This window comes from Podarcis muralis, chromosome 8, assembly GCF_964188315.1.
Source record: "Podarcis muralis chromosome 8, rPodMur119.hap1.1, whole genome shotgun sequence".
Classification (NCBI taxonomy): domain Eukaryota; kingdom Metazoa; phylum Chordata; class Lepidosauria; order Squamata; family Lacertidae; genus Podarcis; species Podarcis muralis.
This window is the reverse complement of record NC_135662.1, coordinates 26,544-95,183: the sequence shown is the minus strand read 5'-3', so window position 1 is coordinate 95,183 and position 68,640 is coordinate 26,544. Positions and strand designations below refer to the sequence as shown.

Below are 68,640 nucleotides of genomic sequence, written 5' to 3'. Positions count from 1 at the left end.
CCCTCTGCTTGCCAGGGCCCCCCAAAACATTTGCAGCCCAGTGTTCCTCTGAACACCCCCCCCCCCCCGCCGCACACACACACACTTTCTCTGGGCTTCAGCTTCTAGCCAGAGAAGTGGGAGAAGGTGGGTCTGTCTCCCAAGATGGAGGAGGAGGGAAGAAGGGGGGGCCTGCCCCCTGCAGGCACCTGTGAAGCCCCCTCACCTGCTTTCTCCCCCCCCCCATCATTTTGCTCTGGCTAACTTTGAATGAACAGGGCCCACCGTAGTGGTGTCTTGAGTGTAATTTAATTTTTGAATTGAAACAAGAAATGGGTATAATGATAGAAAAACAATCACAAAACCATAAGAAAAGCCAAACTGAGCAGCCTGCTCTCAAGGTCACCAGCTGATTGCAAGTGTCCCAGGCAAGAGCAGAGACAGGGGCTGGGGCTGAGCATTGGGGCTGCTCCCAAGACCCTCCCACTCGCCCCCCTGCAAGATGCATTTTGGAGCAGGACTTCCACAGAGACTGTCACGGGCAGGGGGAGCCATTGCCTGAAGTTCACCCCAGTTTTCTGTCTTGGTGAGAGCTGCAAAATGCACAAGTTGCACACTTTGGAGCCAACCCGAGTTGACTGGTTGGAAGGCCCCATTCTGCCCCATTGCATATGTGCCCCTTTCTTTGGGAGCCAACATAGCAGTTGCCATCTCCTGTGTAGCCGGATTAGAAAACAGAGTCCCCCTATGGGTTTTTTTAACTTTTTTAGTTATAATTTCTAGTACAGTGCTACCTCAGTTTACGAACTTAATTGGTTCCAGAAGTCCGTTCTTAAACCAAAACTGTTCTTAAACCAAGGTGAGCTTTCCCTAATGAGGCTTCCCGACGCCGGTGCCCTTCCACCGTTTGGATTCCGTTCTTAGACCGAGGTAAAGTTCACAAACCGGGACACTATTTCCGGTTTTGCGGAGTTTGTAAACCAAATCGTTCTTAAACCGGACTGTTCTTAAACCAAGGTACCACTTAGACCCAAAGTCTAGACCCATTCTAGACCCAAAGTCTAGAATGTATTACAGATCTATTTGGCCACCTTTTTGTCTATGCTCCACACCAGTAATTCATACATGTGTTGTGTGATGATTTTGTTTTATGCTTGGTTTTCAATTTCAATTTTTAAAAGTAACGTTTTAGGGTTGTGTTGTGAGGTAGTCAAAAGGATATTTTGTGGAACTGGATATTGTGGAACTAGAAAAGGTTCAGAAAAGAGTGGGGTGAGAGGGAACCTTCTTTCATATGAGGTGGACATGTAGAAAGGTAATAGTATATTGGGATATGATTTATAATGAGTTGAAAAAATGTTTAAGATTATTCCCCCCCCCCAAAAAAAAAACCTGAGTCCTTTTTACAGGGAATAATCTAGACAGAAATTCCTAGGTGTCAGGAAAGGTTATTTATGTGTGCAACAACTACGGCCCATGTTTTGTTAGCCTAAAAATGGAAAGTGAGCGAGGTCCCAACTAAAGAGGATTGGCAGCTTAAGATGATAGAATATGCAGAACTTTCAGATTTATCACATAGAATAGGACAGCCAGAAGGACATATATTTAAAGAAGAGTAGAAAACATTTATTGAATATATGGGAAATAACTACACAGCTGAAAACGCAGACAGCATTAAGAGAAATTCAACAGTGTATATAATATTTGATTGATGTAAAAGTGGAAAACGGATTTCAATTGTTGTAGTAAAATATGCAGGAACATATGATATGTAAAATGAACCATGCAAGGAGAAGAAGAGAAGTCTTTGGATATTTTGAAGTTTGTAAAATGTTTATTTTGAAATGTAAAATTGAAAACTTAATAAAAATTATTCCCAAAAGAAAAGAGAAGAAAAGAGTGGGGGTGGAGCAAGTCCTCTAGGAGGAAAGGTTGCAATATTTGGGGCTTTCTAGCGAAGGGGGAGTAGTGATAGATTTGAACAAGGGGTATAAAATTATGTGCATTGGGAGGAAGTGAATAGGGAGAGGTCTTCATCTGTTTTAAAACTGGAGCTTGGAGTTGTCCAGTGCAGCCAAATGTTGGAAGATTTCAGGACGTACGAAAGGAGGTACTTTTTGCATGGCAGTATTGAATGGGTTCCTGCAAGGTGTAGCTTTGGCCGCCAACTTGGATGGCTGCACATGAGGGAGTGCCCCCCCCCCCCCATTATAGCTCTCCAGGTGGCTGCCAATTTGTTTATTGGCACAGAGGAGCCGAACTGTCTTGTCTTGTAAGAGTGGGGTGAGCGAGGCAAAGGCAGGTTGGCTGCCTCATCTGCTGTTTGTGAGAAGCTGGGCAATCCACTTTTGTGAGCGCTGCTTCCTCTTCAGGGTCCTCTGTGGCTTTATTTATTTGCTGGCCAGGTTCTTGCTTGCATCAGGAGCTGAAAGGAGGGACACCCGACCGTTACAGGGAACTTGCCAAGGGCTCCCACCTTGCCCTGGCCCCCTACTCCTTGCCCACCACCCGCCAGGAGGCTGCTCTTATCCTGCTCTCAGTCACTGGGTGGGAGGAGCAGTGTGAGTTGGCACCTGGGCGTGCGTGGCCTGGTGGGTGACCAAGACTGTGCCCCTTCAGCCCCAGAACAAGAGGGAAGTCGTAAGAGCCCGCGTTTCCTTGGGGGCTAGCAACTTGTTGTGTTAAACCCAAAGCTGAGGTGGTTAAGGTGCCAAATTCTGCACCAGCCTTTGAAATGTGAAGCCTCAAATGTGTCCACAGAATGTAGGCAGAGGCCTCTAACGTAATGGAGAAGTTATATGTGTCATGGCTGCCTGGAAACTCTGTGGTTAACGTGGCCTTGGGATAATTCTTCCCTCTCTATGCAGGCACCCAAGCAAACCCCCGCTTAGGCCATTGGCTTCAGAGGTGCTGGGTGAGCTCATTCCGTGTGTGAGGAAGGCGGAGAGGGGTCTGCTTGTCCCACGGGGGGAGGGGGGGTCTCTGTCTGGCCCCCAGCTGCTTCCCCAAGACCCTCAGAGGGTCTGGAACCGTCCTGTGGCATCCCACTCCCCCTTTGGCCATCATGCCCCTGCTTGGTGGGAAGTGGGGCTCTGCCCCCCTTGGGGGGAATTTCTAAGAGGGGTATGAGAGCATGTGGCTGCACAGGAAGTAGCACCCAGAGGAATGCAGGGCTGTGTTTGTGGGGGAAAGGCCCAGCGGGGGGGGGGGGTTGCTCCATGAGCCCCCTGCTCAGAGCAAGGCAGACATGCTTCCCTGGCCTCCTGCCTCGGAGGAAGAGCAGGGAGCTGAATTTCGCACTCCCAGGGGCAGCCCTGGCACATGTATTGCTGGGAGGATGGCGAGGCAGCTGCCCACCCCATGCCTACCATGTCCCTAGCCCAAGGGCAGAAGGCTGGCCACTGTGAGAACAGGATGGTGGCCTAGATGGGCCACTGGCCTGATGTCCTTATGTCTCGTCTTCAGATGAAGAGCTCAAGGCCAGCCTGAGCCCCAAGCAGGACCATCCTCACCTGGGAGGGGGGCAGAGAGAGGGGCGTTTTGGTGCTGTGCTGGGACTGGGGGGTTTCCGGCCACCAGGTGCCCGCCTGTGTTCGGTGGGGCAGGGGCATTTGCTGGCAAGTTGGCCTTTCCAAGGCAGCCTGTATTCCCGAAGAAGCTTGACTTGCTGGGTCAGGAGATTCCCCCAGCTGCTGAGGCCAACCAGCCGCACCCCTAGAGGCAGGTGTGAGGGGAGGCCATCCTTTGGCTTCCAGCAATCCTCTCTCGGGCTGCGCTTGGGCCCAGCCAAGGGCTGCCTCCCTCCACCCCACCCTCTCTCTCCGTTTCCATGCAGCTGGGCGTGTCTGAAGCTGCCAAGCCAGTTTCGCAAGGGAGCACCCGGTGGTGCTGGGAACCAGCCGCAGCAGCTGCAGCACGTAGCAACAGGCCCTGCTGGTACAGGCCAGGACAGGAAGGAGCAGCTCCAGAGCCCAGCAGACGAGGCCCTGGCAAGAGCCCGGGCTCTGGGGCTGCCAGGAGGGAGCCCACTGCGCAACCATCACTTGCCAGAGCAGGTAGCCAAGCCAGGGCGGAAGGAGACTTTCTGCTTGAGGGAAGCCGTCCTGAAGCACAAAGTCCAGCGGGAGCCCAGTCAGCAAAGCCAGGCGGGTCCCCTCCGGTGGGCACAGGGCACCTCTGGAGCTTGCCTTCAACGCTCGGAGTTGGCTTGGCTCCCCCAAGAGCCTGGAGCCGAGCAGTTTCCTCTTGTTCTTGGCAAGCTGGAAGGTGAGCAGCCAGAATCAGGAGGGGCTGCCCTTTGTGTCCCCCCATCCCAACACACCTCCTTTCTCACTGGGTGTACATTTAGTGCCAGCAACACTGAGCACTGAGGAAAACCTGGAGCTCCCAGTCTTAAGTCCACTGGAGATGGCAAGGTCTGAGAGGCTTCTGGGAACACAGGAAAGGAATGGAGGAGTTTTTTTTGGGGGGGGGGGGTCAGCTGGCCAGTGCATGGCCAGGGAAGCCGGTGCATGAAGAATGGGCTGTTGGTCAAGTCTAGTGATGTTAAATTCTCAAGAATAATCTTTTGGAGAATATTCTTGAGAATATTCTCAATCAATGAGAATATTAGTGAATTTTCATTTAAAATAGGAGAATATTCATTTTAATGCATTGAAAATGATATAATAAGGTGATGGCACCAGTAATTGTCATGTTAAGGTTTCGTATGAGGAAACTCAATAGTTAAATCATATTTTATTCTTCCATTAGAACATGTGCATGTTATAGGACAAGTCAAAAAATACAATTGGCATGTTAAGGTTTGATACAAGTAAATTCAGTAATTGGCTATCTTGTGCTTCTGATAGTTCTAACACAGTAACTGTTTTGGTGACTAAAACACAGCTTGTTAAATAAAACTATATGCATACATATAAAAAAGAAGCCATTAGAATTTATAGTTTGTGGAGAATATTCTCCGGAGCATATTCTCGCCTCACCTCACTAGGCAAGTCATCATCCTTTGGGCTCCTGGGGCTCCTGCTGAGGTGGGCAAGGCGTGAGGGATGGGGCTTCCTTTAGCTAATGGCAAGCAGAACAGGTGTGGCTTCTAGTTAGAAAAAAGCAAACCCCCTAACCATGAATGCACCCCCTGTGGTACTACAGTGGTACCTCGGGTTATAGAAGCTTCAGGTTACAGACTCCACTAACCCAGAAATGTTACCTCGAGTTAAGAACTTTGCTTCAGGATGAGAACAGAAATCACACAGTGGCGGCAGCGGGAAGCCACATTAGCTAAAGTGGTGCCTCAGGTTAAGAACAGTTTCAGGTTAAGAACGGACCTCCAGAACGAATTAAATTCTTAACCCGAGGTACCACTGTATAGTTCTCCCCCTTTATGGTGGGCCATGGGGAAATGTAGCTGGCTGTTCAGGTGAGAACAAGATGTTCATAAGGTTTGAAATTTTAATGAAACAGCAACGTTCATTTCTCATTGGCCAAATAGGGTGCGCATCCCCCCCCCTCCCCGATACACGTATTGCTGAAACCAGAAATGGAGCCTCAGAATAAAAACGTGAGCCGTGCATTGCCAGAAGAGGCTGGCTCTAAGCAGCGCCTCATAAATCAGTGGGGATCTTCGGAGGAAGTCAGAAGTCTTTGCTTCTCTGTAGCCTGTGGGGCATATTTAGCAGTCCTATGGGGCATGTGATAATCAGTGCCTGCCAGTACAAATGAAGTTTTGCTTGGGGGGGGGGTTCTTACTGATCCTCCCATTGGGGGCTCAAGATACTGAGTCCTCAGATCTGAACTAAGGGGACATTCTGCCCAAAGTGTCTCAAAACGGCTTTGACTGTCTCCCAACTTGCCACTTGGTCCCCTCACCCCCCCTTGCCTCCCTCCCTTGTAAGGAGCTGAATCTGAACGTGGCCAAGAGTCACCTCAGCTGGCGTGAGCAGATAAGAGACGGGTGGGGGCACTTTCGCTGGAAGAACAGCGAAACCTTTCTGGACCCTCTTGGAACAGCCCCCGGGTCAAAGAATTCTTTGTCAAAGAATGTCCACATTATATGCCTGACTCTCCCTGGGCCATTCAGAATCCAAAGTATTGTAAACCGCCCTGTGATCCTCAGATGAAGGGCGGTAGACAAAAGATGCTAGTAGTAGTAGTAGTAGTAGTAGTAGTAGTAGTAGTAGTAGTAGTAGTAGACCTGGTGTGCTCAGAGGCCAATAGAGCCAACAGTGATGGAAAGCAAATGGAGAACTGCCTTCAGCTGAACAAAGGTGACTGTTGCTGCAGACTTGGACTCCATCTCATCCCCCTAACTTTCCAGTTTTAAAATTGTGCTGTGCTTGTCTCAGTGCTGTGACGTCCAAATGGGCCCCACAAATTCTCCATGGAGCAGTCAGGGAACCAGTTTGCCTTGCATCTTCCAGTCTGGGAAGCCTTGGGAGCCCCACGGACTGTCAGAACTGTGGCTCTGAGATGTGTGGACCAGGACAGGACGCTAGAATACAGACCTCTGGCCTTGAGGGGCGTTCACAGACCCCACCTGGTATATGGCAGGAGATGCCAGCGTCAGCATGCAGTGAAATGGGGTGGGAGGGGCAGAACTCTGAACCGGATCAGAAGAGAAATATGGACCTGAGGCACCAGTGAAGGAGGAGGGCTGCTGGTGGCGGCCCCCCTGCCGGACACCTGCCCTCACCCACAGGGACTCACACGCCAACCAGAGTTCTCTCTTGTAATTCACATACAGCCAGATCTCACCTTATGCTGGTTTTTCATACACAATGACGACTTTATGCAGAAAATTAAAATAATACATTAAAAGGGTGGGAGAGCAGGAAAACCCACCCACCCCATCCAGAAGGGCTGACTGAGAGCTTGCAGGAGTCCTCATGCAACCTCCGCATTCCCCTGGTGGGCACAGGGGGCAGCATGGCCCAACTGGCAGGGCTGGCCCAATACATTTGAACACCTGAGGTGGACCACAAAATGGCGCCCTTCTCACTGCCAGGGAAGAAGGGGGAAGGAAGAGCTCCATTAGGAACAAGGAGGAAAGAAAGCTCAACCTTGAGACCTGCTGCCCCAGTGGCTGCTGCAGCCAGAGGCCTCCAGAGTGGGATGACTGAGGGGGGGGGGCGGTCAGGGAGAACCATTCCAGTTGCTTATTATTATTATTATTATTATTATTATTATTATTATTATTATTATTTTGTCAAAGAATGTGTTTGTGGGAAACCGTTAACTACTTCTTTTTATGCTTTATTGAAGTTAAAAAGAAACAACAAAGTTTTATCCAGAAAAAAGAAAACAATTGTAGTAATTAAATCAAATCACATTGAATTCTTCTTACATCTATAGCGACTTCCCATCACCCCATCATGCATCCACCGCTTATTCGATCTAATGCACTATTCATTTTCTTTTGTTAATTTTCCTGCCATTGACATCATGCTATTACAATATTCCTTAATTTTCAAAACAAGTTCTCCTTTCCAATTTGTGGCAATTAATATTCTTGCAGCTATCGTGGCGTACAAGAATATTTCCTTTGCTTTTTTAGGTATATCTGTGCCTAGTATCCCCAGGAGGAAAGCCTCCGGGGTTTTTTTTATAAAGGAAACCTTAAACATCTTTTTGAGCTTGTTGTAAATGGCACCCCAAAATTCCTTTATATTCTTACAGTTCCACCACATATGTAGCATTGAATCTTCCACTTCCCCACATCTGCAACATTTACTCGAGGTATTTCTATACATTTTAGATAGTTTTAGTGGCGTTACGTACCAGCAGAATTGCATCTTCATAAAATATTATTTTGAAGCGTAACCCTCTTCTCCTGTCTCCAAAGGGGGGGGGTTAGTTCTTTACCGATGGAAATTTAGTCTTTTACAAAAGGCTTTCCAAGACTTCAGCTTGCAGCCTCATTGCATTAGTTTGTTTACAAAAGGGGGAGGCGGACTTCCTGTATTGAACCTCCCCGCTTCGATGCCAAATTAAATGTTTTTAAAAATCCAATTCTCTCACTTCAGCTCTACTCACGGGTAATTACTTTAGAGTCAAATTGTCCACAGGAAAAAGTCAGTGCTCTCCGGCAACAGCTATGCGGCTTCGCTCCGTGGAAGAAGCAGACGATTCGAAGCACCGCGCCACTCACCCCACGTCGCTCCGGATCCCCGAAACCGGGTTTCCCCGCGAGTAGGGGAGGCGCAAAAGGTGCCCGCCGAATCCCACGTTCACAGGCTTCTCCCGCCTGTGATTTTTACGGGTCTCCACCTTCGCCGTGGCGGTACACACCCAAATTCCCACGGGGCAAATTCCTCCTGATCAGAGGAATTCCGCTATTGCCGGAGGCACCAACCCGGAAGTCCTAGAACTGTTTAATTTGAACCCCACTACCTACCCAAAATTCGTTTCTAATACCTTTAATAAACTTTCTTTTGGGTTCTCTGTCATTATAGTAAGGTCATCGGCAAACGCCTTTAGTTTATATGCTTTCTCTCCTAATGTTATTCCTTTTATGTTTTGGTCTTCCCTTATTTTTTTTATTCAGCATTTCCATTACCAGAATGAATATTAGCGGGGATAGCGGACACCCTTGCCTTGTCCCTTTTCTTATTACATAGTCTTCTGTAATGTTGCCATTGATAATAATCTTGGCCTGTTGATCAGAGTATATAGCCTCAATTCCTTTACAAAACTGTTCACCAAACTCCATTAGTTGCATCATTCTTTTCATGAATCTCCATGAGATATTATCAAAGGCTTTCTCTGTGTCAACCAGCATTAATACTGCTGGTTTGTCAATTCTGATTTCTAAGTATTCCAACACATTGATAACATTTCTAACGTTATTTTGCATCTGGTGTCCAGGGAGAAAGCTGGCCTGGTCTTCGTGAATGTTGTATTTAAGAATCGTTCTCAGTCTTTCCGAAAGTATGTCGGCAAATAATTTATAATCATTGTTTAAAAGGGAAATTGGCCGGTAGTTTGAGACAATTGTTAGATCAGTTCCCTGCTTAGGAAATAGGGTTATAACACTTTCTGTCCATGATTCCGGCAGTTTTTACTATGTTGTTCATCATATCCTTTAATGGTTGGAATAGGGGTTCTTCTAGCTTTTTATAATAGCTTGCGGGTAGGCCATCTGGGCCCAGGGCCTTCCCTGATTTCGCTTTTTTAATTGCCTGTTGAACTTCTAATGCGGTAATAGGAGAATTTAGGAGGCTGATTTTCTCCTTTAGAATCTTTGGTAAGTTGTTCTGCTTTAGCTATTCTTTTTTGTCGTGATTTTCTGTTCCCTCCCTGTATAGCTCTCTGTAAAAACTTACAAAACTTCTGTTTATTTCCTTGGGTCATCTGTTACTCTTTTCTCTGATTTTAATTTTGTTTATGATCCTTTCATTCTGCTTTTGTTTTTTAAGTTGCCAAGCTAATAGTTTGCCAGGTTTATTTGCAAACTTAAAGCTTCCATGTTTTAGCAACTTGATTTTCCATTCAATCTCTTGGTTAATAATCATTGAGAATTGTGTCTGGAGCATTTTAATATTTTGTTTGATTAGTTCACTGTCCGGGTTATTAAATAATTCTTTTTCATTTTTCCCAATTTCTTCCCATATCACTTCCCATTTTTGTTTAGTTAGGATATGTTCTACTCTGTTTCTCTTGGCTTTATCATTAAGTCCGTTTACATTCCCGGTGGCAATCTTTTAAGTTCATACTTTAATGTATCTTCACTTCACAGAAATAAAAACAGTAAATACACAATATAAACAATTTATTAACGCCCTTGAGTGATGCTTAAATCACTCCTTTTGTCCAATCTCTCTCTTTAATTTCCTTCTGTTGACGTTGCCGCGTCCGTGTCGTCCACTCCTCCCACTAGTTGTTTCCCCCCTCCCATTTCCTTCTAATACTTCCTCCAGAATTTGTTGGTGTCTTCCGCCATCAAGCACCTTTGTCTCTTTCCTTTGAAAAAGGAGGAGATACCCTCTGGGAATTCTGTAAACTATAGAGTTTGCATTTGGGGCTTCAGCAAGAGGTTTGTATCTGTCTCTTTTTCCAAAGCCTAACAGGGTTTTCCTTAAGAATGACAATGTCTCTTTCATCTATTTTCAGTTTCCTTTTATTGTTCATTTGCAGCACTTTGTCTCTGATGTCAATTGATGTAAAGGACACCAGGCACTCACCAGGCCACTTATTAGCTCTGGCTACACTTAATCTAATTCTGAATATTTTTTCTATACCTTGAGACGTCACCTGTTCATCCAAATCTAACCTCTTGGCCAACTCTTTCGTAATGTTGTCCTCAATCTGCTCCTCTGGGACACCTCTGAATCTTTAAATCCTCCCCCTCCTTTGCATCTGTAATGTTGCTATTGCATCCAGTGCTGCTTCCTGTGTTTCTTTCAGTTCTGCGGTCTCTTTTTTATCTTGTCACACTCCCTTTTCACTTCCTTACTCTCATTCTGGGTCATCTTAGCTGCCTCTTATAGATTTTGGGATTTGCAAATAATTTTGGCATTTTGATCAATTTTGCTTCCCATTCTATCAAGTTTCTCATCAATTATTTTTGCATTGTCATTCATATATTTTTTCATATCTATTATTTTCCTTTTAAGATCTAAAATGCTTTAATATGCATGCTCGACTCAAGTTCCGTTGCAGAGCTTCTTCTCCCTCCCATGGAGGACCATTCTGGCTTTGTGTGGTTTTGCTTATATGCACAATAGTCAGGAAGAGCCCCTGTGCCAGGCGAGACCTGGGCCTGGGCCTGCCCCTCTGCCCCTCCTGGGCCGGCTGCATTGGAGGAAGTGCCTCCCCCCTGCTGGGAGGTTCCGTCATGGGCGATCCTGCCGGATGCTGGATTAGGAGAGGGAGGGAGACGTGCTCTCTGCCCTCCTCTTTCTCCATACCATCCAGGATAGAATAATAAAATCACAGAACATTAGAGTTGGAAGGGGCCCCCAGGGGTCATCCAGTCCAACTTCTTGCAATGCTCCCATCAAGCTGTATCCCCATTTTATACTGAATATTTATATCTTGCTCTTGGTGCTTATGAATGAAAATTATTTTAGTAGTTTGGAACTCCGTATATTGTATGCATAAGGTGCATTTATGGCTTTTATGTATTTGTGTATTTTATGTACTATGGCATTTATGCATTTATGTACTTTATGGCTTTTATAAGCATCTTTGAGTTTATTTTATGAAGAAAATTAGGATACAGATCTTTAAACTAGCATAAATGGATTGCCAGGGAGCTGAACGGGGACGTAGTTGTGGCCAGATGCACTCCCTGTTGAGTTTTGCAAACAGTGTGTAGAAACAGTAGCTAAGTCATTGATTAGGGGACTGAGGGTCATCCTTTCTGTGAGTAAAATTTCTGTCTCATGGAATTATGCCAAAATTAGAGTTACCTAAAAAGCAGATACGGACCCATTTCAGAATTCTTTGTCCTGCTCTTAGGATCCCACCCTAAGAGGGAGGGGACGGTGGCACGTTTTGTGAGTTGCTCTGGGCCTGTTCTGCTGTGACACGGCTGCCTCTTCCCTCCGCAGTGCCCCCATCTGTCGCCATGGCTCGCCGGTCTCAGAGCTCTTCGCAGGGCGACAACCCCCTGGACCCCAACTACCTCCCACCCCACTACAAGGAGTACTACCGCCTCGCTCTGGACACGCTGGCCGAGGACGGGGAGGAGAACTACCACCGCTTCCTGGCCGAGGAGGGCGCCCCGGACTTCCTCTGCCCCTCGGAGGTGGAGCACATCACCCAGCACATCCAGAAGCCCCAGTATGCCCATCAGGAGGGCGGGGGTGGCAGCACAGACTCCGGCCCCCACGACACAGACATGGACGGCTCCTCTGGCACTTACTGGCCCATGAACTCTGACCTGGCCGTTCCAGAGCTGGACCTGGGCTGGCCTATGGTCTTTGGGTTTCGAGGGACGGAGGTGACCACTCTGGTGCAGCCCCCACCCCCAGACAACCCCAGCATCAAGGAGGAAGCGCGCAGGATGATCCGGGCGGCACAGCAGGTGAGGGATCAGGAAGGGGGCTGTGGGAAAAGGACGTTGGCAGGAGCCCAAAGGCAGGCGGGAGGACGGGCGGGAGGGAGGAAGAGGGAGGTGGGCAGGATCCAGCAGTTTCTGACATGACTGTGAAAGCTCTCTGCCCTGAGCCTTTGGGGGCTCCATGATGTCCCTGCTGCCAGTCCTTAAGAAGGAGCTGCATTGGCTCCCAGTTCAGACAGGGCACTGAATGCTTTATGGGCCTGGCAGGCAGAAGACGTGGCAGCAGTTATCGGTAAGCACTAGGGGTGACCAGGGGTCATGGTGGGAAAAGCTAGCGGCATTTGCTGCTGTGATGAACCAGTTATCAAAGCCCATTTCACAGAAGGCAAAGTGGTGCAACTCAGAGACATGTAACTTGCCTGAGAGCAGCGGAACTTGCCTGAGCGAAGCTGCACAGGGTTGTTCTCTGTGTTGAATGAGTATCCCTCTTTTTCCCGCGTGGCCAGAGGCTAAGGAGGAGGGGCTGCTCTGCTTTAGTGGTGGAAGAGGGCATTTCAGATGGCATGATCAGCTACACATCCAAAAGCTTGTGTTTTTACTTTAAAAATATTATAGCCTGCTTTTCATTAAATCCGGGGCTCAAAGCAGTTTTCAAAATGGAAACATACAGTCTACAAAATTTAAAACACAGATTGACATCATAGATTAAAACATCAGAACAACATTCATGGTGCAAAGACTTTCTCAAATAAAACAGTTTTAACATAGCAGGAACGGTGTCTGCCGGATTTCAAGTGAGAGGGCGCTCCATCAAGCTGCCCCCCCCCCCCAAGGCACAGCAGTTCCCTCTTCTATGCAGTGATTACAGGAAGTTGCAGGAGTCCCCTGCGCTTCTTGCATCCGGCCTCCCCCTCCCACACTCAGTGTCTGCCTTCATCTGTCCCCCTCCACCTTAAGGCTCCATGGAACTTGCTTCGTTCTGTCCTAACTAAATGAGTGGACTCCCACCCTTATGTGCTCCTCAGGAGGACTCCTGATCTCAAATAAACACACAGGAGTAACAACAAGCCCTTCAGAGGCAGCTCAAACACTGAGACAAATTGGATAGTTATAAAAATGCTTAATCAAAGGCCACAATTTCCACTTTTTGTATACACACCCACCCCAAAGTGTAATAGGAAATAAAAAAAACAATATTTTGTTTTAAAAAAATGCTTCCCAAGCCTCACACTTTAAGCTTATCGGTGAAATTCGAGATCGGAACAGAGATCTGTTCCAAGACTATTATGTGCACCTTTTGCAAAAATAATAAAAAGAAATAAATAAAGGAGGAACGTTACGGAGGAGTGTTGTAATGGAAGAGCTGACACCCCTTAACTCACATGTTGTACATGCCTGTCCTATCATGTCCATTAAGCAGAGGAAAAAGCAGCAGTAGCAGCACTCCTTGCTGTGCTCCTTAGCAGGCGGCATTCAGAGGTTTCTGACCCTGGTAGCCACTGAAAATTAACAACAACAACAAAGCCTCCCTCTGAAAAAAGTTGTGAGATCTGTTGCACCTGAGATTTCCCAGGCTGACTCTCCCCCACCGCCATCTTGTCTTCTAGTAGTAAGCAGAGCAGATCCTCCCACCCAAAGTCTGCTCATGCCCAGCAGGGCACAGATGCACTTACCACAGTGGTTTTCAACCAGTGTGCCGTGGCACCCTGGGGTGCCTTGAAGGATGGGCAGGGGTGCCACAGGCAACACTGGTCTCTGTCCCTCTTTCCCTCCCTCCCTCCTCTGATGCCCTCTCTTGTCTCTGCCTCCCAAAGGCTTGCACAGCTGTTTGTTTCAGCAGCCCTGGCTACAAGCTCCCCAGGCGAATGCTGCCTCTGGGGCTGGCCAGGGGGTGCTTCCCAGGCCCCTATAGGGCAGTGTGAGGAGGCACCTCTCTTGGGGGTGGGGGGGCAGCTCAGAGACCGGGGTGGCAGCGGCAGCTGCCCAGAAGACTCCCAAGGGGAGGGGAGGGGAGGCTGAGGGAAGACTCCACAAGGGAAGATTTGCAAAATGACAGCAGTCTGGCAAAGCAGAAATACAGGAAGGGGTTTTACCTTTTGAGGCTACAAAGGAGAGAGACGGAACAGGCACACAGGTCTTCCAGATATTTGGAGGGTGCTAAGCAAGGGCTTCTGAGGTAAAGGAAGATATGGGGCTGCCTAGCTAGCTAGAGGAAAGGATCCATTGTAAATGGTTTCAACTGACGTTAACATTGCATTTTTATATTGTTGTAACCCACCCTGGGACCAAGTGATGAAAGGAAGGTAAGAAATCTAATCATCATAATCAATAATAGTAATAGTAATAAAGCTGGGCTTGTTAGTTATGGGCCACCGGGAGGTGGTGCTGATCTAGAGGGATGTGCTGTTGAGGGGGGGGGGTCCCTCTTCCTTCCTGCCTGCCTGCCTGCCTCCCCCACCCACCCCAGGAGCCCTCCTACGGATTCGACTGTCTGCCACGTCCCTGGTGCAGATTCTGTCTTGTCCGGAGGTCAGTTCCACACAATGCAGAAGTCGGGCCTTTGCTGTGGTGGCTCCCCAGCCCTTGGAATTCCTTCAACTTGGAGACCAAGACAGGCTCCTTTTCAGCACCTACCAAAGACCTCCTCCTTCCAACAAGCCTTTCACATTGAGATTCTTCCAAGCCTGCAATTAGAGTATTAGAGTTGTTTTTGAGAGATGATTATTTGCTATCATTTCTTGCTTGCTGCCCTGGGCTTCTTTGGAAGGAAGAGCAAGATAGGAATGTGATTATATATGAGAACTGTGAGGGGAATTTCCTGGCCTTTTCAGTCTAGGTATAAATGGGGGTTTTGGCCGGGGGGGGGGGCAGGCTGCTATGCACAAAGCTGTCAGCTTTGGGGCTACTGTTGAATCTCGTCAGTCATTCATTGCTTCCATGTATAGACTGCTTATTATTAGTAGATCCTTCTATTGACATTTCCAAAAACAAAGCCTTCCACACCCAAGGGGCCCAGCGGAGAAGGCCCCCGTAGGGTGACTGGACTTTTATTTACACTGCTTCCTGTGAGCTCTGGCTCTGGCCAGGGAATGGGAGGCCAAGGGCTGGCAGCTCCTTCAAAGGGCAGGTGCGGGAGAGAGGGGCTGAGCCCTGCCAGGGCACCTGAGGCTGCTCCCAGGAAGTCAGTCCTCTGGCTTCCCAAGATGGAAAGAGAGTCCTGTGAGGTGTTGACCTGCCCTTTTGCCTTCCCTCCAGGTGGTTGCCATAGTGATGGACGTATTCACTGATGTGGACCTGCTGGGCGAAGTGCTTGATGCTGCTGCCCGCAGGGTTCCTGTGTACATCCTGCTGGATGAGATGAATTCCCAGCTCTTCCTGGACATGGCAGCCAAGTGCAGAGTCAACCTCAACTACGTGGAAGTAAGCACAGCAGGAGGGGGCAGGGGCTCCCATGGGGCAACGTGGCACTAGGACACAGGGTGCAATTTTGCGCCCCTTTGGTACCCCAAAACCCAAGCCCCCCAAACAGTGCAGGCACCTCTGAGAACACCAGGAGAGCCTGGCTCTTGGATCAGGCCCAGGGGAGCCCATTGGGTCCAGCATCCTGTTCTCACAGTGGTTGACCACAAGTGAGACCCGAGCACGGCCACACTCCCTTCCTGGGGTCTCCAGCAACTGGCATTCAGAAGCATTGCTGCTTCCAGCTCTGGAGGCCAAGCTGAGCCGTTGTGGCTCTAGAATCATAGAATGGCTGAGCTGCAGAGATAGCAGGACCCCGAGGGTCATCCAGTCCAGCCCCTGCAATGCAGGAATCTCAGCTGAAACATCCCTCACAGGTGGCCACACAACCTCTGCTTAAAAACCGTCAAGGAAGAAGAGTCCACCACCTTCTGAGGGAATCCGTTCTGCTGTCAAAAAGTTCTTCATAAGGTTTAGTTGAAATCTCCCTTCCTGTTGGTTTGAATCCATCCGTTTGGGTCCTGACCTTTGGAGCAGCAAGAAAGAGTTTGTTCCATCTTTCATGCGACAGCCAGGAGCCATCAGTTGCCCTCTCCTCCTCCAGGAGTTTGTCCGTTCCTTGTTTAAAGCCATCTGGATTGGAGGCTGTCACTATCCACGGTTTTAACAGTGCTCTGCAGGAAGAAGGACTTCTTTTTGTCCTGAATCTTCCAACATTCAGCTCTACTGGGTGTCCATAAGTAGAAGCTCTATGAGAGAGTGGAGGAAACCATGCAGCAACGCACACACACCCCTCCTGCATTGATTCCTGCATTGCAGTGGGTTGGATTAGATGACCCCAGGGATCCCTTCCAACTCTGCCTCTTTGGAGCCTGCAGCTAAACGGCCTGGGTTGGGGGGAGCAGTGGCTTCCTTGGGGATTTTGCTGCCTGATACCTCTCTTGCCTTGCAGTTCCTCCGGGTGAGAACAGTTTCCGGCCCCACCTACTACTGCCGCACCGGGAAGTCCTTCAAGGGGCATGTGAAGGAGAAGTTCCTGCTGGTGGATTGCATGGTGGTACTGAGCGGGAGTTACAGGTGAGTGGAGGGCAGGTGAGCAGAGCAGAGGCCACAGGTGGCTTGACTCCTTCCTGCTGCAACAGACTTCAGCTGAGACGGCCGCCTGGGCAATTGAGGGCTGTGATGAGCCTTAGGAGGGAGGAGGAAGTGCAAATGGCCACCCAGCTGCCCCAAAGGAGGAGCCTTGGGGTGGAGAGGGCCAGCCATGGGTGGGGAAGCTGGCCAGGATCCTAAGTCAGGGGGGCAAGCAGAAATCCATCCACTCTTGGAGCAACTGGGCCTTGCAGCAAACTTTGGATGTCCAGGCAGAATCTCTCAAGGCAGAGCAGGAGTCAGGCATTTCCCATTCCCCTTGCTGGGCCAGAGCTCTTTGGGTTACAGTAGTGGGGAGGCCCTGTCCTGTTCCCACAGAGACCTTATGGAGGATGTGGGGTTCATAAGAGAAATAGCAGAAGTAGGTCTGCCTTTTGCTGTTCCAGGACTCCAGTTCTCATTGCGAGGCCTTGGGCTTGGATGTGACTCGCACAAACAACCCGTCCCGACTGTAATTCTCCTTAGATTATAAGGCTCTGGCTTTGTACGTTCTTATGTGGAATAGTTATATTCTGCCTTTTAATTTGAAAGACCATCCAAAGGGATTTCAGCATTAATACAACATCACTAACAAGTAGACATTATTCTGCTTAAAAGCAGGCACTGCTCAAGGCCCTCTGGAACTAGAGGCAACCAGCAAGATATTAAAGGGAAACGGCAGCAATAAGGAGCCCTCCCCCCCAATTCCAGGCCATTCACAGGCAGAGTTATTTTAACCTGGCACCTGATATCTCGGGGGGGGGGGCGGAGTTCCACAAAGGGGATGTCACCCTCTGGGAGTGGTGCCCACAGTATCCTGTGGGTACAGGGAGGAGGAGGAGGAGGCATCTCGCGCCTGCCCTGCAAGGCAGAGTGGCCACTCGCAGCAGCAACGTGCCCATCTCTTGCCTGCTTCTCCACAGCTTCATGTGGTCGTTTGAGAAGATCCACCGGAGCATCGCTCACATCTTCCAGGGAGAGTTGGTGGCCAGCTTTGACGAGGAGTTCCGCATCCTCTTTGCCCAGTCAGACCCGCTGGTTCCTCCTGCCAATGTCCTGATGAAGGCGCCAGAGAGCTTCATGGCACCCTTTGGCATGGCGCCCTACGGCAGCAACCTGCCCCTCTTCCCCAAGAAGCACCCCCTGCTCTTCCCCCGGGAAGACAACCTTTTCTCGCCGCTGATGGATAGGGTTGACCCAGACAGGTACTTCCTGTCCTCCTTCAGAAGAGACGACATGCTGCGCCACACATTGGAAGGGTCAGCGATGCGGATGTATTCCAAGAAGGTGGAGATGGAGAACTCCCAGCTGGACCCCATCCGGGGCTTTCTCCGCTCGAAGCAGCTGGAGATGGACTCCTTCAAAAGGCACAGCTTTGCAGAAGGCACCTTTGAGAACTTTGCTTCTTCAAAGCAGTTTTCCAGGCAGATGTTCATGAACAATTTGGATGATTTTAAAATTCAGTCCAGCCATTTTCAGAAAGACCAGTTCTACCAGTATCAGTTTGAGCATCCTCACAGTGCCAGCAGGCCCCAGGGGCTCTTCGAGAGAATAAGGGGAGGCAGGCCTGGGTTCAACGAAGCGGAGGATTACGCCGACGGCTTCCGGTGCCCGGAAGTAGAATCCGGTTTCCCCCAGGAGGGCTACCCTCTGCGGCTGGACTACGTGCCTTCCAATTCCTCCAAGGAAGTGAGACATGGCTCTGACCAAGTGAATGTGGCTGGGAATGGCCCTCTTGGGCTGCCCTCATTCCGGACACAGAACCTGGGGCAAAAGTTCATGTGCCAGACCTCCCCAACCCAGAAGCAGAGCCTGGAACAAAGGCTGTTCCTGCAGGACCAAGACCAGGATTCAGATCAAGGCAAGAAAGTGCAAGAGAACCGAGCTGGCCTGCGCAACTGGAGAATTTCCTCCTACCTGAGTGGGTGCCAGTCTGACCCAGGAGAGGAGGGTCTCCCGACGCCCATGGAGTCAGAGGCCTACAACGAGGTGCTTGGCCCCACAGAGCCCCTCCCACGGTTCCCCAGTGACCTCCTCCCCTCTTTCAAAGCCCCACTGCCACTTTCAGGAGCTGAGAGGCCAGCTGAGGAGGCCTCTTTGGTGAAGCAGGATCCCTTCAGGAGCAGGATCAACCCCTTGATTCAGAGGAGCTCACGACTCAGGTCATCCCTTATTTTTAGTGCTGCCAAATTGGACCAGCAGAACACGTCGGCTGAGAAAGTCCAGATGATTCAAAAAGAGCAGACATCCAGCGAGGTGACGAAGGACAGCGAGACAGTCAAGACCACCGCCGCCTCCAAAGTAGCTGAGCTACTTGAGAAGTATAAGACAGTGGGCAAAGACTCAGAAAGTACGACCGTCAGTCACACAAAGGCCATGTCCTCTTTCCTGCAGGAAGAGTCCCAGAATGCAGAGAGGAAATGCACCAAGTCGGTGCAGTACAAGATCTTGGAGAGCCACGTGTCAGACTCCAAAGACTCTCTTGGCAGCTACAAGTTGCACTTGGAGTCAGATAGGGCATTTGGAGAGTCCACCTCGGCCGGCCAGCTCACTGACGTGCTTGGCAAGGATCCCATTGCACAGATGAGCGGTAAAACGGACAAGCTGGCTTCTCGGTTCTACCCAATAGAGAACAAGCCCAGTCTTCCAGAGGAGAGCCTCATATTTGTTGGAGAAACTCAGAAACGAGCTCTTGCAGAAAGGAAGGAGAAGCTTTGCTTCAAAGGGGAAGCTCAGAATCTGCCCGAGACAGAATTCAAGAAAGCAGAACAAGCCCAGACTGTGGAAGTTCCCTCCAAGGCTCACGGCTCCAACAGCTCCCTCAATAAGCCAGAGGAAGACGGCGGCAAGCAGGAGCAGAGCCCACGGGAGTTTTTCAGGAAAGGATCTCTCAGGCTAAAGCAGCTGCTGAACCCCAAAGGGGAGAAGAAGCCAGAAGAAGACGCCACCCCTGAGAGCTGGAAGCCAGAGAAGCCGAGTGCAGGAGGCCTCAAGCGACTGTCCAAAGGTGACTTCCAGGAGGCGATAGAGGAAGAGAAGTCTCCAAAGCCGGCTCCTTCCCCCCTTGTCCCCAAAGGCAGCCAGTCCCCTCAGCATCGCTTTCCCTCATCCACAGCCAATGTCCTCTACAGCAGCAACCTCCGGGATGACACAAAGGTCATTCTTGAGCAGATTTCTGCTAACAGCCAGAAGAACCGAGCGGAGCTGGCCAGGCAGCTGCCGAGCTCCAGCAACCCAGAGCTGTCCAAGTCGGCCACCAGCCTGGACCACAGAGCTGAGGAGAGAAGCACCGGGATCCTCCGGTCGGAGAGCTTTGGCAGCCACAGGCGGAATCTGCAGAGGGACCCTTCGGAGGACAGGGACTCCCTCCTGAAAAGGATGGAGAGCATGAGGAAGGAGAAGCGGGTTTACAGCCGGTTTGAGGTCTTCTGCAAGAAGGACGAGCATGGCGAAGAGGAAGGTGAGCCCGATGCCAAAGACAAGAAGGTGGGCAAATTCATGCCCAAGCTCCTGGGCACATTCAAAACAAAAAAGTGACTCTGATGTTGCTGCTCACCTTCACCTCTCTGGTCCAGAACCGCTTTGCCTGGGACAAATGCTGGTGGGAAGCCCTCCTGTCAGGACAGCTGTGTTGACCCCCCCCCCCCCCCGCTGTGGAATGGGTTGAGCGGGTGGCTGGGCTGGTGGCAGGGGGGCTCTGGGCCCCTGGAGGGGGGGGACAAAAGGGGCACCAGAAGGCGCTGCTTCAAACCAAACTGTCAGGGGGAGGGGGAGCCCAGCTGACATGGAGTTCTGTAACCATCTGTCAAAGCAGCTTTCTGTGACAAACTTTCTGCTTCAGGGTCAGGAGTTGGCGGGTGCCAAGCTGCTTTTTGGGTTAAGATCCAGCCTTTCTCTGGCTTAGTGCCAACCTCAGCGAAAGCATCACTGGCCAGTCTACAGCGGCCTTTGCAGCACCAGAAGATGCCTACTTGACCAGCGCTGGGGACCCACCACTTAGCCAGATCTTTCTCAGAGAGATTGTTTCTACTCACTCTCTCTCTCTCTCTCTCTCTCTCTCTCTGTGTGTGTGTGTGTGTGTGTGTGTGTGTGTAAAGCACTTGAGGGGCTGGGGGTGCCAAGGGGATCTGTGTAAACAGCAGCATTTGCAATTGCAGGGTAGGCTGAGACTTAGGCTGGGTGCTGACTTCCACCACTGCACAAGTCGCCATTGCAAGACAGAAGAGGCTTCCTCCAGGCACTGGCAGGAAGGAAGAAGCAACCCTGCTGGACAGGGTGTGGATAGGAAGAGAAGACGACAGTTCTGCTCTGCTGAAGGACCGGGGCTTTTGCGTCACATAGGTAGCTGCTTCTGCACCACCCTTCTTCTGACACTTCCCCTCCCGCTCCAATCCTGATACCCTCCATTGTCACTCAGGGTTCCCCCTGGCACCCTATTTATTGAGCATCCTCCATCCTGGCTTGCTTCCACAAAGCTCCTGCACAGGAGACAAGGCTGTATCCAGCCTTCATTGGGCATTTGTTCTCATTTGCTTGCTGGGAAGTTATACGACAGTGAGCATCCATCTTGGTTGGTTTAGACATCTTGCTGCTCATCATTCATCTTCCCCCCCCCCCACTTTTCAGTGGGTTTCCCTGTCACTTTCCTAATTGCTCAAAGGCTGCTTTTTCTTTTAAGTGGTGCTGGGGGGACAGTGAGGGGTTTGAATCATTTTAATTGTGAAAACCTGAATTTATGGCATGAATTGCTCCCATGAGTCTGGGGGTGTGCAGACTAAAGTGGGCTGCTCCATTTCAGACTGCAGGCGGGGTTCATGTGATAGAATGCTCCTTCATAAGTAAATGTTCTTCCTTCCACATAGAAAATGGCTTGCTGGCTTAGTCTTCCTGAAATGATCGTTGTCTATGTGCAGGGAATCCTTTCCCTGGGAGGAGCATTCACTCCTTTGACCTCCATTCTGAACTGCAGCAGCCAAGATGCGGCTGGCCCACCTGGGGCAGGAACTGCGGCTGAGTGGAAGAGGGATGCCCCAGGGCAGCGAAGGTCCCTGGTGCCTCCCGTTAGACCAGTCTCAGTGAGCAGCACAGCCAGGAAAGGCTTTGCAGAAAGAGGAGAGGCAAATCAGGCCACGGACAGAAGCAGCTGGCAAGGGGAGCAGACACACAAATCATGTTTAATGGCTGTGGTTCAAGTTGCCCACCCTGCAGAAAGGATTGCCAGCAAGGGGACTCAAGCCAGGTCTTGGCCAGGAATCCCACCTCCCGTGCAGCAGTGAGGGTCTCATGAAAACCATTGCCCACACATGCTGGACCAGGAGCATTTAAAAGAGGCAACTATTTATCCCCCTGGAATTAAACCAATAGGCATGTAAACCACCACTGCTTTATGGGGATGGTTTTCAGGGTGAGAGCAAAACCCACGCAGGTTGTTAGAAGCTGGCAGCCAACGGGGAGAAGCTGGTGTCCCCCCCTTTCCTCCTTGCGCTGCCTCTCTGCATGCTGCCTTTGAAAGACAGGTTCTCTTGGCGAGGAAGCGCAGCAGTACTTCCATGGAAGCATGCAAAGCAGCACTGCCATGTCCCTTTTGGGAGCTGTCACTCCATTACTGCTTCCCCAAACATAAGGGGCCTCTCCCCAAATCTCAGGGTGAGGGGGATGCTACCCGCAAGCATGGGTAGCCACCAGGCTGGAGCATTTCTCATGGTTTCGATTGTATGAACTTACAAATTCAGGGAGGAGAGTAAGGTGACTGCCAGTCAGGAGGGCCGTGTCCCGCCTCCAAGAACACCAGTCGCCACAGGGAGAGGCTGTTCTGCTCCTGTTCTGCTTGTGGGCTTCCCAGGAGCATCTGCTGGGCCTCTGAAAGGAACCCAGTGCTGGACTGAAGGGTTTCCCCCCCCCCCCTTTGCTCCAATTCCGCTGCAGGGTTCTCTGTCTCTTCTGGACATCATTGCCTTGTGTCAGATGCTAGTTGGTTTGGGGTGTGAATCTCTTGAGAAGTGAAGAAATGAAAGAATCAAAGTAGATGATTCCCAGAAGGCTGGGAATATTGCACTGAAGAGCAGAGGGGACCATGAATGACTGCAGACAGGCCCACGCCTGTGGAGTGTCCTGCGTGACCCTTTGGCTTCATGTGCAAAGCCACAAGCCTCTGCTAGTCCTGAAGCACAGTTTGCCCCTCTCTGTTTGTTGCATCAATTGAAATAGTGTAAGTTGCTTTAAATGCCAACTGGGTAGCATTCAGCTGTCCACTGAAATGTAGAAGCAGGGCCCACAGGACTGGCAATTGGAGCAGGTGACAGGCGGAGGCCACCCAGCCAAAGCCACAGCAGAGGGGAGGGGGCACAGAAATACTGTATCAAGAGGGTTGACATTCTGCACTAAAAGCAATAATAAGTTCTGTGACTGGAATAAACTATGCAAATGTACATACAATTCTGGAGTCTGTCATATATTTAGATTGCAGTAACAGGAGAACAAGGGATCCGAAGCTTGAGTTGTCTTTTGGGATCAAGTAATGGGAAGAGTTGTGTGGCTCAGGAATAGGGATGGGGATGGCTGTCGTCCTGCAGGCATGGTTTGATTCTTCATAGAATCATAGAATTGGAAGGGATCCAAGGGTCATCTAGTCCAACCCGTGTAATGCAGGAATCTCAGCTGAAGCATCCATGACAGATAGCCATCCAACCTCTGCTTAAAAACCTCCAAGGAGGAGAGGGAGACTGTTCCACTATCGAACAGCTCTTACCGTCAGAGCGTTTTTCTGAATACTTAGTCATGATCTCCTTTCTTGTAACTTGAAGCCATTGGTTTGAGTCCTGTCCTCCAGAGCATTCTAGCTCCCGTCAGCCCCAGTCTGCCTGTCTGGCCAGGGATGATGAGGACCGTAGTTCAGCATTGTCTGGAGGGCCACAGGCTCCCTGGCCCCTGGCTAGGTGAAATGGGAGGGTGGGAGGCTGCATTGCTGGGAAAAGGTCTCCACCTGCAAAGGCCACTTAGTGCATGTTTCTCTGGCACTCCAGTGAGAGCCACTGATATCCATCCTGAACAAATGAGCTTTTCACTCATGACTGCCCACCCCACCACCGCATCCAAGCTGCAAGTACGGTAAGCTCCTCTGAGACCTTGGCTAGCCTCACCCTGACTTCTAAGGAGGTGCCAGTGGTGCCCACCCCAAATGCATAAGACAGGATTCAATAGATATTTGTCTCCACTTCAACAGTTAGCATTTCATGTCCAACTATAAGAAATCAGATTATGGAGAATGAAATCAAGGAGGCATTCAAAGGAAGAAGAGTTGTGGCAAATGTGTGTTCTGCTCATGGCAAAATTTCCAGCCCTCCTCAAGGACAGTGCCCTGGGGCTTAAGTGGTGAGAAGCAGTTGGGGGATTCAAAACCAGCCACAGCGCCATCCAATTCAACAAGTATTTACTTAGACAACTGGCAAGGAAGTCGAAAGAGACTTTACTTCAGAAGAGGAAACTTCTCCAAAATCAGAAGGTGAAAGGCAAGCAGGTCACAGGCAGTGAGGCTTCGGAGTCCTGGTTGCTGGAAACTGCAAGAGGGGACAGATTCTCTTGCGCTTGGTCATGCTTGCGGGTTTCTGATTCTGGGCGCCTGTGTGGCTACTGTGAGAACAGCATGCTGGACTAGGTGGGCCTCCTTTAGCCTGACCCAGCAGCAGACTCTTCTGTATGGGACACTGGTGGCGCTGGAAGGTCATCAGTTTGAATCCTGTTGCTTTGTCCCAGCTCCTGCCAACCTAGCAGCTCCAAAGCATCCCAGCGCCAGGAGACAGGCACTGCTGTGGTGTCCCATTGTGCCAGAAGCGCTTCAGTCCTGCTGGCCCCTTGACCCGGAAGGCTCTGCGGACAAATGCCAGTTCCATCAGCCTGACAGTGGAGATGAGCTCTGCACCCCACAGTCGAATTCAAATGGACTTAACTGCCCAGGGGTCCTTTAAAAGGAAAAGGGTAAAGGGACCCCTGACCTTGAGCTTAATCCAGCCCCGGACTCCTGGGAGGAGGCATTGCTGGGTTTGTTTCTGGCCTGATCCAGCAGGGGCTCTTTGTGTTCCTGAAGATCGGAAGCACTTTGAAAAGGCCTCTTAAAAGATCAAGTATCAAAGTAACACGCTGTCTTTCTCTGTCTCTCTCAAACACACACACACATAAGGCTCTCCATTAAGGACAAGCTCTAAGATAAAGGTAAAGAGACCCCTGACCGTTAGGTCCAGTCGCGGACGACTCTGGGGTTGCGGCGCTCATCTCGCTTTACTGGCCAAGGGAGCCGGCGCACAGCTTCCGGGTCATGTGGCCAGCAGGACTAAGCCGCTTCTGGCGAACCAGAGCAGCGCACGGAAACGCCATTTCCCTTCCCGCCGGAGCGGTACCTATTTATCTACTTGCACTTTGAGGTGCTTTCAAACTGCTAGGTTGGCAGGAGCAGGGACCGAGCAACCCCGTCATTGCGGGGATTTGAACCCTGCTCGGCAAGCCCTAGGCTCTGGGGTTTAGCCCCCAGCGCCCCCCGCGCCCCCTACCTTTACCCCACTATGTACAGGCGGGGGGGGGGGAGAGTGGTGTTCACAAGCACAAGAGCAGAGGCTCAGCCGGCAAGTCGAGACTAGAGCCGGGAAGAGAGCGGGGCAAGAGGATGCCAGCGCGGCTGATGAGCAGCGTCAGGGGGCGGGGCGAGAGCGGGCGTCTCGCCGCGTCTACAGCGCACGCGCGAAGCGCCCTCGAGAGGCTCTCTCGGCGATTGGCGCCCGCGAGGGGTCAGAGGGCGAGGGGCGGGGAAGGACGCTGCGTCCCGCGCACGCGCTCTCCCGCCTCGGCGTTTCCATGGCAGCCGCAGCCAACGGGCCGCCGGGCGAAAATGAGCGCAGCCGCCGAAGTGGAGGAGCAGGTGGCGCGGCGCTACGAGATCAAGCGGCGCCTCGGCAAGGGGGTGCGTGGGGCGGGGCGGGGGGGTCGCCGCCTGGAGGACAAGCCCCCCTAACCCCCCCCCCTTCTCAGCGCGGGCCCCCGTCTTCCTATGGATTAACTTGAGGGGGGCGCTGCCCCTTGGGCCAGGCCTCTGACGCCCCTCTTCGCCCCCCCCCCCGCAGGCCTACGGGATCGTCTGGAAGGCCGTCGATCGCAAGACGGGCGCCGTCGTGGCCGTCAAGAAAATCTTCGACGCCTTCCGGAACCGGACTGACGCTCAGGTGAAGCCCCGCCCCCCGCGCGCAGGGGCTCGACTAGATGGCCCCCCGGGGTCCCTTCCGGATGCTGGGAGAGGGAGAGACTTCTCGCCCTAGAGATCGGAAGGAGCTGAAGGGCACGGGCGCCTGAGGCTTTGAGGCGGCCAGACGCAGGTGTCGCCCCAGGCAGGCCCTTGATTCGGGCTGGGAGAGTCGTGTATTTTTGCCTGGGAAAGTGCCCAGAGGGAGTCGAGGAGGGAGGAGAAGGACAGCTGCTGCTGCAGCGGCGTTTTAGAGCTCTTTTTAACAATCCCAAGGCTCAAATAAATAATAATATATTATTATTCTTGCAGTTACTATTGTATATAGAATCGTGGTTATTATTACTAAGTGATAATAATAATCCCCAGCTTGGCCAATATGGCTGCAGGGCATAGAACATGTGGGGCATTGTGGAACGTTGATGTGCCTATTGCATGACTTTACTGGGACCCTGAGCAGCTACTCCGTCCTCAGCCAATGGTATGTGTTTCTTTTCAGAGAACCTTCCGGGAGATTATGTTCCTTCAGGTAAGCAATGACTGTCTCTTGGCTTCTCCCAGAATGCCCTTTTGTCTGCGTGTCACTGGGGACAACACTGGATTTCTGTGGCTACACATGTATTTGTTACAGGGAAATTGGAAGGGGGATGAGAGACACCCCCCCATGAGCCTTGCCTCTCCACACCAGAGACAAAGAGTCTCCGCTACACAAATTTTCACTCACACAGGTACCACAGAGATATTTCCCTGCCTTTCACCTGTCAAACCAAATTCTCTAGTGTCAAGAGAAAATAACAGCAACATATCTGCAAAGGCATTGCATCTGCAAGGGGAGCTCAGCTCAGTTTGCAGAAGGAGCCCGTGACTCCCGGCTGAGGCCCTGGTATCCAACAAAGGAAAACAGAGAAAGTGTCAATACCAAATGCCGCATTTCACTGACTATGTACTGGCTCAATGGGAAAACTTTAGAAATTCATAAGAAATCACTTGTTGTAACCATCTTCTCGGTTCGAATAGCATTTAGGACCCAGGGAAGTGAGGTATAAGGGGAGGAGTGAGTGAGCCCACCATAATCCCTGAGATGTACAGTCATGTCTGCAGGGCCTTCCAAATGAGATGACTGGAGATATCCTGCCCCAAGAGCGCCAGACAGATAGCCATCTCAATCACAGTACCTACCCACCCCATAGTGGGATGAAGACAAGGGGTGTATTTGACTTGACCCAGGGACCAGGGAACTGTAAATAGTTTCCTTTGTACTGTGATGGAGTGAGTGTGAGAGGCTGTATATGAGTGACGGGCATGCCTGGATCTCAGGTTCTACCCAAGACTACACCTTTTATGTGACATATCTATGATGATTTGATGATGCATCCTAAGATTTATTATGGGAAACTTTGGAAAACATTGAAATACTGATGTAACCCGTTGATTGAGGCTTCTGGCTGCTTCATCTTTGTATTAGTGGGAAGTCTTGTTGCAACAATAAAGATCAGGCCTACTGGCTGCTGTTTTGCTGCTATCTCCTGGCTCACATTTCTTGCTTGTGACCCCAACCTGAACCTTAGGGAGTCAAGATTAAGCATTTGTGGGGTGCTCCATGGACTCCTTCTTACATATTAGTTTGGCTTCATCCCCCAGGTGGGAGGGAACAAGTGGGATTCTGATGCTTCAACTTCAGTGGCTACTTTTTTACTGGTGAGAATATGAAGCTGCTTTCTGCTGAGTCAGGCCGTTTGTTCATCTAAACCAGCCTTTCTCAACCTGTGGGTCCCCAGATGTTGTTGAACTACAATCCCATCACTCCTAGCTAACAAGGCCAGAGCTCAGGGATGATGGGAGTTGTAGTCCAACAACATCTGGGGACCCACAGGTTGAGAACTGCTGAACCCAGTAGTGCCTGTTCTGGCCGGTAGTGACGAGCTAAGGTCCAAGGCAGACATCTTTTCCAGCCTAGCCCTCTAACACCCTTTTAACTGGAGGTGCTGGGGATTGAACTCTTGAGAATGCAAAGCAGCTGCTTGGTCTCTTAGCTCAGTCTCTTAACCTTCCCTTTTGGGGGAAGTGGGCGGTGACATCCATATATATCACATTCCCCCTCCCCACTTTCCTTTTGATTTTTCTTCTCCCCTTCCTCTCTTACGTATCCACACAGCAATGAATAACGCCAGGGCACACTTCCCTTCAGTTGTGCCGAATAACTGGCAATTGGGAGAGAGAGAATTTGGTTCTAGGAAGCCACATGGCTGCATTCAGTCTGTGTACTGACGCCTTTGCAGTAGCTGCTGAAAAAGCTACTTGGGGGCAGTGACAAGCATATACAAATTTGCTGCCCCTACTGATAATTTGGTATCTGTATTACCAAGCTTTTTATGCTTTTGAACTAACTTTCACGTTAAACAAGTACATGATTGCCTTGAGTGGTAATTAAAGCAATATACAATCATGGAATCTTAGAGTTGGAAGGGGCCCAAGGGTCATCTAGTCCAGCCCCCTGCAATGCAGGAACCTCACCTAAAGCATCCATGACAGATGGTCATCCAACCTCTGTTTAGAAACTTCCAAGGAAGCAGAGTCCACAACCTCTTATGGGAGTCTGTTCCACTGCTGAGAAGCTTACTGTCAGAAAGTATTTCCAAATGTTTAGTCGGAATCTCCTTTCTTGTAACTTGAAGCCATTGGTTTGAGTCCTACCCTCCAGAGCAGGAGAAAACAAGCATGCTCCCTCTTCCATGTGACAGCCCTTAAGATATTTGAAGATGGCTATCACATCCCTTCTCAGTGTCCTCTTTCCAGGTTAAACATACCAAGCTCCTTCAGCCGTTCCTTATAAGGCTTGGCTTCTAGATCCTTGAGCATCTTGGCTTCCCTCCTCTGCACATATTCCAGCTTGTCAACATCCTTCTTAAATTGTGGTGCCCAGAATTGGACACAGTATTCTCAGAAAGGTGTCTGAAACACCCTCTGTTGTAGCTTTTCCCAACTTGGTGCCCTCCAGATGTTGTTGGAGTCAAACTCCTTTCATCATCCCTGATCATTGCCCAGGCTGGCTGCTGTGGTTGATGGGAGCTGGAGTTCAACAACATCTGGAGAGCACCAGGTGGGGGAAGACCACATTACAATTGTCAAGCATATTCGCTTTGGCAGAATATTTATTACACCAAAGTTGGAGTTAGAAAACCATCTTGCTGCAGATGAGTAACCAAGACTTGAGGAGGGTACCTTCTCATGGGAACACCTGTGAGTCAGTGCCAGGCTCTTTCTCTGCAGCTGCCAGATGAGTCTTCCTGCATGCAAACAGCGACTCGACCCACAGTCCCAGTGGTGGTTTTCTGTTTAGAGTATGTTGGGCTCTGCCAGCAAGCTCTGTGAAGAGTCCTCAAGAGCAGCCGCCATTGATGGGCAGGTCTTTCTTCCTGCAGGAATTTGGAGAGCATCCAAACATCATCAGACTCTTGAATGTCATCCGAGCTCAGAATGACAAGGACATCTACCTGGTTTTTGAGTCCATGGGTGAGTTTTTCCTGACTGTAACTTAGGCTTCCTTCTTGTGGAGAGGACCTTGACAATGAGGAGCAGGAAGCCAGAGTAAAAGTGCATGTTGAGCAGAACATTTTGAGTGCAGGATAAATGCTACCAAGGGAGGGAAGGCTGAAAGCAGCTGACCCACAGGCTGGTAAACAAACAGCCCACCAAGGCCAAAGGGGGAGATGCCAAAAGGAAGGTCCCCTTTGGGTGGCTCTTTGGGAATAGCGAGGGCAGGGCTCCCCCTTCTGTGATCGTGACATGGAGGAGTCTTCCCTGAGTGGGAGGCAGGCACTGCAGAGTCTGTGCTAAGTGTCTGTGTGCGCAACTCAGTCTCGCATTGTGAGTGGGGGCTGAGGGGAGCTGTCGCTTGGTGAGCACTTCAATCAGTGGCTCTTTGCTACACACATGAATAGCTAGGAAACAGCTACGTCTGGTGCGAGTATAGTAGCAGCATGGTGGGGGTGTTGGAGTAAACATGGTTAGGGGGCATGAACATCCTATTACTGGCTATCCATAAGTTATACCTGGGGTGGGGGGAGACCCGTGGATGGTTTACAGGGGGTCCTAATGCATGACCTCTCTCAAGGGGGAAGCAGGGGGAGTGTGGCCATTCCTCCCTGGATTGAGAGCTGGAGGCACTGCTTTACAGTGGTTCCACTCCTACCTGCATGGCTAGTCTAGGAGAGTCTCCTTGGGCACTGTGTGTCCAGTGGCGTAGCATGGGTTGTCAGCACCCGGGGCAAGGCAAGTAATTTGCGCCCCCTAACCCGTGGATTTGCGCCCCCTAACCTGTGGATTTGCGCCCCCTAACCCGTGGATTTGCCCTAACCCCAGATGGTGCGGCCGGCCCCCCCTGCACCCCCCACGCTACGCCACTGTGTGTGTCTACCTCCCAACACCTTAGCTGTGCAATGCCACAGGGCACTATTTTATCCCCAATGCTATTTAACATCTTCATGAAGGCGTTGGGAGCAATCATCTGGAAGTTTGGGGCACAGGGTCATCACTCCATTTTGCTGTTAAATCTGCTCACAGGTTGTCATTCAGAGTCCTGGGTTAAGCTCTGAGATATTTGTGACCCTCTTAGCTGAAACTTTTGGGGTAGTCCTTGCAGGCCTGGGTTTGGAGGCGGTCTAGCAGAAGGGCCAGGGTTTGTTGTCTTGGGCTGAATGGTCAAGGCAGTGCCAGGCACCCACTGCTTCTCTGCTGTTCCCCGTTTCAGAGACCGACTTGCATGCGGTGATCAAGAAGGGAAATTTACTGAAAGATATTCATAAGTGTTACATCCTGTATCAGCTGTTAAAAGCCACCAAATTCATCCACTCAGGAAACGTCATTCATAGGGACCAGAAGGTACATGTGTGGGAAGGACTTGGGCTCCAGCCATACGTTGAATTAAGGGGTGGGGGGGGTTGAAATGCTGTAGTGGGTGGGTCTCCCTCGTTCCATTTTCTCTTTTATTACATTATTACACCTCCTTCCAAACAGCTCAGGATTCATAGAATCATAGAATCATAGAGTTGGAAGAGACCAGAAGGGCCATCGAGTCCAACCCCCTGCCAAGCAGGAAACACCATCAGAGCACTCCTGACATATGGTTGTCAAGCCTCTGCTTAAAGACCTCCAAAGAAGGAGACTCCACCACACTCCTTGGCAGCAAATTCCACTGTCGAACAGCTCTTACTGTCAGGAAGTTCTTCCTAATGTTTAGGTGGAATCTTCTTTCTTGTAGTTTGGATCCATTGCTCCGTGTCTGCTTCTCTGGAGCAGCAGAAAACAGCCTTTCTCCCTCCTCTATGTGACATCCTTTTATATATTTGAACATGGCTATCATATCACCCCTTAACCTCCTCTTCTCCAGGCTAAACATGCCCAGCTCCCTTAGCCGTTCCTCATAAGGCATCATTTCCAGGCCTTTGACCATTTTGGTTGCCCTCCTCTGGACACGTTCCAGTTTGTCAGTGTCCTTCTTGAACTGTGGTGCCCAGAACTGGACACAGTACTCCAGGTGAGGTCTGACCAGAGCAGAATACAGTGGCACTATTACTTCCCTTGATCTAGATGCTATACTCCTATTGATGAGGCCCAGAATTGCATTGGCTTTTTTAGCTGCCGCGTCACACTGTTGGCTCATGTCAAGTTTGTGGTCAACCAAGACTCCTAGATCCTTTTCACATGTACTGCTCTCAAGCCAGGTGTCACCCATCTTGTATTTGTGCCTCTCATTTTTTTTGCCCAAGTGCAATACTTTACATTTCTCCCTGTTAAAATTCATCTTGTTTGTTTTGGCCCAGTTCTCTAATCTGTCAAGGTCGTTTTGAAGTGTGATCCTGTCCTCTGGGGTGTTAGCCACCCCTCCCAGTTTGGTGTCATCTGCAAATTTGATCAGGATGCCCTTGAGTCCATCATCCAAGTCGTTGATAAAGATGTTGAATAAGACCGGGCCCAAGACAGAACCCTGTGGCACCCCACTAGTCACTCTTCTCCAGGATGAAGAGGAACCATTGATGAGCACCCTTTGGGTTCGGTCAGTCAGCCAGTTACAAATCCACTGAGTGGTAGCATAGTCAAGACCGCATTTTACCAGCTTCTTTACAAGAATATCATGGGGCACCTTGTCAAATGCCTTGCTGAAATCAAGGTAGACTACATCCACTGCGTTCCCTTCATCTACCAGGCTTGTAATTCTGTCAAAAAACGAGATCAGGTTAGTCTGACATGACTTATTTTTCAGAAATCCATGCTGACTATTGGTGATCACAGCATTCCTTTCTAGGTGCTCACAGACTGTTTGCTTAATGATCTGCTCCAGAATCTTCCCTGGTATTGATGTCAGACTGACTGGGCGGTAATTATTTGGGTCCTCTCTTTTCCCCTTTTTGAAAATAGGGACAACATTTGCCCTCCTCCAGTCTGCCGGGACTTCGCCTGTTCTCCAGGAATTCTCAAAGATGACTGCCAGTGGTTCTGAAATCACATCTGCCAGTTCTTTTAATACTCTTGGATGCAGTTCATCTGGCCCTGGAGACTTGAATACATCTAGACTAGCCAAGTATTCTTGTACTATCTCCTTAGTTATTCTGGGCTGTGTTTCCTCTGCTGAATCATTTGCTCCAAATTCTTCAGGTCGGGCATTGTTTTCTTTATCGGAGAAGACTGAGGCAAAGAAGGCATTGAGGAGTTCAGCCCTTTCTGTGTCCCCTGTTTGCATTTCACCATCTTCTCCTCTGAGTGACCCCACGGTTTCTTTGTTCTTCCTTTTGCTACGAACATACCCATAAAAGCCTTTTTTGTTGCTTTTAACCTCTCTAGCAAGCCTGAGTTCATTTTGTGCTTTAGCTTTTCTGACTTTGTGTCTACACGTGCTGGCTATTTGTTTGAATTCCTCTTTGGTGGTTTCCCCCCTTTTCCATTTTTTGTACACATCCTTTTTTAATCTTAACTCAGTTAAAAGTTCTTTAGATAGCCACCCTGGCTTCTTTAGGCACCTTCCATGTTTCCGTCTCATTGGTATTGCCTGAAGTTGTGCTTTTACTATCTCCCTCTTAACAAACTCCCAGCCATCTTGAACTCCCTTTCATTTTAGTATTACTGTCCATGGGATCTCACCCAGCACTTCCCTAAGCTTTATGAAGTCGGCTTTCTTAAAGTCGAGAAATTGAGTCCTAGTATGCTTGGCTGCTCCTTTCCGCTGTATAGTAAACTTCAGAAGAGCATGATCACTCGCGCCTAATGATCCTTCCACTTCTACCCCACTAACCAGGTCATCAACATTGGTTAGGACCAGATCTAAAATGGCTGTTCCTCTTGTTGCTTCTCCCACTTTCTGGACAATGAAGTTGTCTGCAAGGGTAGTGAGGAATCTGTTTGACCTTATGCTCTTGGCTGAGTTTGACATCCAACAAATATCCGGGTAATTGAAGTCCCCCATTACTACTATCTCCCTTCCTTTTGCATGCTTGGCCATCTGTTCCAGGAAGGCATCATCTATGTCCTCCGTTTGGCTTGGGGATCTATAGTAAACTCCCACAATGAGGTCACTGTTATTCTTCTCTCCCTTAATTTTGACCCAAATGCTCTCACTTTGGCTTTGAGGTTCTAAATCTTGGATCTCTTCACAGGTATACACATCCCTGACATATAACGCCACTCCTCCTCCTTTCTTGTCTGGTCTGTTTCTTTGAAATAGATTGTATCCCTCCATTATTACATTCCAATCGTGGGATTTATCCCACCAGGTTTCAGTGATTCCTATTATGTCATATTTAGTTTGCTGTACCAGGAGCTCAAGCTCATCTTGTTTATTTCCCATGCTTTGCGCATTAGTGTACAGACATTGAAGTCCATTAATCATTCCCCCGTGTCTCTTATTTAAGGATTTTCTCCTCCCACCACTAGGTCTGCATGCTCTTTGCTCCATTCGGTCTATGACATTTGGATGATCATCTTCATCAATTGATAGACTCCTACCTTCAGGAGCACTGTCTCCCTCCCCCACATTAGTCAGTTTAAAGCCCTCCTGATGAGGTTTCTGAGATTTTTGGCAAAAACATTCCTCCCAACCGTTGTGAGGTGCAGCCCATCGCTTGCCAGAAGTCCATCTTCAAGAAACTGCATTCCGTGATCTAAGAATCCAAACTGTTCCTGTTTGCACCATTTGCGAAGCCAGTTGTTCACTTCCACTATTTTTCCCTCTCTCCCTGGGCCACGTCGTTCAACTGGGAGGACAGATGAGATGACAATTTGTGCATTTAATTGCTTCAATTTCCTGCCCAGAGCCTTGTAATCTCTTTTGATCTTCTGGAGGCTATTGCTTGCAGTGTCATTGGTTCCCACATGAACCAAGAGGAAGGGGTATTTGTCAGTGGGTTTTATGATTCCTTGCAGTCGTTCAGTTACATCTTGGATCTTAGCCCCGGGGAGACAGCACACTTCCCGAGACATCTTGTCAGGCCCACAGATCACTGCTTCTGTTCCCCTCAGTAGGGAATCCCCTATCACCACTACACGCCTCCTCTTAGGTCGGGTCGGGGTTCTTCTGTGAGCTGTCGGTTCCAAGGTCGCCTGGACATTCCCAGAGGACTGCCTTTGCTCCTCGTCTTCATATACCTGATCGACTGTAATGAGGGAGAGATCCTCAAATGGAGTCTGCTCTTCGTCTTCCATGCTAGGGGAAAGGACCTCAAAGCGATTGCGTATTTCTAAACAATCAGAGCGAACCCTGGGCCTCCTACTTCTTTGAGTCACGTTTCTCCATATATCTGGCTCCTGTGTTGGTGAACTAGCCACCTTCTCAGGGGAGTCCCCTGTCTCTTCCTTGGTGGAGACGGTGTGCTCTGTTGCTTCCAAGAAGAGCTCCAGCTCTCTAATTCTTTGGAGCGTAGCTACACGTTCCTCCAGTTGCTGGACTTTGTCTTTTAAGAGGGCAATCAACATGCAATTGCTGCAGGTAAAGCTGCCTGCAACCTTTGGCAAGATGGCAAACATTGCGCAGGAACCACAGGCGACTGCAGCTGTTCCCTCACCCTCCATCTTGGGAACGTGTCGTTGGGGGTGACTACAGTGGTCCTACAAGAAAACCCTTTTTGTTCCTTCTTCAGCTGCTGCCCTCCTTCAGCTACTTGGTTCTTTCTTTGCCTGTGACGTAGGTTGGTTTGAGAGAGAGTAACTGGCTCTGGATCACCCAGTGCATTCCCTGGGCAAGCAGGGATTGAACTTGGGTGTCCCTGCTTGTAACCTAGGACTCTAACCACCACACAGACAGGATGGCTGATTCTTGTGTTCTTTCACTCCCCTGATACCTTTTCCACATGCAGCCTTCAAACATCCTGCTGGATGCAGACTGCTTTGTCAAGTTGTGTGACTTTGGACTGGCCCGTTCCCTGTGTCAGATCCACCAGGATCACGACAGCCCTGCCCTGACGGAGTATGTTGCTACTCGCTGGTACCGGGCCCCTGAGATTCTGCTTTCCTCTCACAGGTAAGGAGGGTGCCTCAGGAGCCTCGGAGAGGCTGAGGAGCTTGAGTCTGTGGCTGCTATTCACAGCCTTCCATCCTCACTTCCTCGCCTTTGAGACAGGTGAGGCTGTGCAGGGACTGGGCTGGTGCCTGGAGGCAGCGATAGGCCGGCAGGCTGGCTGAGGGCCAACAGATAGAAGCTGAATCTTGGCAAGGCAATGGGAGTGGGGGGGTCCTGTGTCAGGGAGTTGGGGAGCCAGCCTGTTCTCAATGGAGCTGCCCACTCCTGAAGTAGCAGTGTGGTGGCTTGGCAGTCCTCCTTGGTCTGGATTTGCCACCATTGCTCCTCCTGGGTTGAGCTGCCTTTGCCACGCTCTGGCGACCCCTCAGCCAGACTCTTGTCATGCTGGGTGCAATGTGCTGTTGCTGGCTTTGCAGGTGGCATGCCAATCCAGAGCCGTGGCACCTCCCCTTGGGGAGCTGAGCTGGCTGCCTGCTTGCTGTTGGCTCCACATGAGTGGGTTAGTCCCAAAGCAAGAGGACCCAAGTCCCTAGAAGTCAGTCTGTTCTCACATTGGCCCAGCCAGGCCTTGCAGTTGGTGGGGCAGGCTATTCAGATGTCCCGTCAATCGGTGTGGCTTGGTGCCCAGTGGTGGTGGACCAGGCCTTCTCTGCAGTGCCCTGACCAGAGGAACTCCCTCCCTCATGGAGATGGTGACCCCCCCCCCACCTCCCATCTGTCAGAAGGTGAATGAAAATGCTCTTCTTCACACCAGCTTTGTGGTGAGGACTGTGGAAGGAACGTTACAATTAAAGTGCAGCTGAACTGTTTTAATTCTTGAACAGTTTTACTGCTTTCGATTTTATATGTCGCTTCATGATCTTTTGTGCTTTGCCCTGATGAAAGGTGGTCTAGAAAAACAATGAAATACATTTCTTCCTCTGGGGGCACTAGTGGCATTGGGGTGCCAGTCCCAAGGGGCACTGGCAGGTCCAGATCCAGCCCCAAAGTATCCCTTGTTTGGTGGGGGCCTGAAGTGAGCAACTTTTTGCCAGTACACAAACAGCAGGGAATGGGAGTGATGTGGAAGGAAGAAAGGGAAAGGAAGGAAGCAGGGTCAGGCACATCTTCAGGGCATCTGTGTTGAGGGATGCCAGGAGCCCTTGGATGTCTGACTCTGGAGGCCCAACATGGATGTCTTCTTCCTTGCTTGCAGCTACACGAAGGGTGTGGACATGTGGAGCCTGGGCTGCATCTTGGGCGAGATGCTCCTGGGGAAGCCTCTCTTCCCTGGCACATCCACAGTCAACCAGCTAGAGCAGATTCTGCGTGTTGTTCCTGCTCCCTCCCCAGAAGGTGAGAAGGTTTGGCGGAGGAGGAGAGCCAGCTCAAGGAAAGGGGGACCTTTGGAAGTTCTGTGGGTGCTGCAGAGAGTGTGGCAAAGGAGTGAAAAGGTGCCAGCCCCCTTTCCGGCTGCAGCTACAGAGCTATACTTTTAAGCCAGCACCAAAAGAACTCAGCTCCATGTGGGACTGCCCTTAGGGCTGCTGGTGCAAAATGGGATGGCTAGACTACAGATGGGGAGATCTGGTTGAGAGCATGTGACACCCTTGTTAAAAGAGCCGCACTGGCTGCCCATCTGCTACCCAGAGAGATTCAAGGTCCCTGAAGTACTTGGGTCCAGGGTGCCTCAGGCATCGCCTGAACCCTTAGAACCCAGCTCAGTCACTGAGATCGTATGCAGGAACATCTATGGTCATTCCATGAACTGGTGAGGCTAATTTTACAACACCTGTGTCATTGGCCCAGTCCTGAGGGGCTGGTTGATTCCCAGGGCCCACCTCTGCAGCCCTGCGCTCCTGCTGCTGCACTGTGTGCGGTGTTCCGCTGGGAAGGAGGGAGAGAGCAAGCAGAGGACGGGTGAGCGGCACTTCCCTGGCTGAAGCGCCTGCCTCCCGTCCTGGTGAGGTTGACTGACTGCCTTGCTGTTGCAGATGTGGCTGCCTTCCACTCCGACTACAGAGCCTCCATTATCGGCCGACTGAGCTGCCAGTGAGTGTCTTGTCCTTCCCTCCCGTTCGGGGTGGGGGCTTGAGCAGCCAGTTGCTCACGGTCCTGCTGAGAACACGCCCTCCAGGGCTGGGTGGGGTGGTCTGTCTGTTGCTTGCAGGTGGGGAGCTGCTGTGTGCCTTTTCTCCAACTGCAGGCCACAGGTGGCTTTTGAGGAGCTGCTGCCCACCTCCACCCCCACCCAAGCCCTGGACCTTCTGAAACGGCTCCTAGTATTCAACCCTGAGAAGCGACTGACGGCGGAACAGGCACTGGAGCACCCCTACGTGCAACGGTGAGTGTCTTGAGGACTGGCTTGCAGTCGAGGCATCTTGGCCTGTGCTGGGTGGGGGGTTGCCCATCTTCTGAAGGGTCAGACAGACATGCTTGGGCAAGTTGCAGCCCATGGGCCACCTGGTCAGATCCTGGTGCTTGGCCAAGGGCCAGCGTCTCTTGTCTCACTCCGTGTGCTCTTGGCAGGTTCCACTGCCCCAGCAAAGAGCCTGCTCTTGACTACAGTGTGGTCCTCCCCCTGGATGATGATGTGCAGCTCTCTGTGGCTGAGTATCGCAATAAGCTCTATGAGGTAAGACTCCTTGTGCACCCCTAAGACTGAATGGGCTGCTGGCGCCCTTGACCTCTGGTCACCACGGCATCCTCCAAAGGGACTTGGGTGGGTAACGACTGTGCATGCCAACCTTGTGCATGGCTTTTCTGGCATGTGCAGCCTCTGCTGAGTCTCCAGCAGAAAGGAGTTCCAAGGGTTGAGGGGCAGCCACGGAGAAGGCCTCCTGCAGGTCCGCCTCTGTGCTTAGCCCCAGCAGCTCAGGGGGTGGAAAGGAGCCTAGGGCACTTTGGCCCATCTAGCTGCCTACCCTGACAGGCCCCATCACCTGTCTTCTTCCTGGACCTTTGCGCTTGAGATGAAGCACCAGACCTTTTCTTCCTCTTGCTTAAACCTGCTTGAACTGGTCTTTTCCTGCCACAAGTTTCTTCTGCTCAATATTCCTAGCATCACATGAGTTGGGAGAAAGCCAGGTCATCTAGGCTGTCCCCTCTCTGCTCAGTGGAATGGTTGCCTGTCCTCTCCTTCATTGCATTCCACTGCCAATGCATTTCTGTACCTGCCATCCAGCGAAAGAAAGTTCTTATCTGCTCTTGCCATACTAGTGATTTGAAACCTGATCAGATCTTCTTCTTTGCAGATGATCTTGGAAAGGAAGGCCAGGAACCGCCACCCTCAGAAGCACCAGCAGCCCCAAAATGAGAACCTCCAGCCCAGTCCCCCTCCCAAAACGCGCTGTGAGGCACAAGGGGTGTCACCGCCCCTCCCATCAAGGGGCTCCCCCCAGTTGTTGGCACCTTGTGAAGCTTCCCAGCAGAGGGCAAAGGAGACCAGGAGCCTTGGCCGCCTCAGGCCAGGGATCACACACCCCCTGGGCAGCCCCGCCAGCCACATGACCAGCCACGGTAGGTGTCCCTTGCAGCTGTGCCTTTGGCTGGGGTGAATGGGAAGGACACAGTGCCCCAGAGCACCTCCCTCCGGCTTGCGAGGCTGGCCAGCCTCTTGTGAGATCCCTGAGAGAGGCGGGTGGAGAGGCGGAGGACTGTGGGGCTCCAGCCGTCCCCAGCCAGCTTCCACCACGAGGTTGTGCTTGAAAAGCCCCCAGCCGCAGGGTTTCTGTGAGGCCAGGAAATAGAGGAGGGCAGCTGAGCGGTGTCCCAGGACTCCCACTAGTCAAAGGCTATTGAGGGAGGAATTTGTCATACGTTGTCATACGTGTGTCATACTTGTGGAGGAAAACCTTAAACACGTTGCAGAGTTCCCCAAAATAGACCAGAGGCAATAGTACTTCATTCAGCAGAGCTTTCCTTGTGCTGAAGGCAAATATAGCATAATGGTTATCAAATCCAATACAATCAGGATTAGCTCAGTCCATGCAAAATCCAGTTGCAGCATTTATAAACTTAGCTCATAATAAGACTAAACCTTAGCACTAAGCATCCTATGTACAGAAACAGAAACACCACACCAGAAAGAAGAGAGAGAGAAGAGAAAAGAAGAGTAAAACCCTTCTGGCCTATATTTATAGTCAGCATGACCTTAATTGGAAGAGAACTAATTCAAAGCAGCTGTACTCAGCTTCTGTGAAGGTATAACCCAAACAATCATTAACCCTTCTGCCTCTTCTTCTCACACACAGAGAAGCTTCTAGTAGCTTCTAGAATTAATCAGAATACAAAAAAAGGAAAGATCTTTACAAATGAGATCCATACTTTCTGCACTAAGAAATGCAAACTGACAGAATTGGCTTGCCTTCTAGGGTAGGAAAGGCTCACTGGGAGGAGGAGACCAGGAGCAGAGGGTGCCTGGGGTGGGTGGGTGCAAAAAGAACACCTGCACCTCAGGAAGCCTTGCCCTTGTCCTGTCTGGGCATCTCTAGTGCCAGGAGAAGCTCGGGGTGGGCGTTCTGGCAGGACAGGCTGTGATGGCAGGCAGAGCTCGGGGTGGGCGTTCTGGCAGGACAGGCTGTGATGGACAGGCAGGGCCGGGGCGGGAGAGTGCTAGAGTTCTGTCTAGTCAAGTTGAGTGGGATCAATTCCAATCTGTTACCTCCGAGGATGTGGACAGGCTGCTTGGACGAGTGAAACCAACCACCTGTCTCCTGGATCCTTGCCCATCCTGGCTTATAAAAGCTAGCCGGGAAGGACTGGGCAATGGGCTTCGTGGGGTGGTGAATGCTTCCCTCCGTGAGGGAGCCTTCCCAGACCCGCTGAAAGAGGCGGTTATTAAACCGCTTCTTAAAAAACCATCTTTAGATGCGGCCACGATGGCCAACTATCGCCCAGTCTCAAATCTTCCATTCCTGGGCAAGGTGATTGAGCGAGCGGTTGCCGAACAACTCCAGGCACGCCTGGAAGAAGCGGACCATTTGGATCCCTTCCAGTCGGGATTCAGGCCTCATCATGGGACTGAAACTGCCTTGGTCGCACTGGTTGATGATCTCCGGCGGGCTAGGGACAAAGGTGAGAGCTGTTTCCTAGTTCTGCTGGATCTCTCAGCGGCGTTTGATACCATCGACCATAGCATCCTTCTGGACCGTCTTGAGGGGCTGGGAGCTGGGGGCACTGTTATACAGTGGTTCCGCTCCTTCCTCCTGGGCCGTGTTCAGAAAGTGGTGGTGGGGGATGAGTGTTCAGACCCCTGGGCTCTCACTTGTGGGGTGCCTCAGGGTTCTGTCCTCTCCCCCATGCTTTTCAACATTTACATGCGGCCGCTGGGAGAGATCATCAGGAGGTTTGGGCTGGGTGTTCATCAGTATGCGGATGATACCCAGCTCTACCTCTCTTTTAAATCAGAACCAGTGAAGGCGGTGAAGGTCCTGTGTGAGTGTCTGGAGGCGGTTGGAGGATGGATGGCGGCTAACAGATTGAGGTTGAATCCTGACAAGACAGAAGTACTGTTTTTGGGGGACAGGAGGCGGGCAGGTGTGGAGGATTCCCTGGTCCTGAATGGGGTAACTGTGCCCCTGAAGGACCAGGTGCGCAGCCTGGGAGTCATTTTGGACTCACAGCTGTCCATGGAGGCACAGGTCAAATCCGTGTCCAGGGCAGCTGTTTACCAGCTCCATCTGGTACGTAGGCTGAGACCCTATCTGCCTGCGGACTGTCTCGCCAGAATGGTACATGCTCTGGTTATCTCCCGCTTGGACTACTGCAATGCACTCTACGTGGGGCTACCTTTGAAGGTGACTCGGAAACTACAACTAATCCAGAATGCGGCAGCTAGACTGGTGACTGGGAGCGGCCGCCGAGACCATATAACACCGGTCTTGAAAGACTTGCATTGGCTCCCAGTACGTTTCCGAGCACAATTCAAAGTGTTGGTGCTGACCTTTAAAGCCCTAAACGGCCTCGGTCCAGTATACCTGAAGGAGCGTCTCCACCCCCATCATTCTGCCCGGACGCTGAGGTCCAGCGCCGAGGGCCTTCTGGCGGTTCCCTCATTGCGAGAAGCAAAGCTACAGGGAACCAGGCAGAGGGCCTTCTCGGTAGTGGCGCCCACCCTGTGGAACGCCCTTCCAGCAGATGTCAAAGTGATAAATAACTACCTGACATTCAAGAGACATCTTAAGGCAGCCCTGTTCAGGGAAGTTTTTAACATGTGATATTTTATTGTATTTTTGGTTTTTATGGAAGCCGCCCAGAGTGGCTGGGGAGGCCCAGCCAGATGGGCGGGGTATAAATAATAAATTATTATTATTATTATTATTATTATTATTATTATTATTATTATTATTATGAGTTGATTGGCAGGCTTTATCTCGTCCTTTTATTCTGTTTAGTGTAATAATTCAATTGTGTGTATGTTAGCAGAGTGCAAATTTTAAAAGTGAAATAATGCTATAGGGATTTCCCCACTGGCTTGGCTTTCTGGGTTGCCTGATCTGCCTTACAAAGATCTTGGGGTTCCTGCTGACCACCAAGACACCCCGTCTTTCCTCTGCCAGCCCAGGAAGGACCTTTGCTCAGGCGTGCTCAGAATAAGTTGCTTAGATGCCATCGTCCTTTGCCAAAATAGCAAAGGTGGTGCCCAATGGAGAACCAAGAGAGGAGCCTCCCCCAGCCCCCGGTGGATCATTCCAGTCTGCCTGGGGCACTGAGCCTTCTCTGTGGCCTTTTCCTTCCTGAGTGTTGTGATTCAGGCTCTCTCATTTCAGCACATAGCCTGGCTCCCAGCAACATGGCCAGGAATCGCTCTGCACCACTCCTGCAGCAGCCGGCTGCTGCCCTCAGCCAGAAAGTGGGGAAGCAGGCGCTCGCCGTACCAGCCAGCAGCCCACCCCCTGCAGCAGCTCCTCAGACTATCCATGGCGTGAGTAACTTGGTTGTTATCTTCCCCTTCTTCCAGTGCTGCCCCTTCAGAGCAGGCGGCCAGCTGGCCAGCTGCAGGAGCCACGCACAAAGCAGCTCTCCAGCAACACTGACGCTCCAGCTGCTGCAGAATGAGCCCACCTGCCTCCCTCTCTCCCCCACCCCACCCCTACCATGCTAGAGAGACAAGGGAGATGCAATGAGGTCTCCGCCTCTTGGGCTCACTGCCTCCTAAATGCCAAGCCGCTTCTCCAAAGCCCTTCTGCCCCAGCACACGGCCCCACCTGCAGCATGGGGGTCATGAAGCATCCCTGCCTTGTGGCAGGAGGGTGTATGGGTGGCGAGGGGCAGCTTGATCCTTTCTCAGTGATGGCCAGTTGCTTCAGCTGCTTTGCTTCCCCCTTCTCTACTCTTGAGTCAGGCAGGGTTCAGACTCCGCTTTGCTTTGCTTCAGCAGGTGCCCAAAGGCCTGGAGGTGGGGAGAGGCCAGGCAGCCTCCTTCCCCAGGCCCCTTTCACTGTGTGCTCAAGCCCAGGAGGCGGCTCTTCACCACCACCTGATGAGGAAGGAGGGCTCCCCCAGGAAGGTGGCTGCTGGCCTGGTGAGTGAAATGGAGCCTCTTTCCTGCCGCCCCCCCCCCAACACTTCGTTCCTAGCTTGGGGTCCTTGTGTGAAAGGAGCCGCTAGACCAAGAGCTCAACCAGCCAGGTGGGCTGCAGGTGGAGTGGGCAGTCAGGGTGGGCTACAGGTGGATCTGGGGAAAGGCTGCAAGTTGATTCCTGATGGCTTCTAAGGCTGGGAGAGTTTTGTGCAAAGCAGGCAGGGGTGAGGAACTGAAGAAGGCAGACTATGCTCCTCTACATGGAGCAGCAACCGGTTTGACAGGTCTGGGACTCCAGCCGTGACTGTGGCTGCAGCTGACTCCTCTGACACTGGGCTGCTTATAAGGTGCAGCTGTCTGGCCAGCTCCAGCTCTCCAGTCCAAGACTGGTCAGGAAGCAAAGGGGCTGAGTCTTGGGAGCCGCCGGGTTCAGCTCAGACCTTTCCAGTTGTCCCAAATGGTATGTTGAGGGATGCTCCCCGTCCCACCAAGTGTTCCTGCTCCCATCTGCAGTTCCCCCACAGCTCTCCTGTCTCTTTTGCAGAATCCAGGGAGCTCCGAGGTCCACAGCAGGGAAGCTCGCTCATTTCTTAAGCCCAGTAAGAAGATGTTCCGGGCTACAGCAAACGTGGGAATGGCTGGGGACCCAAAGGCCTGCCTGGGCAGTTACTCCCAGTCCTATGGGACCATCTGCAAGTCTGCTCTTCAGAGTCTGCCTGTATCAGACACTTGCCAGCAGGCAATAGACCACAACACCCAGCAGCTTTGACCTTCCCAGCCCAGCTCAGCCTGCTCCCAAACTGCAGAGCCAATCCTGCAACTGCCCAGGGCCTGAAAGGTGGAGGGAGGGAAGACGGGCAACCGCCTACCCTGCCACTCAGGACAGTTGAGCAGGGTGCTCTTGCTGCAGCACAGTCTCTGCTCCCCTGACTAAGACCTGCTTCTCTTCCCTATTTCAAGCCCTGAGTGTAAAACCACTCTGGGAACCACCAGAGACAGAGAAAGTGCTGGCTGAGACCCCTGACCCTCCTCCCTGTGTGCCTTTGGGGTCCTGGGCCACCTGCCAACGCCTTTCTGCACTCTCCTCTCTGTGCCCATGGCTACAGCCTGTGGACTTATTCTTGTAAGGGTTTTTAATAAAAGGAGTCTTAAAATAATCCATGAGAAAGGACTCTTTCTTGGTTATCTGCTGTAGAGGGGAATAAATACAATAATTTTGATTTCTGCTCTAAGGCTGAACAGCTGGAGCTGTCCCCACACCCCCGCCTGCAGCATTTCTGGGTGTTGGTGCATCTGGATTCTGAACTGCTTGTGTGTGTGCAGAGGGACAATGTCCAGGAAAAAAACATGCCCCAATAGTGAACCACAAACTTCCCTCAGGAAATCAATTGCTCCTCCATTACACTGAATTTTCTTTTTAATTGTTAGCTGTTTGGTTATTATTTTAATAGAAAAGCAAGGTACAAGTAATTCAACTAAACTGAGTGTGCCCAAAGTGTTTTGCACACTCATGGGATGGGGTCAGACTGGCATCTGGGTGTTACCTTCCCCCCCCCTGTCTTCTTAGGCCCAGGCTGAGCCAGATGCCACTGCCTTGCTCCCAGCCCCCTGACTAACCCAGGGGCTTCTACTGCTTGGGGCTGAGGCCAGGCTCTTTAGGAAACGAGCTGCTGCACTGGGAAACTTGGGGGCTGTCAAAATGAGACCTGGAAGGGTTTGCACCTGGCACCTTTAGGCTGCAATCCTACAACACCCTTCTGTGCACATTGGGACCTGCATTTAAGGAGAGAGGCCTGGGCGTGTGCTATCCGAAGTAAGCCTCTGTGTTTGGGAGTAGGCACACTTGAACACCGGCACTACTGAGTCAAAGCTGTTTCTGAGATCCTTTCCCTAACCAGAATACGTGTCCATCAATGTGTCACCAAGGAGACAGAGGCTGGGAAAGTGACATTTATTTTATATATTTCTGTGTCACACTTTAGCACAAAAATTCCCAAGGAAACTTACAACAAGAACAAAACAGTAAGAACAAAAATAACACTAAGACAACCAACAAGCTAAACATTTAAAACTCTGCACAAAGACCAGCGATGTTGCTGCCCTCCCCTGCTGACAGGAGGGCTGTGTGCCTGGCACTGCTTCTGCCCCTTTCTGTTGCCATCTTGACTTGGCCGTTGACCTGGGAATCAGCAGCAGTCACAATCCCTCCGGGTGCTTGCCTGGTAGCAGTGGGGCAACTCAGCCCTGGGGCCAGGTGCTGGGACCAAGGGTGTCATCTCGAGGCAATGTGAGGGATGCTTAGCAGCTGCACAGGGCCTGGGGCTTAGCTGGCTCTGTGGAAGAGGACCCTGGTTGGCATGAGATGCACCTTGTATGACTGGACTGCCTGCAGCACAGGACTGACCCTGGAACATGTTTAAGGGGTATGTTACCTTATCCATATACCTTCTTGGTAGTGAAAGTAGGAGAAACAGGAAGCTGCAATCTCCAGCTCCAGCTCACTGGTATTTTGTAGGGAGTGAGGCACTGGGAATCCTAAGTAATGGCAAGCTCTCTTGAGCCTCTTGGACACCTGGCTGCAACCTTGGGACCTGTTCCCCGCCTGTGAGAAACCTGGAGCTGATTTCCTGCGTGGCAATGACTCTGCTCCTAACCGGTGTGGTACATCTGAAGCTGGTGCCACTGGGGATGAGCAGCCGAGCCCCTCGATGCCTAAGCCACCTGCGCAAGCGGGCAAGGTCTTGCCTGTACTGGTGCTCTCGCAGCAGCAGCTGCTGCTGCGCCTTCAGGTGGAGCACAATGGATTTCAGCACTTTGGCCTCTCTGATGAGGTCCACAAGCTCATGACGCAGGCGCCGGTTGTCAGCTTTCACCTGCTTAGTGTGCCGGATGAGGCTGCGCACTGCTTCCTTTTCAGCCAGCCTCGCCAGAGCCTGGATCCTCAGCTGAGCTTGCATCTCATAGTCTGTCACCTGCTGTACATGTTCACTCTTGAGCTTGTGCATTTGCTCCGTGTGCAGCACTTTCATGACCAGCAGCTCCTTCTCCAGGTCCCGGATCCGTGTCAGCTGCTGGAATTGCAGCTCCTGGTAAGGCTGCAGTGCTTCAATTTCCTTGTTCACGAGGGAGAGCTTTGTCTCCATCTCTATCAGCTGGGACCTCACATCCCTCTCCTTTTCCTGGTACTCAGTCGTCAGCTTTGCCTTCTGCTTCCGGATCTGGATTAAGTCTGAGAGATTCTGGTCATTCAGAGAAATGATGGCGTTCTGGTTGCGGAGGGTGCGTCTGTTTATGTAGGAGATGTAGACTTTGTTGATATCTCGGATCTTTTGGGCTTCCTTGTCCAGGAACTCGTTTTCCCACTGAAAGTTCCTCACACGCTGAGTGTATGTTTTGATGTGCTCTGTCAAGGTTTCAAATTCCTTCTGCAGGTATATCTCCCTCTCACTGACGTATGGCAAGGAACTTGCTTGCCCCTTGGCTGCATCCTTGGCTTTCTTCTTGGCTTTCTTCTTCGGTTTGGTGTTTTTCTTCTTTGGTGGCATCTTGGGCTAAGGGGTCGGGTTCTAGACACTGCCAAATGTGATTATTGTTATTGTTACTGTAAAAGTTGAATTGTTCTTACTAAACTAAAAAGCTCCCCAAACTCTTGCCTCATAGGGGAGTTGTTCCATTCCTTTGATCACATTGCTTTCCCTTTTCCAACTCTAAAATATCATTTCCGAGGGGAGTGACCGGTAGTCAAAGTATGGTTGCACCATAGATTTGTATAATGGCAATATGAAATTGGCAGTTTTACTTCCAATTCCTTTCCTAATGATCTCTAGCATGGATGCACACTAGGTAAAGACAAATACATGGAACTACCTGCTGTGACCCCCACGGTCTTGTTCTTGGTTCACCAGTGCCAGTTCAGACCCCATTAGCCTATGTGTGAAATTAAGATCCCCCCCCCCAACATACATCCCTTTAGACTTTTCTTATTTTCTCTTATTATTAATTAAAATTATACACCACCAACCATCACAGGGTGGTTTACAACATAAAAACACAAAATACATAACATAATAGCAATCCTGCATCTGAATGACAATGTCCATCAACTTTGGGGGGATTCGGCTCCCTAAAATATTTTACGGTGAGCTGAAGGGACCTTGGCTCCTAGAAGTTGGCTCCTTTGCTCCACAATGAAAGCAATATCAAAACTGCACCGCCAGGTTAATCTGGCACTTTTAAATGCCAATAAAGGAGATTGATGATACAAATCAATTTGATCCATACTCGCATGCCAAACTCACGTTGTGGGGAAACCTTATATTAAAAATTGATAAAAAGATGGTAATATGGAAAAACTGGATGGAAGCAGGTATATTACCTCTGGACCAACTGATAGATGAGGAACATGAGTTTTATACTTATGCTGTTTTAAGATGGGGCTCAGTGGCAGTACTTTCAGGTACAACATCTCCTAACAAGTCTGTTTGGGCCACAACTTTCTCAATTTCTGAGACACCTGTGATACTGAGCAATTGAGTAATTCACTTGAAACAAAAAAAGCCTGCAATTACTTTTTATAGAGACTTACTAACCATAAATAAGTTTGATATCCAGATCTTAAGAAATGAATGAAATAAAGAATTAGAAATTTCAATATTACCTAGACAATGGGAAAGTATTTTAGCTGCTATACCCATGGTATCAATGGATCTTAACTTAAGACTTATACAGCAGAACATAATATTTAGAATCTATTGGACTCCTTTACATCTGTATAAAAAATGATTTGCTAAGATTGCTTTATGCTGGAGATGTGTTAAGGACCATGCCTCCCTGAAACATATGTTTATACAGTGTTCTATACTTAATTTTGGGAGAAAGTGCTGGATTTTATAAATATGACTTCAGAAAAAAACCTAATTTTTTCAGCAGAGAATATTCTTCTGAACCATATGAGTTAACTATATGGAAATCTAAACCACTGAGCCTCTTGGGCTTGCTGATCAGAAGGTCGGCAGTTCGAATCCCTGCGACGGGGTGAGCTCCTGTTGCTCTGTCCCAGCTCCTGACAACCTAGCAGTTTGAAAGCATGCCAGTGCAAGTAGATAAATAGGTATCGCTGTTGCAGGAAGGTAAATGACGTTTCCGTGCACTCTGGTTTCTGTCACGGTGTCCTGTTGCACCAGAAGCGGTTTAGTCCTGCTGGCCACATGACCCGGAAAGCTGTCTGCAGACGAACGCTGGCTTCCTCGGCCTGAAGCAAGTTGAGCGCTGCAACCCCAGAGTCGTCTTTAACTGGACTTAACCGTCCAGGGGTCCTTTACCTTTTTTACACTGTGGATTCATGCACAGCTTTTTAAAAAATGGGTTTGGCAAAATGCATCCCCCCCCCTTTATTGGAATTGGGGATTTGAACCACCGACCTTCTGATTGGCAAGCCCAAGAGGTTCAGTGGTTTAGACCACAATGCCGCCCACACCCCACACCCCGGTCCCTAATCAACCGTGTATTGGAATGGGGGAAAGAGGCAAAGTGGAGCTCCAGCTCTAGGAGCTGAAGCAGTTTCTGTTTCACAGTTCCATTTTATTCTGAACTATTCAGACATAATTTGGAGGACCGGGCTTGGTTGTAAGCACCACCACACTTTAGGTAGGGTTGTAACAGAGAAACTGAAGCAGATTCAGAAAAGGAGAAGAAAGTTGGTCAAAGATGTGCAAAACCTATTAGAAAAGGTTGAGGAAACTGGCTTTGTTTAGTCTGCTGTAGACTTGGGGAGGAGAGGCAGGAGAGCAACCTTCAGGTACTTGAAGGGCCATTCTCATAAAGAGGTCAAAACCTTGCTCTCTGTCACTCTCCCCGCAGGAGAAGGCAGCACTAGGTCTAATGGTCTTCAATCTCACAATTGATGGTTGGGCTGGAGTTCAAAGGGATTCCTGTGGACTGCCTAGGACTGCAGTTGTTCTTGTGTGGAAATAGAGTGACTCCCACAAACGCAGCAAACCAGTGGATGTCTCACTAACCTGGGTGCTATGATTGCCTCTCTTATCCCCCAACTCTTGCCTGGCACACCTCCGTGATGACCAGAGGAGAGGCTGTAGAAAATGCACAGGAAGCTACAGTTGGCTGACAACCACCGGGCATCGTTGGAAAGTGGGTTGTTTCCATGGCGATGGAACACTGGCATAACTGACCTTGTCCAGCACTGCCAGCTGGCCTTGTGGCCCAACTCTAGGCTTTCCCTAGGCTGCTGTTACAAATGTGTCAGAAGTGGTGGATGGCAACAGAGGCCTTGGCACCAAGAGAAGGCAGTGCTACCATGCAGGACATGCTGAACTCTTTAGTGTCTCCAATTCAGAAAGGGGTCTTTCTGTCTACCACGTTTTTTGGAAGCTCATCCCCACACAATCCTCCCCCAAAATAAAACAGGCTCAGTGTCTTTAAAAATCACTGGCATTTTTTTAAGGGAAAGGTTTCTGATCTCCCCGCTTCTTAAGCCATTTCTACCAAAGTTCACGAGAATTGTATGCTGAACTTCAACTCCAGTAAATTACTCCAGAACCAAAACTCACAGTCAATTTCTCAACACTAACAGCACAGGAGTCCAACAAAACAGCTGGAAGGTGCCATGCTGGCAAATGTCACATCAGATCAGAGAACCAGGAGCCAAGGGCTGTGAAAGGCCTTCCAAAGGGCCGAGCCCATTGAGGCTTTGTGGAGGGCTAGACCTTCGCTGAGGTCTCACAGGGTTAATGGTGTAGTGGTTAAGAGCGGTAGTCTTGTAATCTGGGGAACCAGGTTCGCGTCTCCGCTCCTCCACATGCAGCTGCTGGGTGACCTTGGGCCAGTCACACTTCTCTGAAGTCTCTCAGCCCCACTCACCTCACAGAGGGTTTGTTGTGGGGGAGGAAGGGAAAGGAGAATGTTAGCCACTTTGAGACTCCTTAAAGGAAGTGAAAGGTGGGATATCAAATCCAAACTCTTCTTCTTCTTCTTCTAATGTTCCTCCCTCACCTCACTAAGCTGAGTTGCAGCCTGGCTGGTCTCTGGCCCCACCTACCCTGCCCTCCACAAATCCACTTGTTTCCTAGACCTTCTTGGAGGTCCCAATTTCTGCCTCTAGGTGGAAGTTAGTGCCCCCCCCCCCATTTCTTGTTTCTGTCTGCACAGCCTTGGCTGCTGTGTGCAGTGGGCAGGGGCTGCCTGTCCCTGGGGCCTCCTCCACTAGGGAGCATACTCAAGGAGTTCTTTGTCCCTCAGATAAGGTGGCCAGAGTTCATAGCCTATCTGAGAAGAGAGTTAACACTTTTTGTCACTTGCTCAGCTTCCACAGCCAGTCCAGATGAGTTTTCTGGGAAAGACACTGGGGAGTGGAGTCATTGGGCAGTGACCTGAGAGACAGAATTATTATTTGTCCCCCTTAAAATGATTTAGACTTAAAAAGCAAAAGCAAAATTTATTTTCTCTCTGAGTTGGTACTCACGTATGATTATTAGAAAATCTTAATGCCTTGAAATGCTAAGGTCTAGAGAGCAAAATCATAAAAGAAGTAGAAAACCTCAGGGTCCCTTGCCTAAGAGATCTACAGCAAACCTTTTTAGAACTAAAATATCCACCTGATGAAGTTAAACAACAGCTCAACAAAGCCAGACTGATAACTTGCTGCAAGACAGACCCAAAAGAGAAAGTAACAGAGCACCACTAGTAATCACATACAGCTCTCAAGTTAAAACAGTTCAATGCATCATCAGAGATCTACAACCTCTCCTAGACAATGACAGTTCTCTTTCTCAAGCTCTGGGAGGAAGATCTTTCATTGCCTACAGACAGCCACCCAATCTTAAACAACTCCTCACCCACAATAATACAACAACCAGACTTAACATGGACATTGGTACCAGAGCCTGCATTAAACCCAGATGCCAACTTTGCTGCCACATACACCTAGACAACACCATTACTGGCCCCAATAACATCCAACATACCATCTCAGGACTATTTAATTGCTCTTCTTCTAACATTGTGTATGCCATCAAATGGCAGCAGTGCCCTTCAGCTCTCTATATTGGACAAACAGGCCAAACCCTACACCAAAGGATAAATGGACATAAATCTGATATCAGAAATCACAAGACAGAGAAACCAGTAGGAGAACACTTCAATTTCCCAGGACATTCAATAAAGTATCTCAAAATAGCTGTCTTATTACAAAAGAATTTCAGAAACAGACTAGAAAGAGAGGTTGCTGAATTGCAACTGTCAGGGCTGCTCCCCGATCCCAGCTCACAGAGGACCACGCTAGCCAGCGTTCGCTTTATAAAAGTCTTTATTGAGTTACAGTTTCCATTTCCAAGCTGCTGCGTGCAACTCTACGTCTTATGGCTAGACCGGCGAAGCTCCGTCTGAATCTCCGCCCCTCGTACACCAACTTAATATCCTCGCCTTACTCCACCTTTTCCGCCTGACCGTCCTTCTCTGGGTCCCTCTGCCCCCCCTGGTCTCCTCCCTCCGGGACTCCTCTGACGCTGACCCCCCGGACCCTCCTGTCTCCTTGCGTCGGGCTTTAGGACCTGGCTCCCTTTCCGGGCTGCTTACTGCGCCGCCTTCCTGTGCATTTGAACTTGGCGCGCGCGCCCAGCCTTCCACTTTCCGCTTGACCGTTTCTTCGCTCCCCGATGGGGGCGTGGTCACTCCTGACTCATGCCCTCCTCCCTGCTGCGAGCTGCCAGGGCTCGATCCCTGACGTCCTTCCTCTCCACTGCGCTCTGGTGGGGACGCTGGCCCCGATTTCCAACTGCTGCCCTCTGAACCCCCGCTGGTCCCTTCCTCCTGGGGTGTCCCCCTAGGCCCCCCCTTTGCTCTGGCCACTGGCGCTCCTTTCTGTGAATCTTCCGATTCACTGGAAAGACTCGGAGATCTCGGGTCGTCGTCATCACTCATCCTTTCTTCGGACTCCTCCCCCTCGCTCTCTGTTTCCTCCCTTGCCCTCGCCTCTGCTCCTGAACCCCTGACAGCAACTTATTACCAAACTTAAAACCGTGGAGATACCTGGTCTGAATAGAGACATAGATTCTTAGCTCATTATATAAAGCTATTTTTAGCCATCTCACCCATTGCTTTTTCCTGTAACACCAACTACAGTAATTAACATGTTTACCACACCTATCAGCCAATCACCCATTCCCACCACCCTTCTGAGTAATACCCCTCCCCACCCTCTCACTATATATAAGGGTCTGGTGACTTCTGTTTCAGCGTGTCTGAAGAAGTGTGCATGCACACGAAAGCTCATACCAATAACAAATTTAGTTGGTCTTTAAGGTGCTACTGGAAGGATTTTTTAAATTTTGTTTCATATACACTTGACCCAGATTCCCTTCACAAAAAGAAAGCACCCCGAACAGAACCACTGAGGGAAAGGTCCATTTCTCCGAAACCAAAAATTGTTTCGAAAGACAAGCTGTGACTGAAACAGAAAACTGAGCCCCTTCCCCTCACGTTGTGCAAGAAAACCTTCACAGTGAAGTTGTTGAAATCTGTACTTTGAGTACTTTAAAGACCAAGAGCATTACAGACAGTACTTCTGAAGATAACTTTGAATTCAAGGGTGTGGACGATTGCTCGAACAAAGTTTATTTCAGCTTAGGAAAAGCACCACTGAAAGATGAGCAAGACACCAGAGCGTCTCCCAAAGTGAGCCGCAAATGTGCAAATAGGCAAACACGACCCAAAAAGGAAAAGTCTGTATGCCTTTTCAAAGGCAGCCCAGGCACATTCAGCCACAGACAGAGACATTGCTTGTTTGGTGGGCTCTACCAGTCTGGAGCCATCGCTCTACCAGTCTGGAGCCATGGAGCAGAGTGCCCTCTTGTCACCCCTTCAGAGATGACACCCGGGGCGATCTACTCCCCCCGCCCCCTCTTCCTATGCCACTGTGCAGAATAGACTGGGGAGGAAAGCGGATGGCGAAAAAGATGGACGGAGGATGGAGAGGAGACTGGAAAGAAGAACCACTGAGAAAGCAGGTAAAAGGTAAAGGTACCCCTGCCCGTACGGGCCAGTCTTGCCAGACTCTAGGGTTGTGCGCTCATCTCACTCTATAGGCCGGGAGCCAGCGCTGTCCGCAGACACTTCTGGGTCACGTGGCCAGCGTGACAAGCTGCCTCTGGTGAGCCAGCGCAGCACATGGAACGCTGTTTACCTTCCCGCTGGTAAGCGGTCCCTATTTATCTACTTGCACCAGAAGGTGCTTTCGAACTGCTAGGTTGGCAGGCGCTGGGACCGAACGACGGGAGCGCAGCCCGCTGCGGGGATTCGAACCGCCAACCTTTCGATCGGCAAGTCCTAGGCGCTGAGGCTTTAACCCACAGTGCCACCCGCGTCCCTCACTGAGAAAGCAACCAGGAAATAAAAAGGCTAAGGGGCCTGGGATGTTAAGCTGAGGAGGGGGGGAGTAAGTAAAATTGTTAAACAGAATTAGAGAAAGAGGAAAGGGGCTCTAATTATTAAATAATAATAATAATAATTTATTATTTGTACCCCACCCATCTGGCTGGGTTTCCCCAACCACTCTGGGTGGCTTCCACAGAGACCAAAAATACACTAAAATGTCACACATTAAAAACTTCCCTGAACAGGGCTGCCTTAAGATGGCATATTAAAGGTATAGTTAATCTTAAGATGGCACAGGAAAAAAGCTGAGTCAACTTCTGCCTTCTTCCTCACAGTAAAGGAACCAGCAGCAGCGTCAGGATGATATAGCTTAGAGGCTGATCAACGCAATAAACTGCTTCTGTATACCAACCTTGTATTACCTGCAGCAACGTCTAGTGACAAGAGGCATAATTGCCACCAGCCAGTCCAAATTAATGGAAAAGACTGGGAAACCTTAGTAACTCATTTTAACAATTCTAGTATTTAAATATATTTGCAAATATTTTCTTACCAATTCTTCTAACCATAGATAACATATTCTATTGGGTGCATGAACTTGTATTAAATTCTACCAATGGTCTGTGAACAATTATAACAATTTTTATTAATTGATTGTAATTATAACAAAAAAGGTGATTGCAAACGACCTGATGAATTTTATTAATTGAACGCCTATACATAGTGTCAGGGGCTCAGGAGCAGAGGCACAGGGGAGAGAGGAAATGGAGAGCGAAGGGGAAGAATCTGAGGGCAGTGGAGGGCAGAATGACAGTGACCCAAGAGATTCCATGAGCCTCTCCAGTGAATCAGAAGATTCCCAGAAGGGGGCGCCGGTGGCCAGGGCAAGGGGGGTCCCAGGGGGGACACACCAGAAGCAGGGGGCCAGCGGAGACTCCCAAAGCAGTAGCTGGAGATCAGGACCAGCTTCCCCACCAGAGCGTAGTGGGGGGGAAGAGCCCCATAGGTCAGAGCCAGCGTCTCCTCCGGCAAGCAGGGAGGAGGAGTCAGACCCAGCTAGCATCCCCGAGGAGGGAAGCAGCGACAGGAGCAGTATAACGGTCAGGAGGAAGGTGGCCGGCTGGGCGCGCGCGCCAAGTTCAAATGTACAGGCGCGCGGGACAGCAGAAAACCCGGATTGGGAACCAGGTCCTAAAGCCCGCCGGAGGGAGGGGGAAGACTCAGGGGACTCAGCGTCAGAAGAGTCTAGGAAGGGCAAGACCCCAGCGGACAAGTGGACCCAGAGGAGGAGGGAGCAAAGGAAGAGGTGGAGCAAGGCTAGAGTCTTAAACTGGTGTCTGGGGGGAGGAGACTCAGACGGAGCTTCGGCGGTCTAGAGTTTAAGACGTAGAGCTGCGCACCGTGGTTGTGAAAGAGAAACTGAACTTCAATAAAGACTATTTTATATAACAACGAACTGGCGTTGGTCCTCTGTCAGCTGGGACCTGAGGCAGCTCTGACACATAGAATTTAGATTTAGATATTAGATTTTAAGATCATAAGGAGTGGAATGAGATTTTTGAATTAGTTCCCCCCCCCAATAAGGTATCAATGTTAAAGTATTCACTTCTTAGATACCCCCAGATCTCTCTTACTAGACGCAACTCTGAATTTAGTATCAACAGCAATAACAGATTATAAAAAACTGGGACAAAGTCTATCTTGGTGCGCATATAGGGAGGTGTGGGCGTATAAAGAAGACAACACAATGTCTACCAATAAGAAATCACAATGAATCCCAGTGGGAACTGCAAGGAGGCAATCTATGGTTGAAATAGATACCAATGTAGACTTAAGAGATTTAATCATAGGCATGAACAAATCCATCAATGATTGCCAGGGGCTCAGGAGCAGAGGCGCAGGGGAGAGAGGAAATGGAGAGCGAAGGGGAGGAATCTGAGGGCAGCGGAGGGCAGAATGACAGTGACCCGAGAGATTCCATGAGCCTCTCCAGTGAATCAGAAGATTCCCAGAAGGGGGCGCCGATGGCCAGGGCAAGGGGGGGTCCCAGGGGGGACACACCAGAAGCAGGGGGCCAGCGGAGACTCCCAGAGCAGTAGCTGGAAATCAGGACCAGCTTCCCCACCGGAGCGTAGTGGGGGGAAAGAGTCCCATAGGTCAGGGCCAGCGTCTCCTCCGGCAAGCAGGGAGGCGGAGTCAAGCCCAGCTAGCGTTCCCGAAGAGGGGAGCAGTGACAGGAGCAGTATAACGGTCAGAAGGAAGGTGGCAGGCTGGGCGCGCACGCCAAGTTCAAATGCACAGGCGAGCGGGACAGCAGGAAGCCCGGATTGGGAACCAGGTCCTAAAGCCCGCCGGAGGGAGGGGGAAGACTCGGGAGAGTCAGCGTCAGAAGAGTCTAGAAAGGGGAAAGCCCCGACGGACAGGCGGACCCAGAGGAAAAGGGAGCAGAGAAAGAGGTGGAGCAAGGCTAGGGTCTTAAACTGGTGTCTGGGGGGAGGAGATTCAGACGGAGCTTCGGCGGTCTAAGGTTTAAGACGTAGAGCTGCGCGCCGTGGCTGTAAATGAGAAACTGAACTTCAATAAAGACTATTTTATATAACAACGGACTGGCGTTGGTCCTCTGTGAGCTAGGACCTTGGGCAGCCCTGACAGTAAGCTCCGTCCCCGCATTTAACCCTCGCAGCGCGAGTTGGCGCAGCGAGGGGCAAAACTTGGTGTTTTGCGAGCTCACGAAGAGAGGGAAAAATGACTACAGAGGCGAAGGTGCAAGAGCTGGAACAAGCAGTTCAGACACTTTACGCACAAGTGGAGCTTTCCAGGAAGAGAGAGGAAGAAGCAGCAGCGTTCTGCGAGGATCTGCGAACCAGGTGGGAAAAATTGGGCAAGGAGGGACTGCCAGGACCCAAACCGGAGGGAGTTGGCCTCGGGAAGAGGGGGGGCAGCATCGTAGCCCATTTTGACGGGAACCTGCAGCAGTATCCTATCTTCAGAGCAGATATAGTTTTCGCGCTCAAATTGCTTCGGAAAGACTTTAGAGATGAGGAGGAGAAAGTGGGCTTCATAATAACTCATCTGCATGGGGAAGCTAAATCGTGGCTGCGCACTTTACGGCGCAAAAATGACCCTGCCCTCAATGATTCAGACGCATTTCTCAAAGCTATGGACGCTTGTTTTAAATCGACGGTAGATGTGGATGTCGCCAGGAGGGAAATTCATGGGTTGAAACAGGGCAAAAGCACTGTAAGGCAATATCACTCCCACTTTTTCGGATTGGTAAATGTGCTCGGGTGGGAGAAGAATTCCGCTGCCGTGAGAGATCTGTTCTGGGAAGGACTGAATGGGGCTGTGAAAGACGAGCTGGCAAGAGGGGAGAGACCCACCACCACCACGGAGGTCATACAGAGAGCCCTTGCGATTGGAGTGCGCCTGGAAGAACGCCCTTGGAACAGGAATGAGGGAGGTTTAGGGCGCACACGAGTCAGGGCAACTCCTTTCCTACCCAGAGAGACGGGACGCGCGGAAACCACGCCTCCATTGGGGAGGGGAGAAGAACCAATGGAGATAGGCGGTGCTAGGGCTCAGACAGCAACCAGAGCCCAAGCACCAGGAGCAGTCAAGGCGAAGGCTCCTAGAGGGAACAGGAAGTGCTACATCTGCGACAGTGCGCAGCACATGGCCAAAGAGTGTCCCCAGAGGATCCAGAAGCACACTGCAGCCTCAGCAACAGTAAGGGGGGCAGATCGACAGGAGGAAGAGCTGCAGGGAAACGACGAAGCCTGGTTGGAGGGAGAGGCGCTGGGGCCCAGCCAGGCAAGTCAGTGAAGCAGTCCCCAGAGATTTTACAGCCCACAGATCCCCTCCCACCCAAACCAGTGGTGCAACTCACCGCATCGCTCCAACTGCCAAATGGACTCACCCTGGAAGTTCCTATTACCATTGACTCTGGCAGTAATGCAGATTTTATAGGAGTGGTCTTTATCCGGCAACATCGCATAGCGCTCTTACCAGCCACAATGCCCCTGAACGTAGTCACGGTCGATGGCAGGGAGCTGCTGGGAGGGCAGGTGGCACAACAAACACCCCCTATGGTGATGCAAATTGGTAATCACCGCGAAGTCATCAGCTTCAACGTCACCCACTTGTCGAACACACCCATAGTGTTGGGCATGAGTTGGCTGGATAGGCACAGCCCGGCATTGGCATGGTACCAGCGTCAATTGACCTTCGGCTCCTCCTACTGCGCGGAACATTGCATCCAGCCCAGCCAGGAAGGGGAGGGGCAGGAGGATGAACCACAGCTACACCTAGGCATGGTGCAAGCAGTACCGAACAAGTACAAGGCGTTTTTGGAGGTCTTCTGCGAGAAGGAAGCGGACAAGTTGCCGCCCCACAGACCCTACGACTGCAAGATTGACCTCCTGCCTGGGGCGACGCTGCCAACTGGGAAACTGTATTCCATGTCTGAAGACGAACTACAAGAACTCAGGGAGTTCATAGATCACAACCTGAAGCGGGGATTCATCCAAGAGTCCAAAGCAGTGGGGGGCAGTCCCGTGTTTTTCGTCAAGAAAAAGGACACACCAAAAAAAGGCTGATAGTTGATTACAGGATCATAAATTCCAAGACAAAGCCCACAGCCTTCCCCATGCCCAAGATCGACGACCTGCTCGCTACGGTGAGGAAGGGACGAATCTTCACCAAGTTGGATTTACGAGGAGCGTACAACCTTATACGTATGAGGGAAGGCGATGAGTGGAAGACGGCCATGTTTACACCTTTGGGCACCTATGAATATCGAGTTATGCCATTTGGTCTCCAAAACGGCTCTCACTGTTTCCAAGCTTTTATGCACCACGTGTTAGCGGGACTCCTCTACAAGAAGAAGAAGAGTTTGGATTTGATATCCCGCTTTATCACTACCCGAAGGAGTCTCAAAGCGGCTAACAATCTCCTTTCCCTTCCTCCCCCACAACAAACACTCTGTGAGGTGAGTGAGGCTGAGAGACTTCAAAGAAGTGTGACTGGCCCAAGGTCACCCAGCAGCTGCATGTGGAGGAGCGGGGAATCGAACCCGGTTCACCAGATTACGAGTCCATCACTCTTAACCACTACACCACACTGGCTTCCTGGACGACATCCTGATCTTCTCGGAATCGCAGGAAGCTCACGAGGGAGACGTCAAGGAGGTCCTGCAGAGACTACGGGAGCACAGACTTTACGCTAAGCTGGAGAAGTGCCAGTTTGACATGACGGATGTCAGGGGTTCAGGGAGAGAGGCACAGATGAGGGAGGAGACTGAGAGCGAGGGGGAAGGATCCCGGAGTGAGAAGGAGGAGGATGACAATGACTTGAGGTTTTCCATGAGTCTTTCGAGTGACTCGGAGGATTCCCAAAAGGGAGCGCCTCTGGTCAGGCCAAGGGGAGCCACAGGGGGGACCAGTCAGGAGCAGGGGAGCAGTAGGGGAACCCCGAGTGGGAGTTGGAGATCGGGGCCGGCTTCCCCGCCGGAACGGAGTGAAGAGGGTGGAGTTCCCAGTGGGACAGACGGAGCAGAGCAGGAAGCAGAGAGGGGAAGGAGATCGGGACAAGCCGTCCTGCCGGAGGGGGCGGAGAGTAGCACAGAGAACAGTGTAACTGTCAAGAGGAAGGTCAGGGGTAGCGAACGCGTGCCAAGTTCAAATGTGGAGGCGCGCGGAAATGAGGAGAGCCCGGAGGAGGAGCCTGGTCCCAAAGCACGAAGGAGGGGAGAGCAGGCGTCTGGGGACTCAGCGTCAGGGGAAAGCAGGAGGGAAGGAACCCAGGGGGGCAGAAAGACCCTGCGGAAAAGGAAGGACAGGAAGAGGTGGACCAGCACAAGCCTCTTAAACTGGTGTAGAGGCGGGACTGATTCAGAGGGGACTTCGGCGGTCTAAGCGTAACAGATGTGGGGCCGCGCGCCTCGGCTGTGGAGCAAGCAATGTACTTCAATAAAGACTTTTGTAAATAAAGTGGACTTGGCGTTGGTCTCTTGTGAGCTGGGACCTGGAGCGGCCCTGACAACGGAGGTGGATTTCCTGGGCTACAAGTTATCCGACAAGGGACTAGCCATGGACAGTGCCAAGGTCCGTTCGGTGTTGGACTGGAAAAGCCCACGCAATAGGAAGGAGGTCCAGAAGTTCATCGGCTTCGCCAACTTCTATCGCAAGTTCATCAAAGGGTTCGCGATGGAAACGGCGGCCATCATGGACACCCTCAGTTCCAAGAAGAAGAAGTTCACCTGGACGGACCAGGCAGAGCAGTCCTTTCGGAAACTCAAGCAGCTCTTCGCGTCCGAAGAACAACTGCTGCATGTAAACCCCAGCAAGCCAATGCGGGTTGAAACGGACGCATCGGACAGAGCGGTGGGGGCGGTCCTGTTGCAGCAAGACCCGCAGGGGGAATTGGAGGCCGTGCGCATTCTACTCCAGGAAACTCAGCAAGTCGGAACAGAACTACACCATCTGGGACAGGGAGTTGCTGGCCATTCAAGCAGCCTTCAAAGCGTGGCGGCACTTCCTCATCGGAGCCAAACACACAGTGCAGGTCCGCACGGACCATAAGAACCTGGAGTACTGGTGCACGGTGCGGTTCCTGAACCAGAGACACATACGCTGGGCGGAGTTCTTTGCGGATTTCGACTTCCGGATAGAATACATCCCGGGAGACAGCAACGTCATGGCGGATGCACTATCCAGGAAGCCGCAGTATCTCGAGGAAGCGGCACCGGTGGCGGCCAAGCACATTTTCGCACCGAAAGCGTGGGCGTGCGCTTCAGCCACAGTGGACCTGGACGCGGTGCGTCGCGCGCTGCAGACGGACTCGTTCGCACGATCCAAAATGGAGGAGGTGCAAAGAGGCACAGCGAAGGACGGAGAGTTCCAGATACGCGACTGTCAGGGGCTCAGGAGCAGAGACACAGGAAAGGGAGGAGATAGAGACCGAGGGGGAGGAATCCGAGGAAGAAGTCAGCGATGACAGCCGCCCGAGGTCTCTAAGTCTCTCCAGTGAATCGGAGGATTCACAGAAGGGGGCTCCCGTGGTCAGAGCAAGGGGGTTGCCAAAGGGAACACCCCAGGAAGGAGGGGCCAGAGGGGACTCAGAGAGCAGCAGTTGGAAATCGGGACCAGCTTCCCCACCAAAGAGCAGTAGGGGGGAGGAGTCCCAGGTATCGACATCAGGCAGCTCTCCGTCAGTGGAAGGACATGAGTCAGGATTGGCCACGCCTGCATCAGAGAGTGAGGAAACGGTCAAAAGGAAGGTCGGAGGCTGGGCGCGCGCGCCAAGTTCAAATGTACAAGAGGGTGGCGCAGTGAGCAGCCCGGAAAGGGAGCCTGGTCCTAAAGCCCGCCGAAGGGAGGGGGAAGAGTCAGAAGGGTCCGCGTCTGAAGCGTCCAGGAAGGAAGGGACCCCGGGGGGTAGTAGGACCCAGAGGCGGAAGGAGAGACGGAAGAGGTGGAGTAAGGTTAGAGTCTTAAGCTGGTGTACAGGGGGCGGAGATTCAGACGGAGCTTTGCCGGTCTAGTCTCTAGACGTAGAGACGCACGCTAGGGCTTGAAAATGGAAACTGTACTTCAATAAAGACTTTTGTACATTACTACTGGCTAGCGTTGGTCCTCTGTGAGCTGGGACCTGGAGGCAGTCTCTGACAGTAAGCTCCGTCTCCACTTTTCATCAGTTTTCTTCGCCAAAAGCGTCGCTGTGTGAGTGTACGCAGGGAGGGAAGAAGACTGGTGCTTCGCGAGCTCACAAGAGTCAGGTGAGATGACTACCGAACAGCAAATAGCTTCCCTGCAAAATGCGGTGACACAACTCAGCGCGGAGATAATCGCATCCAGGAAGAGAGAAGACGAAGCGGCTGCTGCCTGCAAAGATCTCCAAGCCAGGTTGGAAGTGCTTACGAGGCAGGGGCAACCGGGACCCAGATCCGAGGGGATTGGGCTGGGGAAGAGAGGAGGCAGCCTTGTATCTCATTTCGATGGGAATTTACAGCAGTACCCCAATTTCCGAGCAGACGTGCTGTTTGCGCTGCAACTGCTGGATAAAGACTTTAGAGATGAGCAAGAGAAGGTGGGGTTTATCTTGTCTCATTTGCATGGAGACGTGAAAGCATGGCTGCGCAATCTGTGGAGAGATAAGGATCCAGCGCTCCGAAGTGCAGATGCGTTCATTAAAGCGATGGATTCCTGTTTTTTATCAAACATAGACATTGATATTGCCCGGAAGGACATACATGGGCTGAAACAAGGGAGAGCCAGTGTAAGGCAGTATCATTCCCGCTTTTTTGCATTGGTCAACGCGCTGGGTTGGGAGAAAAATTCTCCGCCAGTTAGAGACCTCTTTTGGGAGGGATTGAACCCAAATGTCAAGGATGAAATTGCGAGGGGGGAGAGACCCAAAAGCACTCAGCAAGTGGTTGAGAAAGCGCTAACGGTTGGGGTGCGGCTGGAAGAACGCCCATGGAGCAAAGAAGAAGGGCGTTGGGGACGCACACCAGCGAGAGTGCCCGCCCTCTTGCCCAGGGATGCAGCGCGTGCGCATTCCACGCCTCCACAGGGAGGAGGCGAAGAGCCGATGGAGATTGGCGGTGCTAGGGCTCACTCAGCAACCAGAGCCTTAACACCGGGAGCAGTCAAAACGAAGCCGCCTAGAGGGAACAGGAAGTGCTACATCTGCGACAGTGCTCAGCACATGGCGAAAGAGTGCTTTCTGAGTCCCCTCTGGCCCCTCCTTCCTGTGGTGTTCCCTCTGGCAACCCCCTAGCTCTGACCACGGGAGCCCCTTTCTGTGAATCCTCTGATTCGCTGGAGAGACTTAGAGACCTCGGACGGCTATCATCGCTGACCTCTCCCTCGGATTCCTCTCCCTCGGTCTCTAATTCCTCCCTTTCCTGTCCCTCTGCTCCTGAACCCCTGACATATGCGATAGTGGACAGCACATGGCGAAAGAGTGTCCCCAGAGGCTCCACAAGCACACTGCAGCTTCAGTGACAGTAATGGAAGCAACTCAGCAGAGAGAACCACAGCAGGGAAACGACGGAGTCTGGCTGGAAACGGAGGCACTGGGGCCCAGCCAGACGAGTCAGTGAAGAAGTCCCCAGAGATTTTGCAGCCCACAGACCCCCTCCCGCCCAAACCAGTGGTGCAGCTCACCGCATCGCTCCAGCTGCCCAATGGACTCACCTTAGAAGTGCCTATTACGATTGACTCTGGCAGTAATGCAGACTTTATATGACTGGAGTTCATTCAACAACACAACATAGCGCTACTGCCAGCCACGCTGCCCCTGAAGGTTGTCACGGTGGATGGCAGGGAACTGCTGGGGGGGGCAGGTGGTACAGCAGACGCCACCTATGGTGATGCAAATTGGGAATCACCGGGAAGTCATCAGCTTCAATGTCACCCAATTGTCGGACACGCCTGTTGTTTTGGGCATGAGTTGGCTGTACAGGCACAGTCCCGCATTGGCTTGGTACCAGCGCCAACTGACCTTTGGCTCCTCCTACTGTGCGGAACATTGCATTATACCTAGCCCAGAAGGGGAAGAGGAAGACCCGCAGTTACAGTTGGGCACGCTGCAAGCAGTACCCCTCAAGTATGCAGAGTTTTTGGAGGTATTCTGCGAGAAGGAGGCGGACAAGCTACCTCCTCACAGGTCCTATGACTGCAAGATTGACCTCCTGCCGGGGGCGACGCTGCCAACCGGGAAACTGTATTCCATGTCTGAAGACGAACTGCAGGAACTCAGGGAGTTCATAGATCACAATTTGAAGCGCGGTTTCATCCGGGAGTCGAAAGCAGTGGGGGGCAGCCCCGTATTCTTTGTGAAGAAGAGGGACACGCCCCAAAAAAGACTTGTGGTGGACTATAGAATTTTGAACTCGAAAACCAAGCCCTCAGCATTCCCTATGCCCAAGATAGACGACCTGCTAGCGACCGTGAGGAAAGGACGCGTTTTTACCAAGTTGGATCTGCGAGGGGCGTACAACCTGATTCGCATGCGGGAGGGCGACGAGTGGAAGACGGCCATGTTCACGCCACTGGGCACCTACGAATACAGAGTTATGCCCTTCGGATTACAAAATGGCTCTCACTGTTTTCAAGCCTTCATGCATCATGTGTTGGCGGGACTCCTCTACAAGAAGTGCGTATGCTTCCTGGACGACATCCTGATATTTTCAGAATCGCGAGAGGCGCACGAGAGGGATGTCAGGGAAGTTCTGCAGAGACTGCAGGAGCACAGGCTGTACGCCAAGCTGGAGAAGTGCCAGTTCGACATGACGGAGGTGGATTTCCTGGGCTACAAATTGTCGGACAAGGGGCTCGCCATGGACAGCGCCAAGGTTCGCGCAGTATTGGACTGGAAAAGCCCACGCAATCGGAAGGAAGTCCAGCGGTTTGTCGGCTTTGCCAACTTTTACCGCAAGTTCATCAAAGGGTTCGCTATGCAGACGGCGGCCATCACCGACACGCTCAGCTCCAAGAAGAAGAAGTTCATCTGGACGGAGCAAGCGGAGCAGTCCTTTCAGAAACTCAAGCGCCTATTCGCGTCCGAAGAGCAGCTACTGCATGTGAATCCCAGCAGACCGATGAGGGTGGAGACAGACGCCTCAGACAGAGCCGTGGGAGCTGTCCTGTTGCAACAAGACCCGCATGGGGACTGGAGACCGTGCGCCTTCTACTCCAGGAAGCTCAGCAAGTCAGAGCAGAACTACACCATCTGGGACAGGGAGTTGCTGGCTATCCATGCAGCGTTCAAGGCATGGCGGCACTTCCTTATCGGAGCCAAACACACAGTGCAGGTCCGCACGGACCACAAGAATCTGGAGTACTGGCGCACGGCAAGGTTCCTGAACCAGAGGCACATTAGATGGGCAGAGTTCTTCGCGGACTTCGACTTCAGGATAGAGTACATCCCAGGCGACAACAACGTCATGGCGGACGCACTGTCCAGGAAGCCGCAATACCTCGAGGAGGCGGCACCGTCGGCGGCCAAGCACATTTTCGCACCGGAAGCGTGGGCATGCGCTTCGGCAACCGTGGACCTGGATGCCGTACGTCGCGCGCTGCAGGAGGACCCCTTCGCACAAGCCAAGATGGAGGAGGTGCACAAGGGCAAGGCGAAGGACGACGAGTTCCAGATACGCGACGGGTTACTCATCCGCAAGGGGGAATTCTACGTGCCGGGAGACGACCTCTGCGCAAGGGTACTGCAGCAGCTACACGACACTCCCACCGCCGGGCACTTTGGCAAAGAAAAGACTGTAGAATTAGTAGCCAGAGACTTTTGGTGGCCCAAGATGCGGGGGGGAAGTAGCGGATTACGTCTCGAGGTGCGACACCTGCCAAAGGGCCAAGTCAGTGCACAAACCACCGGTGGGACTGCTGGAACCGCTGCAGACACCGCTCGAACCGTGGGAGAGGGTGGCCCTGGACTTTGTCACGGATCTGCCCAGTTCGAGGGGAAAGACAGCAGTGCTAGTGGTGGTGGACATGTTTACCAAAATGGCACACTTCATTCCGTGCGCGAAGGTGGCCACGGCGGAACAGACCGCCAAACTGTTCATAGACCACGTGTTCAAAGTCCGCGGTCTACCACGGTCTATCCTATCCGACCGGGGGCGGCAGTTCATCTCGAACTTCTGGCAGAAGCTGATGGGCATCCTGAACGTCAAGATCAATCTAGCGTCGGCGAGACACCCACAGACCAACGGACAAGCGGAGAGGGTCAACGCCATCATGCAGCAGTACCTGAGATGCTACGCAAATCAGCAGCCTACAACATGGGTGGACTACCTGCCACTCGCCGAGTTCGCTTACAACAATACGAAGCACGTGTCTACGGGGGTGACACCGTTCTTCGCCAACAACGGGAGGCATCCCAGAACCTTCCCGGGTTTAGAGAGAGTGGGGGAGGGGGAGCCACAGGCAGCGGAAGCGTTAGCGTCAGAGTTGCAGGAAGTCCACGAACAGCTTAGGAGGCAGTTAGAACTAGCAAAGCACGCATACAAACTGCAGGCTGACAGACACAGAAGAGTTGGGGAAGACATACAGGTGGGAGACTGGGTTTGGTTAGCAGCTCAAGCAGTGCCGACCAGATCGTTAGCGAAGAAGAAGCTCGGGCATAAGCAACTAGGGCCTTACCAAGTCCAGGCACAGGTCAATCCAGTGGCCTTCCGGTTGACACTTCCGGAGGGTTCCAGAATGCATCCGGTGTTCCATAGATCGGTGCTCACGCCCTACAAAGCACCTCATAGATTTCAGGAGCCAGGCACGGCACCAGACCCGCTCAGAGAAAGGCCCACAAAGGGGGGACCGCCAAAAAGGGAGCGCATCAACGAGGTCACAGAGATTTTAGACTCGAGATGGGGGGAAGAGGGAGTAGAATATCTCCTAGCCAGAGAGGGTACCCCGGCCAGTGCCAACAGTTGGGTGCCGGACTATGCCTTGGAGGAGCCTCTGCTCAAAGACGAATTTCATGCCCTCTTCCCACACAGGCCCATGCCAGCCGAGTATTTCGACGACTGGCTCTTCACACCCACACTTTCAACCAGCACATTCCAGGGGTTCGCCTCGGACGAGGAACCGGCACCAGACACACGCTCTCCGGAGGGCTCACCCTCGGGGTCTGCCTCAGACCGCTCTTATTGGTGGGACGATCGACCAGAGGAGCAGTGGCGCAGGAAGTGGCTGGGGGGTCCTTGGCAGGCATCACCCTCAGAGGGGAACGGGGGAGAGACGGACATGGACGTGTTGGGGGAGGACGTGGGGTTCGAACACGGAGGCAGAGAGATGGAGGCAGAGGAGATCGACGTCAACGAGTGCACGGAGAACGAGCCGGACTTATCCGGCTGGATGTACGACACGGGGGACGAACTGTATCCGGCACTCACCCCCACAACGACGGAGCACCCAGTACCCACACCGGAAGGAGGGGAGGGGGGAAGGGGGGGCTTCGAGGGGGGGATGGATGTCAGGGGCTCAGGAGCAGAGACACAGGAAAGGGAGGAGATAGAGACCGAGGGGGAGGAATCCGAGGGAGAAGTCAGCGATGACAGCCGCCCGAGGTCTCTAAGTCTCTCCAGTGAATCGGAGGATTCACAGAAGGGGGCTCCCGTGGTCAGAGCAAGGGGGTTGCCAAAGGGAACACCCCAGGAAGGAGGGGCCAGAGGGGACTCAGAGAGCAGCAGTTGGAAATCGGGACCAGCTTCCCCACCAAAGAGCAGTGGGGGGAGGAGTCCCAGGTATCGACATCAGGCAGCTCTCCGTCAGCGGAAGGACATGAGTCAGGATTGGCCACGCCTGCATCAGAGAGTGAGGAAACGGTCAAAAGGAAGGTCGGAGGCTGGGCGCGCGCGCCAAGTTCAAATGTACAAGAGGGTGGCGCAGTGAGCAGCCCGGAAAGGGAGCCTGGTCCTAAAGCCCGCCGAAGGGAGGGGGAAGAGTCAGAAGGGTCCGCGTCCGAAGCGTCCAGGAAGGAAGGGACCCCGGGGGGTAGTAGGACCCAGAGGCGGAAGGAGAGACGGAAGAGGTGGAGTAAGGTTAGAGTCTTAAGCTGGTGTACAGGGGGCGGAGATTCAGACGGAGCTTCGCCGGTCTAGTCTCTAGACGTAGAGACGCACGCTAGGGCTTGAAAATGGAAACTGTACTTCAATAAAGACTTTTGTACATTACTACTGGCTAGCGTTGGTCCTCTGTGAGCTGGGACCTGGAGGCAGTCTCTGACAGCGACGGACTGCTCCTCCGCAAAGGGGCTCTCTACGTGCCGGGAGACGACCTACGCGCGAAAGTCCTGCAGCAGTTACACGACGCGCCCAGCGCTGGGCACTTCGGCAAGGACAAAACAGCGGAATTAGTAGCCAGAGACTTTTGGTGGCCCAAGATGAGGGGTGAAGTCGAGGACTACGTCGCTCGGTGTGACACATGCCAAAGGGCCAAACCAGTACACAGGGCGCCGGCGGGACTGCTGGAACCGCTACAGACGCCGCTTGAACCGTGGGAGAGAGTAGCCCTGGACTTTGTCACAGATCTGCCCAGCTCGAGAGGCAAAACAGCGGTACTCGTGGTAGTAGACCTGTTCACCAAGATGGCGCACTTCATTCCTTGCGCGAAGGTGGCCACAGCAGAACAGACCGCCAAGCTGTTCATAGACCACGTGTTCAGAGTTCACGGTTTGCCGAGGTCCATCCTATCCGACCGAGGTCGCCAATTCGTCTCGAGCTTCTGGCAGAAGCTGCTGGGCATCCTGAACGTCAAGATCAACTTAGCGTCGGCAAGACACCCGCAGACCAACGGTCAAGCGGAGAGAGTCAACGCCATCATGCAGCAGTACCTGCGATGCTACGCGAACCAACAACCCTCGACCTGGGTGGACTACCTACCGCTGGCCGAGTTTGCCTACAACAACACGAAGCACACGTCGACAGGGGTGACGCCGTTCTTCGCCAACAATGGGCGGCATCCCAGAACCTTCCCGGGGTTACAGACGAAGGGGGAGGGGGAGCCACGGGGAGCAGAGCACTTGGCAGCAGAGTTGCAGGAGGTCCACGAGCAACTCCGAAGGAACTTAGAACTAGCAAAACACGCCTACAAAATGCAGGCAGACAGGCACAGGAGAGTCGGGGAAGACATCCAGGTGGGGGACTGGGTATGGTTAGCAGCCCAGGCAGTGCCAGCCAGAACTTTAGCTAAGAAGAAGCTCAGACACTAGCAGCTAGGGCCTTACCAAGTCGAGGTGCAGATCAATCCAGTGGCTTTCCGGTTGACGCTCCCGGAGGGTTCCAGAATGCACCCGGTCTTTCACAGGTCGGTGCTCACACCCTACAAGGAGCCCCACAGGTTTCAGACCCCAAGGGCCGCACCAGACCCACTTAGTAAATCACCAACAGGGGAGGGGTCACCGAGGGCGGCACCACTCAACGAGGTCACGGAGATTTTGGACTCGAGATGGGGGGAAGAGGGAGTTGAATATCTCCTCGCCGAGGAAGGTACCTTGGCCAGCGCCAACAGGTGGGTACCGGACTATGCCTTGGAGGAGCGATACCTCAAAGACGAGTTCCATGCACTCTTCCCTCACAGACCTATGCCGGCAGATTTTTTCGACGACTGGCTTTTCACACCCACACTCTCCGCCAGCACGTTCCAGGGGTTCTCATCAGCGGAGGAACTGGCACCAGACACAAGCTCCCCAGAGGGATCGCTCTCGGGGTTTGGCACGGACCGCTCTTATTGGTGGGACAATCAACCGGAAGTTGGGTGGAGCAGGGGACTCTTACATGCAACCTCGCCCGAGGTGCCAGGGGGAGAGATGGACATGGACGGGTTGGGGGAGGATCCTGCATTCAAGCACAGCTACAGAGAAATGGAAGCAGAGGAGATCGACGTCGACGAGCCTATCCCGGACTGGCCGGATCTAGCTGGAGAGCTGCACACCAG

At 51.6% G+C, this 68,640-nt stretch overlaps 3 protein-coding genes and 1 pseudogene across 12 annotated transcripts in view; 3 read left to right on the top strand and 1 right to left on the bottom strand.

The window, feature by feature from the left end:
• Positions 1-23,002, top strand: part of FAM83H (family with sequence similarity 83 member H) — a 24,342-nt gene extending 1,340 nt beyond the window's left edge. For 2 of the 5 annotated variants that reach the window (XM_028735853.2, XM_028735852.2), the window contains exons 2-5: positions 11,526-12,001; positions 15,233-15,397; positions 16,389-16,513; positions 17,491-23,002. In XM_028735853.2, the coding sequence (XP_028591686.2) occupies positions 11,543-12,001; positions 15,233-15,397; positions 16,389-16,513; positions 17,491-20,104 (3,363 nt within the window). In that variant the 5' untranslated portion in view covers positions 11,526-11,542 and the 3' untranslated portion in view covers positions 20,105-23,002. Of the gene's footprint in view, positions 1-431; positions 566-3,569; positions 4,035-4,069; positions 4,246-11,525; positions 12,002-15,232; positions 15,398-16,388; positions 16,514-17,490 lie in introns of those variants that run through there. The other 3 variants (XM_028735850.2, XM_028735851.2, XM_028735855.2) reach the window with 3 other exon arrangements.
• Positions 23,003-25,359: 2,357 nt separating this feature from the next.
• MAPK15 (mitogen-activated protein kinase 15) lies at positions 25,360-43,962 on the top strand. 6 transcript variants are annotated; one of them, XM_028735842.2, is made up of 14 exons: positions 25,360-25,517; positions 25,678-25,776; positions 26,293-26,322; positions 29,216-29,306; positions 30,544-30,674; positions 35,138-35,301; positions 36,497-36,636; positions 37,275-37,332; positions 37,487-37,624; positions 37,810-37,915; positions 38,535-38,799; positions 42,051-42,205; positions 42,659-42,805; positions 43,350-43,962. In XM_028735842.2, exons 1-14 carry the CDS (start codon positions 25,446-25,448, stop codon positions 43,572-43,574), a joined length of 1,821 nt encoding a protein of 606 aa, XP_028591675.2. In that variant the 5' UTR covers positions 25,360-25,445; the 3' UTR covers positions 43,575-43,962. The 6 variants fall into 6 exon arrangements, with proteins under 6 accessions (XP_028591675.2, XP_028591674.2, XP_028591673.2 ...); XM_028735841.2 differs by having other exon boundaries at positions 42,036-42,205; positions 42,662-42,805; XM_028735840.2 differs by having other exon boundaries at positions 42,036-42,205.
• A 629-nt stretch (positions 43,963-44,591) lies between these two features.
• On the bottom strand, positions 44,592-49,548 carry CCDC166 (coiled-coil domain containing 166). The gene is made up of 2 exons (XM_028735847.2): positions 48,823-49,548; positions 44,592-46,378 (listed from the first exon to the last, which is right to left on the bottom strand). Exon 2 carries the CDS (start codon positions 46,348-46,350, stop codon positions 45,304-45,306), a length of 1,047 nt encoding a protein of 348 aa, XP_028591680.2. The 5' UTR covers positions 46,351-46,378; positions 48,823-49,548; the 3' UTR covers positions 44,592-45,303.
• LOC144328783 (uncharacterized) lies at positions 48,904-51,812 on the top strand (annotated as a pseudogene).
• Positions 51,813-68,640: the final 16,828 nt, after the last annotated feature.

Coding starts and splice junctions, on each gene's coding strand:
- MAPK15 (XM_028735840.2), top strand. CDS start 25,446: ATGAGCGCAGCCGCCGAAGTGGAGGAGCAGGTGGCGCGGCGCTACGAG. Junction 25,518..25,677: donor AGCGGCGCCTCGGCAAGGGG/GTGCGTGGGGCG, acceptor CCCCCCCCGCAG/GCCTACGGGATCGTCTGGAA. Junction 37,333..37,486: donor ATCGGCCGACTGAGCTGCCA/GTGAGTGTCTTG, acceptor CTCCAACTGCAG/GCCACAGGTGGCTTTTGAGG.
- CCDC166 (XM_028735847.2), bottom strand. CDS start 46,350: ATGCCACCAAAGAAGAAAAACACCAAACCGAAGAAGAAAGCCAAGAAG.